We start from the raw sequence: 72089 nt of genomic DNA, 5'->3' as shown, positions 1-72089 counted from the left end.
CGAATTCACACGGAAATTGCGTCGCTATGAAATACTATGGGTTCTATGACTTCTCCTTCTAAATCAAGTAACGTTTCTATGGAACTGACAGGATTTTCTTTTGGGATACGACAATCACATTTCCGATCCTCTAATCCTTCTTTACTGCATCCCTCACTCCCACACATTGACGAGTTCACACGGAAATTGCGTCGCTATGAAATACTATGTGTTCTATGACTTCTCATTGTAAATCGAGTAACGTTTCTATGGAAACGACAGGATTTTCTTTTGGGATACGACAATCTCATTTCCGATCCACTAATCCTTCTTTACTGCATCTCTCACTCCCACTCATTGACGAATTCACACGGAAATTGCGTCGCTATGAGATACTATGTGTTCTATGACATTTCCTTCTAAATCGAGTAACGTTTCTATGGAAACGACAGGATTTTCTTTTGGGATACGACAATCACATTTCCGATCCACTAATCCTTATTTACTGCATCCCTCACTCCCACACATTGACGAATTAACACAGCAATTGCGTCGCTATGAAATACTATGTGTTCTATGACTTCTCCATCTAAATCGAGTAACGTTTCTATGGAAACGACAGGATTTTCTTTTGGGATACGACAATCTCATTTCCGATCCACTAATCCTTCTTTACTGCATCCCTCACTCCCACTCATAGACGAATTCAGACGGAAATTGCGTCGCTATGAAATACTATGTGTTCTGAGACATTTCGTTCTAAATTGAGTAACGTTTCTATGGAAACGACAGGATTTTCTTTGGGATACGACAATCACATTTCTGATCCACTAATCCTTCTTTACTGCATCCCTCACCCCCACACATTGACGAATTCACACGGAAATTGCGTCGGTATGAAATACTATGTGTTCTAAGACATTTCCTTCTAAATCGAATAACGTTTTTATGGAAACGACAGGATTTTTTTTGGGATACGACAGTCACATTTCCGATCCACTAATCCTTCTTTATTGCATCCCTCACTCCCACTCATTGTCGAATTCACACGGAAATTGCGTCGCTATGAAATACTATGGGTTCTATGACTTCTCCTTCTAAATCAAGTAACGTTTCTATGGAAACGACAGGATTTTCTTTTGGGATACGACAATCACATTTCTGATCCTCTAATCCTTCTTTACTGCATCCCTCACTCCCACACATTGACGAGTTCACACGGAAATTGCGTCGCTATGAAAAACTACGTGTTCTAAGACATTTACTTTTAAATCGAGTAACGTTTCTATGGAAACGACAGGATTTTCTTTTGGGATACGACAATCTCATTTCCGATCCACTAATCCTTCTTTACTGCATCTCTCACTCCCACTCATTGACGAATTCACACGGAAATTGCGTCGCTATGAGATACTATGTGTTCTAAGACATTTCCTTCTAAATCGAGTAACGTTTCTATGGAAACGACAGGATTTTCTTTTGGGATACGACAATCACATTTCCGATCCACTAATCCTTATTTACTGCATCCCTCACTCCCATACATTGACGAATTAACACAGCAATTGCGTCGCTATGAAATACTATGTATTCTATGACTTCTCCTTCTAAATCGAGTAACGTTTCTATGGTAACGACAGGATTTTCTTTTGGGATACGACAATCTCATTTCCGATCCACTAATCCTTCTTTACTGCATCCCTCACTCCCACTCATTGACGAATTCACACGGAAATTGCGTCGCTATGAAATACTATGGGTTCTATGACATTTCCATCTAAATCGAGTACTGTTTCTATGGTAACGACAGGATTTTCTTTTGGGATACGACATTCACATTTCCGATCCACTAATCCTTCTTTACTGCATCCCTCACTCCCACTCATTGACGAATTCACACGGAAATTGCGTCGCTATGAAATACTATCTGTTCTATGACTTCTCCTTCTAAATCGAGTAACGTTTCTATGGAAACGACAGGATTTTCTTCTGGGATACGACAATCTCATTTCCGATCAACTAATCCTTCTTTACTGCATCCCTCACTCCCACACATTGACGAATTCACACGGAAATTGCGTCGCTATGAAATACTATGTGTTCTAAGACATTTCCTTCTAAATCGAGTAACGTTTCTATGGAAACGACAGGATTTTCTTTTGGGATACGACAATCACATTTCCGATCCACTAATCCTCCATTACTGCATCCCTAACTCCCACACATTGACGAATTCACACGGAAATTGCGTCGCTATGAAATACTATGTGTTCTAAGACATTTCCTTCTAAATCGAGTAACGTTTCTATGGAAACGCCAGGATTTTCTTTTGGGTTACGACAATCTCATTTCCGATCCACTAATCCTTCTTTACTGCATCCCTCACTCCCACTCATTGACGAATTCACACGGAAATTGCGTCGCTATGAAATACTATGGGTTCTATGACTTCTCCTTCTAAATCGAGTAACGTTTCTATGGAAACGACAGGATTTTCTTTTGGGATACGACAATCTCATTTCCGATCCACTAATCCTTCTTTACTGCATCCCTCACTCCCACTCATTGACGAATTCACACGGAAATTGCGTCGCTATGAAATACTATGGGTTCTATGACTTCTCCTTCTAAATCGAGTAAGGTTTCTATGGAAACGACAGGATTTTCTTCTGGGATACGACAATCTCATTTCCGATCCACTAATCCTTCTTTACTGCATCCCTCACTCCCACACATTGACGAATTCACACGGAAATTGCGTCGCTATGAAATACTATGTGTTCTAAGACATTTCCTTCTAAATCGAGTAATGTTTCTATGGAAACGACAGGATTTTCTTTTGGGATACGACAATCACATTTCCGATCCACTAATCTTTCATTACTGCATCCCTAACTCCCACACATTGACGAATTCACACGGAAATTGCGTCGCTATGAAATACTATGTGTTCTAAGACATTTCCTTCTAAATCGAGTAACGTTTCTATGGAAACGACAGGATTTTCTTTTGGGATACGACAATCTCATTTCCGATCCACTCTTCCTTCTTTACTGCATCCCTCACTCCCACTCATTGACGAATTCACACGGAAATTGCGTCGCTATCAAATACTATGGGTTCTATGACTTCTCCTTCTAAATCGAGTAACGTTTCTATGGAAACGACAGGATTTTCTTTTGGGATACGACAATCTCATTTCCGATCCACTAATCCTTCTTTACTGCATCTCTCACTCCCACTCATTGACGAATTCACACGGAAATTGCGTCGCTATGAGATACTATGTGTTCTAAGACATTTCCTTCTAAATCGAGTAACGTTTCTATAGAAACGACAGGATTTTCTTTTGGGATACGACAATCACATTTCCGATCCACTAATCCCTATTTACTGCATTCCTCACTCCCACACATTGACGAATTAACACAGCAATTGCGTCGCTATGAAATACTATGTGTTCTATGACTTCTCCTTCTAAATCGAGTAACGTTTCTATGGTAACGACAGGATTTTCTTTTGGGATACGACAATCTCATTTCCGATCCACTAATCCTTCTTTACTGCATCCCTCACTCCCACTCATTGACGAATTCCGACGGAAATTGCGTCGCTATGAAATACTATGTGTTCTGAGACATTTCGTTCTAAATCGAGTAACGTTTCTATGGAAACGACAGGATTTTCTTTGGGATACGACAATCACATTTCTGATCCACTAATCCATCTTTACTGCATCCCTCACTCCCACACATTGACGAATTCACACGAAAATTGCGTCGCTATGAAATACTATGTGTTCTAAGACATTTCCTTCTAAATCGAGTAACGTTTTTATGGAAACGACAGGATTTTTTTTGGGATACGACAGTCACATTTCCGATCCACTAATCCTTCTTTACTGCATCCCTCACTCCCACTCATTGACGAATTCACACGGATATTGCGTCTCTATGAAATACTATGGGTTCTATGACTTCTCCTTCTAAATCAAGTAACGTTTCTATGGAACTGACAGGATTTTCTTTTGGGATACGACAATCACATTTCCGATCCTCTAATCCTTCTTTAGTGCATCCCTCACTCCCACACATTGACGAGTTCACACGGAAATTGCGTCGCTATGAAGTACTATGTGTTCTATGACTTCTCATTGTAAATCGAGTAACGTTTCTATGGAAACGACAGGATTTTCTTTTCGGATACGACAATCTCATTTCCGATCCACTAATCCTTCTTTTCTGCATCTCTCACTCCCACTCATTGACGAATTCACACGGAATTTGCGTCGCTATGAGATACTATGTGTTCTGAGACATTTCCTTCTAAATCGAGTAACGTTTCTATGGAAACGACAGGATTTTCTTTTGGGATACGACAATCACATTTCCGATCCACTAATCCTTATTTACTGCTTCCCTCAATCCCACACATTGACGAATTAACACAGCAATTGCGTCGCTATGAAATACTATGTGTTCTATGACTTCTCCTTCTAAATCGAGTAACGTTTCTATGGTAACGACAGGATTTTCTTTTGGGATACGACAATCTCATTTCCGATCCACTAACCCTTCTTTACTGCATCCCTCACTCCCACTCATAGACGAATTCAGACGGAAATTGCGTCGCTATGAAATACTATGTGTTCTGAGACATTTCGTTCTAAATTGAGTAACGTTTCTATGGAAACGACAGGATTTTCTTTGGGATACGACAATCTCATTTCCGATCCACTAATCCTTCTTTACTGCATCCCTCACCCCCACACATTGACGAATTCACACGGAAATTGCGTCGGTATGAAATACTATGTGTTCTAAGTCATTTCCTTCTTAATCGAATAACGTTTTTATGGAAACGACAGGATTTTTTTTGGGATACGACACTCACATTTCCGATCCACTAATCCTTCTTTACTGCATCCCTCACTCCCACTCATTGACGAATTCACACGGAAATTGCGTCGCTATGAAATACTATGGGTTCTATGACTTCTCCTTCTAAATCGAGTAACGTTTCTATGGAAACGACAGGATTTTCTTTTGGGATACGACAATCTCATTTCCGATCCACTAATCCTTCTTTACTGCATCCCTCACTCCCACTCATTGACGAATTCACACGGAAATTGCGCCGCTATGAAATACTATGGGTTCTATGACTTCTCCTTCTAAATCGAGTAAGGTTTCTATGGAAACGACAGGATTTTCTTCTGGGATACGACAATCTCATTGCCGATCCACTAATCCTTCTTTACTGCATCCCTCACTCCCACACATTGACGAATTCACACGGAAATTGCGTCGCTATGAAATACTATGTGTTCTAAGACATTTCCTTCTAAATCGAGTAATGTTTCTATGGAAACGACAGGATTTTCTTTTGGGATACGACAATCACATTTCCGATCCACTAATCCTTCATTACTGCATCCCTAACTCCCACACATTGACGAATTCACACGGAAATTGCGTCGCTATGAAATACTATGTGTTCTAAGACATTTCCTTCTAAATCGAGTAACGTTTCTATGGAAACGACGGGATTTTCTTTTGGGATACGACAATCTCATTTCCGTTCCACTCTTCCTTCTTTACTGCATCCCTCACTCCCACTCATTGACGAATTCACACGGAAATTGCGTCGCTATGAAATACTATGGGTTCTATGACTTCTCCTTCTAAATCGAGTAACGTTTCTATGGAAACGACAGGATTTTCTTTTGGGATACGACAATCTCATTTCCGATCCACTAATCCTTCTTTACTGCATCTCTCACTCCCACTCATTGACGAATTCACACGGAAATTGCGTCACTATGAGATTCTATGTGTTCTAAGACATTTCCTTCTAAATCGAGTAACGTTTCTATAGAAACGACAGGATTTTCTTTTGGGATACGACAATCACATTTCCGATCCACTAATCCCTATTTACTGCATTCCTCACTCCCACACATTGACGAATTAACACTGCAATTGCGTCGCTATGAAATACTATGTGTTCTATGACTTCTCCTTCTAAATCGAGTAACGTTTCTATGGTAACGACAAGAGTTTCTTTTGGGATACGACAATCTCATTTCCGATCCACTAATCCTTCTTTACTGCATCCCTCACTCCCACTCATTGACGAATTCCGACGGAAATTGCGTCGCTATGAAATTCTATGTGTTCTGAGACATTTCGTTCTAAATCGAGTAACGTTTCTATGGAAACGACAGGATTTTCTTTGGGATACGACAATCACATTTCTGATCCACTAATCCATCTTTACTGCATCCCTCACTCCCACACATTGACGAATTCACACGAAAATTGCGCCGCTATGAAATACTATGTGTTCTGAGACATTTCCTTCTAAATCGAGTAACGTTTTTATGGAAACGACAGGATTTTTTTTGGGATACGACAGTCAGATTTCCGATCCACTAATCCTTCTTTACTGCATCCCTCACTCCCACTCATTGACGAATTCACACGGAAATTGCGTCGCTATGAAATACTATGGGTTCTATGACTTCTCCTTCTAAATCAAGTAACGTTTCTATGGAACTGACAGGATTTTCTTTTGGGATACGACAATCACATTTCCGATCCTCTAATCCTTCTTTACTGCATCCCTCACTCCCACACATTGACGAGTTCACACGGAAATTGCGTCGCTATGAAATACTATGTGTTCTAAGACATTTACTTCTAAATCGAGTAACGTTTCTATGGAAACGACAGGATTTTCTTTTGGGATACGACAATCTCATTTCCGATCCACTAATCCTTCTTTACTGAATCTCTCACTCCCACTCATTGACGAATTCACACGGAAATTGCGTCGCTATGAGATACTATGTGTTCTAAGACATTTCCTTCTAAATCGAGTAACGTTTCTATGGAAACGACAGGAATTTCTTTTGGGATACGACAATCACATTTCCGATCCACTAATCCTTATTTACTGCATCCCTCACTCCCATACATTGACGAATTAACACAGCAATTGCGTCGCTATTAAATACTATGTATTCTATGACTTCTCCTTCTAAATCGAGTAACGTTTCTATGGTAACGACAGGATTTTCTTTTGGGATACGACAATCTCATTTCCGATCCACTAATCCTTCTTTACTGCATCCCTCACTCCCACTCATTGACGAATTCAGACGGAAATTGCGTCGCTATGAAATACTATGTGTTCTGAGACATTTCGTTCTAAATCGAGTAACGTTTCTATGGAAACGACAGGATTTTCTTTGGGATACGACAATCACATTTCTGATCCACTAATTCTTTACTGCATCCCTCACTCCCACACATTGACGAATTCACACGGAAATTGCGTCGCTATGAAATACTATGTGTTCTAAGACATTTCCTTCTAAATCGAGTAATGTTTCTATGGATACGACAGGATTTTTTTTGGGATACGACAATCACATTTCCGATCCACTAATCCTTCTTTACTGCATCCCTCACTCCCACTCATTGACGAATTCACACGGATATTGCGTCGCTATGAAATACTATGGGTTCTATGACTTCTCCTTCTAAATCAAGGAACGTTTCTATGGAAACGACAGGATTTTCTTTTGGGAACCGACAATCACATTTCCGATCCACTAATCCTTCTTTACTGCATCATTCACTCCCACACATTGACGAGTTCACACGGAAATTGCGTCGCTATGAAATACTATGTTTACTATGACTTCTCCTTGTAAATCGAGTAACGTTTCTATGGAAACGACAGGATTTTCTTTTGGGATACGACAATCTCATTTCCGATCCACTTATCCTTCTTTACTGCATCCCTCACTCCCACACATTGACGAATTCAGACGGAAATTGCGTCGCTATGAAATACTATGTGTTCTGAGACATTTCGTTCTAAATCGAGCAACGTTTCTATGGAAACGACAGGATTTTCTTTGGGATACGACAATCACATTTCCGATCCACTAATCCTTCTTTACTGCATCCCTCACTCCCACACATTGACGAATTCACACGGAAACTGCGTCGCTATGAAATACTATGTGTTCTAAGACATTTCCTTCTAAATCGAGTAACGTTTCTGTGGAAACGACAGGATTTTCTTTTGGGATACGACAATCTCATTTCCGATCCACTCTTCCTTCTTTACTGCATCCCTCACTCCCACTCATTGACGAATTCACACGGAAATTGCGTCGCTATGAAATACTATCGGTTCTATGACTTCTCCTTCTAAATCGAGTAACGTTTCTACGGAAACGACAGGAATTTCTTTTGGGATACGACAATCACATTTCCGATCCACTAATCCTTCTTTACTGCATCCCTCACTCCCACACATTGATGAATTAACACAGCAATTGCGTCGCAATGAAATACTATGGGTTCTAAGACATTTCCTTCTACATCGAGTAACGTTTCTATGGAAACGACAGGATTTTCTTTTGGGATACGACAATCTCATTTCCGATCCACTAATCCTTCTTTACTGCATCCCTCACTCCCACTCATTGACGAATTCACACGGAAATTGCGTCGCTATGAAATACTATGGGTTCTATGTCATTTCCATCTTAATCGAGTACTGTTTCTATGGAAACGACAGGATTTTCTTTTGGGATACGACATTCACATTTCCGATCCACTAATCCTTCTTTACTGCATCCCTCACTCCCACTCATTGACGAATTCACACGGAAATTCCGTCGCTATGAACTACTATGGGTTCTATGACTTCTCCTTCTAAATCGAGTAACGTTTCTATGGAAACGACAGGATTTTCTTCTGGGATACGACAATCTCATTTCCGATCAACTAATCCTTCTTTACTGCATCCCTCACTCCCACACATTGTCGAATTCACACGGAAATTGCGTCGCTATGAAGTACTATGTGTTCTAAGACATTTCCTTCTAAATCGAGTAACGTTTCTATGGAAACGACAGGATTTTCTTTTGGGATACGACATCACATTTCCGATCCACTAATCCTTCATTACTGCATCCCTAACTCCCACACATTGACGAATTCACACGGAAATTGCGTCGCTATGAAATACTATGTGTTCTAAGACATTTCCTTCTAAATCGAGTAACGTTTCTATGGAAACGACAGGATTTTCTTTTGGGATACGACAATCTCATTTCCGATCCACTAATCCTTCTTTACTGCATCCCTCACTCCCACTCATTGACGAATTCACACGGAAAATGCGTCGCTATGAAATACTATGGGTTCTATGACTTCTCCTTCTAAATCGAGTAACGTTTCTATGGAAACGACAGGATTTTCTTTTGGGATACGACAATCTCATTTCCGGTCCACTAATCCTTCGTTACTGCATCTCTCACTCCCACTCATTGACGAATTCACACGGAAATTGCGTCGCTATGAGATACTATGTGTTTTAAGACACTTCCTTCTAAATCGAGTAACGTTTCTATGGAAACGACAGGATTTTCTTTTGGGATACGACAATCACATTTCCGATCCACTAATCCTTATTTACTGCATCCCTCACTCCCACACAATGACGAATTCACACGGAAATTGCGTAGCTATGAAATACTATGTGTTCTAAGACATTTCCTTCTAAATCGAGTAACGTTTCTATGGAAACGACAGGATTTTCTTTTGGGATACGACAATCTCATTTCCGATCCACTAATCCTTCTTTACTGCATCCCTCACTCAAACTCATTGACGAATTCACACGGAAAATTGCGTCGCTATGAAATACTATGGGTTCTATGACATTTCCTACTAAATCGAGTAACGTTTCTATGGAAACGACAGGATTTTCTTTTGGGATACGACAATCACATTTCCGATCCACTAATCCTTCTTTACTGCATCCCTCACTCCCACTCACTGACGAAATCACGCGGAAATTGCGTCGCTATGGAATACTATGGGTTCTATGACTTCTCCTTCTAAATCGAGTAACGTTTCTATGGAAACGACAGGATCTTCTTTTGGGATACGATAGTCTCATTTCCGATCCACTAATCCTTCTTTACTGCATCCCTCACTCCCACACATTGACGAATTCACACGGAAATTGCGTCGCTATGAAATACTATGGGTTCTATGACCTCTCCTTCTAAATCGAGTAACGTTTCTATGGAAACGACAGGATTTTCTTTTGGGATACTACAATCTCATTTCCGATCCACTAATCCTTCTTTACTGCATCCCTCACTCCCACTCATTGACGAAATCACACGGAAATTGCGTCGCTATGAAATACTATGTGTTCTAAGACATTTCCTTCTCAATCGAGTAACGTTTCTATGGAAATGACAGGATTTTCTTTTGGGATACGACAATCTCATTTCCGATCCACTAATCCTTCTTTACTGCATCCCTCACTCCCACTCATTGACGAATTCACACGGAAATTGCGTCGCTATGAAATACTACGTGTTCTAAGACATTTCCTTCTAAATCGAGTAACGTTTCTATGGAAACGACAGGATTTTCTTTTGGGATACGACAATCACATTTCCGATCCACTAATCCTTCTTTACTACATCCCTCACACCCACTCATTGACGAATTCACACGGAAATTGCGTCGCTATGAAATACTATGTGTTCTAAGACATTTCCTTCTATATCGAGTAACGTTTCTATGGAAACGATAGGATTTCCTTTTGGATTACGACAATCACATTTCCGATCCACTAATCCTTCTTTACTGCATCCCTCAATCCCGCACATTGACGAATTAACACAGCAATTGCGTCGCAATGTAATACTATGGGTTCTAAGACATTTCCTTCTAAATCGAGTAACATTTCTATGGAAACGACAGGATTTTCTTTTGGGATACGACAATCTCATTTCCGATCCACTAATCCTCCTTAACTGCATCCCTCACTCCCACTCATTGACGAATTCACACGGAAATTGCGTCGCTATGAAATACTATGTGTTCTAAGACATTTCCTTCTAAATCGAGTAACGTTTCTATGGAAACGTCAGGATTTTCTTTTGGAATACGACAATCACATTTCCGATCCACTAATAATTCTTTACTGCATCCCTCACTCCCACACATTGACGAATTCACACGGAAATTGCGTCGCTATGAAATACTATGTGTTCTAAGACATTTCCTTCTAAATCGAGTAACGTTTCTATGGAAAAGACAGGATTTTCTTTTGGGATACGACAATCCCATTTCCGTTCCACTAATCCTTCTTTACTGCATCCCTCACTCCCACACATTGACGAATTAACACAGCAATTGCGTCGCAATGAAATACTATGGGTTCTATGACTTCTCCTTCCATATCGAGTATTGTTTCTATGGAAACGGCTGGCTTTTCTTTTGCGATACGAGTATCTCCTTCTCGATGCACTATTCCTTCTTTATTGCATCCCTGGCTCACTCACATTGACGAATTAACACAGCAATTGCGTCGCTATGAAATAATATGTGTTCTATGACTTCTCCTTCTAAATCGAGTAATGTTTCTATGGAAACGACAGGATTTTCTTTTGGGATACGACAGTCTCATTTCCGATCCACTAATCCTTCTTTACTGCATCCCTCACTCCCACACATTGACGAATTCACACGGAAATTGCGTCGCTATGAAATACTATGTGTTCTAAGACATTTCCTTCTAAATCGAGTAACGTTTCTATGGAAACGACAGGATTTTTTTTTTGGATACGACAATCACATTTCCGATCCACTAATCCTTCTTTACTGCATCCCTCACTCACACACATTGACGAATTCACACGGAAATTGCGTCGCTATGATATACTATGTGTTCTAAGACATTTCCTTCTAAATCGAGTAACGTTTCTATGGAAACGACAGGATTTTCTTTTGGGATACGACAATCACATTTCCGATCCACTAATCCTTCTTTACTGCATTCCTCATTCCCACTCATTGACGAATTCACACGGAAATTGCGTCGCTACGAAATACTATGTGTTCTAAGACATTTCCTTCTAAATCGAGTAACGTTTCTATGGAAACGACAGGATTTTTTTTTTTTTGGATACGACAATCACATTTCCGATCCACTAATCCTTCTTTACTGCATCCCTCACTCACACACATTGACGAATTCACACGGAAATTGCGTCGCTATGATATACTATGTGTTCTAAGACATTTCCTTCTAAATCGAGTAACGTTTCTATGGAAACGACAGGATTTTCTTTTGGGATACGACAATCACATTTCCGATCCACTAATCCTTCTTTACTGCATCCCTCACTCCCACTCACTGACGAATTCACACGGAAATTGCGTCGCTATGAAATACTATGGGTTCTATGACTTCTCCTTCTAAATCGAGTAACGTTTCTATGGAAACGACAGGATTTTCTTCTGGGATACGACAATCTCATTTCCGATCAGCTAATCCTTCTTTACTGCATCCCTCACTCCCACACATTGACGAATTCACACGGAAATTGCGTCGCTATGAATTACTATGTGTTCTAAGACATTTCCTTCTAAATCGAGTAACGTTTCTATGGAAACGACAGGATTTTCTTTTGGGATACGACAATCTCATTTCCGATCCACTAATCCTTCTTTACTGCATCCCTCACTCCCACTCATTGACGAATTCACACGGAAATTGCGTCGCTATGATATACTATGGGTTCTATGACTTCTCCTTCTAAATCGAGTAACGTTTCTATGGAAACGACAGGATTTTCTTTTGGGATACGACAATCACATTTCCGATCCACTAAACCTTCTTTACTGCATCCCTCACTCCCACACATTGACGAATTAACACAGCAATTGCGTCGCAATGAAGTACTATGGGTTCTAAGACTATTCCTTCTAAATCGAGTAACGTTTCTATGGAAACGACAGGATTTTCTTTTGGGATACGACAATCTCATTTCCGATCCACTAATCCTCCTTTACTGCATCCCTCACTCCCACTCATTGACGAATTCACACGGAAATTGCGTCGCTATGAAATACTATGGGTTCTATGACATTTCCTTCTAAATCGAGTACTGTTTCTATGGAAACGTCAGGATTTTCTTTTGGGATACGACATTCACATTTCCGATCCACTAATCCTTCTTTACTGCATCCCTCACTCCCACTCATTGACGAATTCACACGGAAATTGCGTCGCTATGAATTACTATGGGTTCTATGGCTTCTCCTTCTAAATCGAGTAAGGTTTCTATGGAAACGGCAGGATTTTCTTCTGGGATACGACAATCTCATTTCCGATCCACTAATCCTTCTTTACTGCATCCCTCACTCCCACACATTGACGAATTCACACGGAAATTGCGTCGCTATGAAATACTATGTGTTCTAAGACATTTCCTTCTAAATCGAGTAACGTTTCTATGGAAACGACAGGATTTTCTTTTGGGATACGACAATCACATTTCCGATCCACTAATCCTTCATTACTGCATCCCTAACTCCCACACATTGACGAATTCACACGGAAATTGCGTCGCTATGAAATACTATGTGTTCTAAGACATTTCCTTCTAAATCGAGTAACGTTTCTATGGAAACGACAGGATTTTATTTTCGGATACGACAATTACATTTCCGATCCACTAATCCTTCTTTACTGCATCCCTCACTCCCACTCATTGACGAATTCACACGGAAATTGCGTCGCTATGAAATACTATGGGTTCTATGACTTCTCCTTCTAAATCGAGTAACGTTTCTATGGAAACGACAGGATTTTCTTTTGGGATACTTCAATCACATTACCGATCCACTAATCCTTCTTTACTGCATCTCTCACACCCGTTCATTGACGAATTCACACGGAAATAGCGTCGCTATAAAATACTATGTGTTCTAAGACATTTCCTTCTAAATCGTGTAACGTTTCTATGGAAACGTCAGGATTTTCTTTTGGGATACGACAATCACATTTCCGATCCACTAATCCTTATTTACTGCATCCCTCACTCCCACACATTGACGAATTAACACAGCAATTGCGTCGTTATGAAATACTATGTGTTCTATGACTTCTCCTTCTAAATCGAGTAACATTTCTATGGTAACGACAGGATTTTCTTTTGGGATACGACAATCTCATTTCCGATCCACTAATCCTTCTTTACTGCATCCCTCACTCCCACTCATTGGCGAATTCAGACGGAAATTGCGTCGCTATGAAATACTATGTGTTCTGAGACATTTCGTTCTAAATCGAGTAACGTTTCTACGGAAACGACAGGATTTTCTTTGGGATACGACAATCACATTTCTGATCCACTAATCCATCTTTACTGCATCCCTCACTCCCACACATTGACGAATTCACACGGAAATTGCGTCGCTATGAAATACTATGTGTTCTAAGACATTTCCTTCTAAATCGAGTAACGTTTTTATGGAAACGACAGGATTTTCTTTTGGGATGCGACAGTCACATTTCCGATCCACTAATCCTTCTTTACTGCATCCCTCACTCCCACACATTGACGAATTCACACGGAAATTGCGTCGCTATGAAATACTATGGGTTCTATGACTTCTCCTTCTAAATCAAGTAACGTTTCTATGGAAACGACAGGATTTCCTTTTGGGATACGACAATCACATTTCCGATCCTCTAATCCTTCTTTACTGCATCCCTCACTCCCACACATTGACGAGTTCACACGGAAATTGCGTCGCTATGAAATACTATGTGTTCTATGACTTCTCCTTGTAAATCGAGTAACGTTTCTATGGAAACGACAGGATTTTCTATTGGGATACGACAATCTTATTTCCGATCCACTAATCCTTCTTTACTGCATCTCTCACTCCCACTCATTGACGAATTCACACGGAAATTGCGTCGCTATGAGATACTATGTGTTCTAAGGCATTTCCTTCTAAATCGAGTAACGTTTCTATGGAAACGACAGGATTTTCTTTTGGGATACGACAATCTCAATTCCGATCCACTAATCTTTCTTTACTGCATCCCTCACTCCCACTCATTGACGAATTCAGACGGATATTGCGTCGCTATTAAATACTATGTGTTCTGAGACATTTCGTTCTATATCGAGTAACGTTTCTATGGAAACGACAGGATTTTCTTTGGGATACGACAATCACATTTCTGATCCACTAATCCTTTACTGCATCCCTCACTCACACACATTGACGAATTCACACGGATATTGCGTCGCTATGAAATACTATGTGTTCTAAGACATTTCCTTCTAAATCGAGTAACGTTTCTATGGAAACGACAGGATTTTTTTTGGGATACGACAATCAAATTTCCGATCCACTAATCCTTCTTTACTGCATCCCTCACTCCCACTCATTGACGAATTCACACGGAAATTGCGTCGCTATGAAATACTATGGGTTCTATGATTTCTCCTTCTAAATCAAGGAACGTTTCTATGGAAACGACAGGATTTTCTTTTGGGAAACGACAATCACATTTCCGATCCACTAATCCTTCTTTACTGCATCCCTCACTCCCACACATTGACGAGTTCACACGGAAATTGCGTCGCTATGAAATACTATGTGTTCTATGACTTCTCCTTGTAAATCGAGTAACGTTTCTATGGAAACGACAGGATTTTCTTTTGGGATACGACAATCTCATTTCCGATCCACTAATCCTTCTTTACTGCATCCCTCACTCCCACTCATTGACGAATTCAGACGGAAATTGCGTCGCTATGAAATACTATGTGTTCTGAGACATTTCGTTCTAAATCGAGCAACGTTTCTATAGAAACGACAGGATTTTCTTTGGGATACGACAATCTCATTTCCGATCCACTAATCCTTCTTTACTGCATCCCTCACTCCCACTCATTGACGAATTCACACGGAAATTGCGTCGCTATGAAATACTATGGGTTCTATGACATTTCCTTCTAAATCGAGTACTGTTTCTATGGAAACGACAGGATTTTCTTTTGGGATACGACATTCACATTTCCGATCCACTAATCCTTCTTTACTGCATCCCTCACTCCCACTCATTGACGAATTCACACGGAAATTGCGTCGCTATGAAATACTATGGGTTCTATGACTTCTCCTTCTAAATCGAGTAAGGTTTCTATGGAAACGACAGGATTTTCTTCTGGGATACGACAATCTCATTTCCGATCCACTAATCCTTCTTTACTGCATCCCTCACTCCCACACATTGACGAATTCACACGGAAATTGCGTCGCTATGAAATACTATGTGTTCTAAGACATTTCCTTCTAAATCGAGTAACGTTTCTATGGAAACGACAGGATTTTCTTTCGGGATACGACATTCACATTTCCGATCCACTAATCCTTCATTACTGCATCCCTAACTCCCACACATTGACGAATTCATACGGAAATTGCGTCGCTATGAAATACTATGTGTTCTAAGACATTTCCTTCTAAATCGAGTAACGTTTCTATGGAAACGACAGGATTTTCTTTTGGGATACGACAATCTGTTTTCCGATCCACTCTTCCTTCTTTACTGCATCCCTCACTCCCACTCATTGACGAATTCCGACGGAAATTGCGTCGCTATCAAATACTATGTGTTCTGAGACATTTCGTTCTAAATCGAGTAACGTTTCTATGGAAACGACGGGATTTCCATTGGGATACGACAATCACATTTCTGATCCACTAATCCTTCTTTACTGCATCCCTCACTCCCACACATTGACGAATTCACACGAAAATTGCGTCGCTATGAAATACTATGTGTTCTAAGACATTTCCTTCTAAATCGAGTAACGTTTTTATGGAAACGACAGGATTTTTTTTGGGATACGACAGTCACATTTCCGATCCACTAATCCTTCTTTACTGCATCCCTCACTCCCACTCATTGACGAATTCACACGGAAATTGCGTCGCTATGAAATACTATGGGTTCTATGACTTCTCCTTCTAAATCAAGTAACGTTTCTATGGAACTGACAGGATTTTCTTTTGGGATACGACAATCACATTTCCGATCCTCTAATCCTTCTTTACTGCATCCCTCACTCCCACACATTGACGAGTTCACACGGAAATTGTGTCGCTATGAAATACTATGTGTTCTATGACTTCTCATTGTAAATCGAGTAACGTTTCTATGGAAACGACAGGATTTGCTTTTGGGATACGACAATCTCATTTCCGATCCACTAATCCTTCTTTACTGCATCTCTCACTCCCACTCATTGACGAATTCACACGGAAATTGCGTCGCTATGAGATACTAAGTGTTCTAAGACATTTCCTTCTAAATCGAGTAACGTTTCTATGGAAACGACAGGTTTTTTTTTTTTTTTGGATACGACAATCACATTTCCGATCCACTAATCCTTCTTTACTGCATCCCTCACTCACACACATTGACGAATTCACCCGGAAATTGCGTCGCTATGATATACTATGTGTTCTAAGACATTTCCTTCTAAATCGAGTAACGTTTCTATGGAAACGACAGGATTTTCTTTTGGGATACGACAATCACATTTCCGATCCACTAATCCTTCTTTACTGCATCCCTCACTCCCACACATTGACGAATTAACACAGCAATTGCGTCGCAATGAAGTACTATGGGTTCTAAGACATTTCCTTCTAAATCGAGTAACGTTTCTATGGAAACGACAGGATTTTCTTTTGGGATATGACAATCTCATTTCCGATCCACTAATCCTCCTTTACTGCATCCCTCACTCCCACTCATTGACGAATTCACACGGAAATTGCGTCGCTATGAAATACTATGGGTTCTATGACATTTCCTTCTAAATCAAGTACTGTTTCTATGGAAACGTCAGGATTTTCTTTTGGGATACGACATTCACATTTCCGATCCACTAAGCCTTCTTTACTGCATCCCTCACTCCCACTCATTGACGAATTCACACGGAAATTGCGTCGCTATGAAATACTATGGGTTCTATGGCTTCTCCTTCTAAATCGAGTAAGGTTTCTATGGAAACGACAGGATTTTCTTCTGGGATACGACAATCTCATTTCCGATCCACTAATCCTTCTTAACTGCATCCCTCACTCCCACAAATTGACGAATTCACACGGAAATTGCGTCGCTATGAAATAATATGTGTTCTAAGACATTTCCTTCTAAATCGAGTAACGTTTCTATGGAAACGACAGGATTTTCTTTTGGGATACGACAATCACATTTCCGATCCACTAATCCTTCATTACTGCATCCCTAACTCCCACACATTGACGAATTCACACGGAAATTGCGTCGCTATGAAATACTATGTGTTCTAAGACATTTCCTTCTAAATCGAGTAACGTTTCTATGGAAACGACAGGATTTTCTTTTCGGATACGACAATCACATTTCCGATGCACTAATCCTTCTTTACTGCATCCCTCACTCCCACTCATTGACGAATTCACACGGAAATTGCGTCGCTATGAAATACTATGGGTTCTATGACTTCTCCTTCTAAATCGAGTAACGTTTCTATGGAAACGACAGGATTTTCTTTTGGGATACGACAATCTCATTTCCGATCCACTAATCCTTCTTTACTGCATCCCTCACTCCCACTCATTGACGAATTCACACGGAAATTGCGTCGCTATGAAATACTATGGGTTCTATGACTTCTCCTTCTAAATCGAGTAACGTTTGTATGGAAACGACAGGATTTTCTTTTGGGATACGACAATCACATTTCCGATCCACTAATCCTTCTTTACTGCATCCCTCACTCCCACACATTGACGAATTAACACAGCAATTGCGTCGCAATGAAGTACTATGGGTTCTAAGACATTTCCTTCTAAATCGAGTAACGTTTCTATGGAAACGACAGGATTTTCTTTTGGGATACGACAATCTCATTTCCGATCCACTAATCCTCCTTTACTGCATCCCTCACTCCCACTCATTGACGAATTCACACGGAAATTGCGTCGCTATGAAATACTATGTGTTCTAAGACATTTCCTTCTAAATCGAGTAACGTTTCTATGGAAACGACAGGATTTTCTTTTGGGATACGACAATCACATTTCCGATCCACTAATCCTTCATTACTGCATCCCTAACTCCCACACATTGACGAATTCACACGGAAATTGCGTCGCTATGAAATACTATGTGTTCTAAGACATTTCCTTCTAAATCGAGTAACGTTTCTATGGAAACGACAGGATTTTCTTTTCGGATACGACAATCACATTTCCGATCCACTAATCCTTCTTTACTGCATCCCTCACTCCCACTCATATACGAATTCACACGGAAATTGCGTCGCTATGAAATACTATGTGTTCTATGACTTCTCCTTCTAAATCGAGTAACATTTCTATGGTAACGACAGGATTTTCTTTTGGGATACGACAATCTCATTTCCGATCCACTAATCCTTCTTTACTGCATCCCTCACTCCCACTCATTGGCGAATTCAGACGGAAATTGCGTCGCTATGAAATACTATGTGTTCTGAGACATTTCGTTCTAAATCGAGTAACGTTTCTACGGAAACGACAGGATTTTCTTTGGGATACGACAATCACATTTCTGATCCACTAATCCATCTTTACTGCATCCCTCACTCCCACACATTGACGAATTCACACGGAAATTGCGTCGCTATGAAATACTATGTGTTCTAAGACATTTCCTTCTAAATCGAGTAACGTTTTTATGGAAACGACAGGATTTTCTTTTGGGATGCGACAGTCACATTTCCGATCCACTAATCCTTCTTTACTGCATCCCTCACTCCCACACATTGACGAATTCACACGGAAATTGCGTCGCTATGAAATACTATGGGTTCTATGACTTCTCCTTCTAAATCAAGTAACGTTTCTATGGAAACGACAGGATTTTCTTTTGGTAAACGACAATCACATTTCCGATCCACTAATCCTTCATTACTGCATCCCTCACTCCCACACATTGACGAGTTCACACGGAAATTGCGTCGCTATGAAATACTATGTGTTCCATGACTTCTCCTTGTAAATCGAGTAACGTTTCTATGGAAACGACAGGATTTTCTTTTGGGATACGACAATCTCATTTCCGATCCACTAATCCTTCTTTACTGCATACCTCACTCCCACTCATTGACGAATTCAGACGGAAATTGCGTCGCTATGAAATACTATGTGTTCTGAGACATTTCGTTCTAAATCGAGCAACGTTTCTATGGAAACGACAGGATTTTCCTTGGGATACGACAATCTCATTTCCGATCCACTAATCCTTCTTTACTGCATCCCTCACTCCCACTCATTGACGAATTCACACGGAAATTGCGTCGCTATGAAATACTATGGGTTCTATGACATTTCCTTCTAAATCGAGTACTGTTTCTATGGAAACGACAGGATTTTCTTTTGGGATACGACATTCACATTTCCGATCCACTAATCCTTCTTTACTGCATCCCTCACTCCCACTCATTTACGAATTCACACGGAAATTGCGTCACTATGAAATACTATGAGTTCTATGACTTCTCCTTCTAAATCGAGTAAGGTTTCTATGGAAACGACAGGATTTTCTTCTGGGATACGACAATCTCATTTCCGATCCACTAATCCTTCTTTACTGCATCCCTCACTCCCACACATTGACGAATTCACACGGAAATTGCGTCGCTATGAAATACTATGTGTTCTAAGACATTTCCTTCTAAATCGAGTAACGTTTCTATGGAAACGACAGGATTTACTTTTGGGATACGACAATCTCATTTCCGATCCACTCTTCCTTCTTTACTGCATCCCTCACTCCCACTCATTGACGAATTCACACGGAAATTGCGTCGCTATGAAATACTATGGGTTCTATGACTTTTCCTTCTAAATCGAGTAACGTTTCTATGGAAACGACAGGATTTTCTTTTGGGATACGACAATCTCATTTCCGATCCACTAATCCTTCTTTACTGCATCTCTCACTCCCACTCATTGACGAATTCACACGGAAATTGCGTCGCTATGAGATACTATGTGTTCTAAGACATTTCCTTCTAAATCGAGTAACGTTTCTATAGAAACGACAGTATTTTCTTTTGGGATACGACAATCACATTTCCGATCCACTAATCCCTATTTACTGCATTCCTCACTCCCACACATTGACGAATTAACACAGCAATTGCGTCGCTATGAAATACTATGTGTTCTATGACTTCTCCTTCTAAATCGAGTAACGTTTCTATGGTAACGACAGGATTTTCTTTTTTGATACGACAATCTCATTTCCGATCCACTAATCCTTCTTTACTGCATCCCTCACTCCCACTCATTGACGAATTCCGACGGAAATTGCGTCGCTATGAAATACTATGTGTTCTGAGACATTTCGTTCTAAATCGAGTAACGTTTCTATGGAAACGACAGGATTTTCTTTGGGATACGACAATCACACTTCTGATCCACTAATCCATCTTTACTGCATCCCTCACTCCCACACATTGACGAATTCACACGAAAATTGCGTCGCTATGAAATACTATGTGTTCTGGGACATTTCGTTCTAAATCGAGCAACGTTTCTATGGAAACGACAGGATTTTCTTTGGGATACGACAATCACATTTCCGATCCACTAATCCTTCTTTACTGCATCCCTCACTCCCACACATTGACGAGTTCACACGGAAATTGCGTCGCTATGAAATACTATGTGTACTATGACTTCTCCTTGTAAATCGAGTAACGTTTCTATGGAAACGACAGGATTTTCTTTTGGGATACGACAAACACATTTCCGATCCTCTAATCCTTCTTTACTGCATCCCTCACTCCCACACATTGACGAGTTCACACGGAAATTGCGTCGCTATGAAATACTATGTGTTCTATGACTTCTCATTGTAAATCGAGTAATGTTTCTATGGAAACGACAGGATTTTCTTTTGGGATACGACAATCTCATTTCCGATACACTAATCCTTCTTTACTGCATCTCTCACTCCCACTCATTGACGAATTCACACGGAAATTGCGTCGCGATGAGATACTATGTGTTCTAAGACATTTCCTTCTAAATCGAGTAACGTTTCTATGGAAACGACAGGATTTTCTTTTGGGATACGACAATCACATTTCCGATCCACTAATCCTTATTTACTGCATCCCTCACTCCCATACATTGACGAATTAACACAGCAATTGCGTCGCTATGAAATACTATGTATTCTATGACTTCTCCTTCTAAATCGAGTAACGTTTCTATGGTAACGACAGGATTTTCTTTTGGGATACGACAATCTCATTTCCGATCCACTAATCCTTCTTTACTGCATTCCTCACTCCCACTCATTGACGAATTCAGACGGAAATTGCGTCGCTATGAAATACTATGTGTTCTGAGACATTTCGTTCTAAATCGAGTAACGTTTCTATGGAAACGACAGGATTTTCTTTGGGATACGACAATCACATTTCTGATCCACTAATTCTTTACTGCATCCCTCACTCCCACACATTGACGAATTCACACGGAAATTGCGTCGCTATGAAATACTATGTGTTCTAAGACATTTCCTTCTAAATCGAGTAACGTTTCTATGGATACGACAGGATTTTTTTTTGGGATACGACAATCACATTTCCGATCCACTAATCCTTCTTTACTGCATCCCTCACTCCCACTCATTGACAAATTCACACGGATATTGCGTCGCTATGAAATACTATGGGTTCTATGACTTCTCCTTCTAAATCAAGGAACGTTTCTATGGAAACGACAGGATTTTCTTTTGGGAAACGACAATCACATTTCCGATCCACTAATCCTTCTTTACTGCATCCCTCACTCCCACACATTGACGAGTTCACACGGAAATTGCGTCGCTATGAAATATTATGTGTACTATGACTTCTCCTTGTAAATCGAGTAACGTTTCTATGGAAACGACAGGATTTTCTTTTGGGATACGACAATCTCATTTCCGATCCACTAATCCTTCTTTACTGCATCCCTCACTCCCACTCATTGACGAATTCAGACGGAAATTGCGTCGCTATGAAATACTATGTGTTCTGGGACATTTCGTTCTAAATCGAGCAACGTTTCTATGGAAACGACAGGATTTTCTTTGGGATACGACAATCACATTTCCGATCCACTAATCCTTCTTTACTGCATCCCTCACTCCCACACATTGACGAATTCACACGGAAACTGCGTCGCTATGAAATACTATGTGTTCTAAGACATTTCCTTCTAAATCGAGTAACGTTTCTGTGGAAACGACAGGATTTTCTTTTGGGATACGCAATCTCATTTCCGATCCACTAATCCTTCTTTACTGCATCCCTCACTCCCACTCATTGACGAATTCACACGGAAATTGCGTCGCTATGAAATACTATGGGTTCTATGACTTCTCCTTCTAAATCGAGTAACGTTTCTACGGAAACGACAGGATTTTCTTTTGGGATACGACATTCACATTTCCGATCCACTAATCCTTCTTTACTGCATCCCTCACTCCCACTCATTGACGAATTCACACGGAAATTGCGTCGCTATGAAATACTATCTGTTCTATGACTTCTCCTTCTAAATCGAGTAACGTTTCTATGGAAACGACAGGATTTTCTTCTGGGATACGACAATCTCATTTCCGATCAACTAATCCTTCTTTACTGCATCCCTCACTCCCACACATTGACGAATTCACACGGAAATTGCGTCGCTATGAAATACTATGTGTTCTAAGACATTTCCTTCTAAATCAAGTAACGTTTCTATGGAAACGACAGGATTTTCCTTTGGGATACGACAATCACATTTCCGATCCACTAATCCTTCATTACTGCATCCCTAACTCCCACACATTGACGAATTCACACGGAAATTGCGTCGCTATGAAATACTATGTGTTCTAAGACATTTCCTTCTAAATCGAGTAACGTTTCTATGGAAACGACAGGATTTTCTTTTGGGATACGACAATCACATTTCCGATCCACTAATCCTTCTTTACTGCATCCCTCACTCCCACTCATTGACGAATTCACACGGAAATTGCGTCGCTATGAAATACTATGGGTTCTATGACTTCTCCTTCTAAATCGAGTAACGTTTCTATGGAAACGACAGGATTTTCTTTTGGGATACGACAATCTCATTTCCGATCCACTAATCCTTCTTTACTGCATCCCTCACTCCCACTCATTGACGAATTCACACGGAAATTGCGTCGCTATGAAATACTATGGGTTCTATGACTTCTCCTTCTAAATCGAGTAACGTTTCAATGGAAACGACAGGATTTTCTTTTGGGATACGACAATCTCATTTCCGATCCACTAATCCTTCGTTACTGCATCCCTCACTCCCACTCATCGACAAATTCACACGGAGATTGCGTCGCTATGAGATACTATGTGTTTTAAGACACTTCCTTCTAAATCGAGTAACGTTTCTATGGAAACGCAGGATTTTCTTTTGGGATACGACAATCACATTTCCGATCCACTAATCCTTATTTACTGCATCCCTCACTCCCACACAATGACGAATTCACACGGAAATTGCGTCGCTATGAAATACTATGTGTTCTAAGACATTTCCTTCTAAATCGAGTAACGTTTCTATGGAAACGACAGGATTTTCTTTTGGGATACGACAATCTCATTTCCGATCCACTAATCCTTCTTTACTGCATCCCTCACTCAAACTCATTGACGAATTCACACGGAAAATTGCGTCGCTATGAAATACTATGGGTTCTATGACATTTCCTACTAAATCGAGTAACGTTTCTATGGAATCGACAGGATTTTCTTTTGGGATACGACAATCACATTTCCGATCCACTAATCCTTCTTTACTGCATCCCTCACTCCCACTCACTGACGAATTCACACGGAAATTGCGTCGCTATGGAATACTATGGGTTCTATGACTTCTCCTTCTAAATCGAGTAACGTTTCTATGGAAACGACAGGATTTTCTTCTGGGATACGACAATCTCATTTCCGATCCACTAATCCTTCTTTACTGCATCCCTCACTCCCACACATTGACGAATTCACACGGAAATTGCGTCGCTATGAAATACTATGTGTTCTAAGACATTTCCTTCTAAATCGAGTAACGTTTCTATGGATACGACAGGATTTTTTTTTGGGATACGACAATCACATTTCCGATCCACTAATCCTTCTTTACTGCATCCCTCACTCCCACTCATTGACAAATTCACACGGATATTGCGTCGCTATGAAATACTATGGGTTCTATGACTTCTCCTTCTAAATCAAGGAACGTTTCTATGGAAACGACAGGATTTTCTTTTGGGAAACGACAATCACATTTCCGATCCACTAATCCTTCTTTACTGCATCCCTCACTCCCACACATTGACGAGTTCACACGGAAATTGCGTCGCTATGAAATATTATGTGTACTATGACTTCTCCTTGTAAATCGAGTAACGTTTCTATGGAAACGACAGGATTTTCTTTTGGGATACGACAATCTCATTTCCGATCCACTAATCCTTCTTTACTGCATCCCTCACTCCCACTCATTGACGAATTCAGACGGAAATTGCGTCGCTATGAAATACTATGTGTTCTGGGACATTTCGTTCTAAATCGAGCAACGTTTCTATGGAAACGACAGGATTTTCTTTGGGATACGACAATCACATTTCCGATCCACTAATCCTTCTTTACTGCATCCCTCACTCCCACACATTGACGAATTCACACGGAAACTGCGTCGCTATGAAATACTATGTGTTCTAAGACATTTCCTTCTAAATCGAGTAACGTTTCTGTGGAAACGACAGGATTTTCTTTTGGGATACGCAATCTCATTTCCGATCCACTAATCCTTCTTTACTGCATCCCTCACTCCCACTCATTGACGAATTCACACGGAAATTGCGTCGCTATGAAATACTATGGGTTCTATGACTTCTCCTTCTAAATCGAGTAACGTTTCTACGGAAACGACAGGATTTTCTTTTGGGATACGACATTCACATTTCCGATCCACTAATCCTTCTTTACTGCATCCCTCACTCCCACTCATTGACGAATTCACACGGAAATTGCGTCGCTATGAAATACTATCTGTTCTATGACTTCTCCTTCTAAATCGAGTAACGTTTCTATGGAAACGACAGGATTTTCTTCTGGGATACGACAATCTCATTTCCGATCAACTAATCCTTCTTTACTGCATCCCTCACTCCCACACATTGACGAATTCACACGGAAATTGCGTCGCTATGAAATACTATGTGTTCTAAGACATTTCCTTCTAAATCAAGTAACGTTTCTATGGAAACGACAGGATTTTCCTTTGGGATACGACAATCACATTTCCGATCCACTAATCCTTCATTACTGCATCCCTAACTCCCACACATTGACGAATTCACACGGAAATTGCGTCGCTATGAAATACTATGTGTTCTAAGACATTTCCTTCTAAATCGAGTAACGTTTCTATGGAAACGACAGGATTTTCTTTTGGGATACGACAATCACATTTCCGATCCACTAATCCTTCTTTACTGCATCCCTCACTCCCACTCATTGACGAATTCACACGGAAATTGCGTCGCTATGAAATACTATGGGTTCTATGACTTCTCCTTCTAAATCGAGTAACGTTTCTATGGAAACGACAGGATTTTCTTTTGGGATACGACAATCTCATTTCCGATCCACTAATCCTTCTTTACTGCATCCCTCACTCCCACTCATTGACGAATTCACACGGAAATTGCGTCGCTATGAAATACTATGGGTTCTATGACTTCTCCTTCTAAATCGAGTAACGTTTCAATGGAAACGACAGGATTTTCTTTTGGGATACGACAATCTCATTTCCGATCCACTAATCCTTCGTTACTGCATCCCTCACTCCCACTCATCGACAAATTCACACGGAGATTGCGTCGCTATGAGATACTATGTGTTTTAAGACACTTCCTTCTAAATCGAGTAACGTTTCTATGGAAACGCAGGATTTTCTTTTGGGATACGACAATCACATTTCCGATCCACTAATCCTTATTTACTGCATCCCTCACTCCCACACAATGACGAATTCACACGGAAATTGCGTCGCTATGAAATACTATGTGTTCTAAGACATTTCCTTCTAAATCGAGTAACGTTTCTATGGAAACGACAGGATTTTCTTTTGGGATACGACAATCTCATTTCCGATCCACTAATCCTTCTTTACTGCATCCCTCACTCAAACTCATTGACGAATTCACACGGAAAATTGCGTCGCTATGAAATACTATGGGTTCTATGACATTTCCTACTAAATCGAGTAACGTTTCTATGGAATCGACAGGATTTTCTTTTGGGATACGACAATCACATTTCCGATCCACTAATCCTTCTTTACTGCATCCCTCACTCCCACTCACTGACGAATTCACACGGAAATTGCGTCGCTATGGAATACTATGGGTTCTATGACTTCTCCTTCTAAATCGAGTAACGTTTCTATGGAAACGACAGGATTTTCTTCTGGGATACGACAATCTCATTTCCGATCCACTAATCCTTCTTTACTGCATCCCTCACTCCCACACATTGACGAATTCACACGGAAATTGCGTCGCTATGAAATACTATGTGTTCTAAGACATTTCCTTCTAAATCGAGTAACGTTTCTATGGAAACGACAGGATTTTCTTTTGGGATACGACAATCACATTTCCGATCCGCTAATCCTTCTTTACTGCATCCCTCACTCCCACACATTGACGAATTCACACGGAAATTGCGTCGCTATGAAATACTTTGTGTTCTAAGACATTTCCTTCTAAATCGAGTAACGTTTCTATGGAAACGACAGAATTTTCTTTTGGGATACGACAATCTCATTTCCGATCCACTAATCCTTCATTACTGCATCCCTCACTCCCACTCATTGACGAATTCACACGGAAATTGCGTCGCTATGAAATACTATGGGTTCTATGACTTCTCCTTCTAAATCGAGTAACGTTTCTATGGAAACGACAGGATTTTATTTTGGGATACGACAGTCTCATTTCCGATCCACTAATCCTTCGTTACTGCATCTCTCACTCCCACTCATTGACGAATTCACACGGAAATTGCGTCGCTATGAGATACTATGTGGTTTAAGACATTTCCTTCTAAATCGAGTAACGTTTCTATGGAAACGACAGGATTTTCTTTTGGGATACGACAATCACATTTCCGATCCACTAATCCTTCTTTACTGCATCCCTCACTCCCACTCATTGACGAATTCACACGGAAATTGCGTCGCTATGAAATACTATGGGTTCTATGACTTCTCCTTCTAAATCGAGCAACGTTTCTATGGAAACGACAGGATTTTCTTCTGGGATACGACAATCTCATTTCCGATCCACTAATCCTTCTTTACTGCGTCCCTCACTCCCACTCATTGACGAATTCACACGGAAATTGCGTCGCTATGAAATACTATGTGTTCTTAGACATTTCCTTCTAAATCGAGTAACGTTTCTATGGAAACGACAGGATTTTCTTTTGGGATACGACAATCACATTTCCGATCCACTAATCCTTCTTTACTGCATCCCTCACTCCCACACATTGACGAATTCACACGGAAATTGCGTCGCTATGAAATACGAGTACTAGGTGTTCTAAGACATTTCCTTCTAAATCGAGTAACGTTTCTATGGAAACGACAGGATTTTCTTTTGGGATACGACAATCTCATTTCCGATCCACTAATCCTTCTTTACTGCATCCCTCACTCCCACTCATTGACGAATTCACACGGAAATTGCGTCGCTATGAAATACTATGGGTTCTATGACATTTCCATCTAAATCGAGTACTGTTTCTATGGAAACGACAGGATTTTCTTTTGGGATACGACATTCACATTTCCGATCCACTAATCCTTCTTTACTGCATCCCTCACTCCCACTCATTGACGAATTCACACGGAAATTGCGTCGCTATGAAATACTATCTGTTCTATGACTTCTCCTTCTAAATCGAGTAACGTTTCTATGGAAACGACAGGATTTTCTTCTGGGATACGACAATCTCATTTCCGATCCACTAATCCTTCTTTACTGCATCCCTCACTCCCACTCATTGACGAATTCAGACGGAAATTGCGTCGCTATGAAATACTATGTCTTCTGAGACATTTCGCTCTAAATCGAGCAACGTTTCTATGGAGACGACAGGATTTTCTTTGGGATACGACAATCTCATTTCCGATCCACTAATCCTTCTTTACTGCATCCCTCACTCCCACACATTGACGAATTCACACGGAAATTATGTCGCTATGAAATACTTTGTGTTCTAAGACATTTCCTTCTAAATCGAGTAACGTTTCTATGGAAACGACAGAATTTTCTTTTGGGATACGACAAACTCATTTCCGATCCACTAATCCTTCATTACTGCATCCCTCACTCCCACTCATTGACGAATTCACACGGAAATTGCGTCGCTATGAAATACTATGGGTTCTATGACTTCTCCTTCTAAATCGAGTAACGTTTCTACGGAAACGACAGGAATTTCTTTTGGGATACGACAATCACATTTCCGATCCACTAATCCTTCTTTACTGCATCCCTCACTCCCACACATTGACGAATTAACACAGCAATTGCGTCGCAATGAAATACTATGGGTTCTAAGACATTTCCTTCTAAATCGAGTAACGTTTCTATGGAAACGACAGGATTTTCTTTTGGGACACGACAATCTCATTTCCGATCCACTAATCCTTCTTTACTGCATCCCTCACTCCCACTCATTGACGAATTCACACGGATATTGCGTCGCTATGAAATACTATGGGTTCTATGACATTTCCATCTAAATCGAGTACTGTTTCTATTGAAACGACAGGATTTTCTTTTGGGATACGACATTCACATTTCCGATCCACTAATCCTTCTTTACTGCATCCCTCACTCCCACTCATTGACGAATTCACACGGAAATTGCGTCGCTATGAAATACTATCTGTTCTATGACTTCTCCTTCTAAATCGAGTAACGTTTCTATGGAAACGACAGGTTTTTCTTCTGGGATACGACAATCTCATTTCCGATCAACTAATCCTTCTTTACTGCATCCCTCACTCCGACACATTGACGAATTCACACGGAAATTGCGTCGCTATGAAATACTATGTGTTCTAAGACATTTCCTTCTAAATCGAGTAACGTTTCTATGGAAACGACAGGATTTTCTTTTGGGATACGACAATCACATTTCCGATCCACTAATCCTTCATTACTGAATCCCTAACTCCCACACATTGACGAATTCACACGGAAACTGCGTCGCTATGAAATACTATGTGTTCTAAGACATTTCCTTCTAAATCGAGTAACGTTTCTGTGGAAACGACAGGATTTTCTTTTGGGATACGACAATCTCATTTCCGATCCACTAATCCTTCTTTACTGCATCCCTCACTCCCACTCATTGACGAATTCACACGGAAATTGCGTCGCTATGAAATACTATCTGTTCTATGACTTCTCCTTCTAAATCGAGTAACGTTTCTATGGAAACGACAGGATTTTCTTCTGGGATACGACAATCTCATTTCCGATCCACTAATCCTTCTTTACTGCATCCCTCACTCCCACTCATTGACGAATTCAGACGGAAATTGCGTCGCTATGAAATACTATGTGTTCTGAGACATTTCGCTCTAAATCGAGCAACGTTTCTATGGAGACGACAGGATTTTCTTTGGGATACGACAATCACATTTCCGATCCACTAATCCTTCTTTACTGCATCCCTCACTCCCACACATTGACGAATTCACACGGAAATTGCGTCGCTATGAAATACTTTGTGTTCTAAGACATTTCCTTCTAAATCGAGTAACGTTTCTATGGAAACGACAGAATTTTCTTTTGGGATACGACAATCTCATTTCCGATCCACTAATCCTTCATTACTGCATCCCTCACTCCCACTCATTGACGAATTCACACGGAAATTGCGTCGCTATGAAATACTATGGGTTCTATGACTTCTCCTTCTAAATCAAGTAACGTTTCTATGGAAACGACAGGATTTTCTTCTGGGATACGACAATCTCATTTCCGATCAACTAATCCTTCTTTACTGCATCCCTCACTCCCACACATTGACGAATTCACACGGAAATTGCGTCGCTATGACATACTATGTGTTCTAAGACATTTCCTTCTAAATCAAGTAACGTTTCTATGGAAACGACAGGATTTTCTTTTGGGATACGACAATCACATTTCCGATCCACTAATCCTTCATTACTGCATCCCTAACTCCCACACATTGACGAATTCACACGGAAATTGCGTCGCTATGAAATACTATGTGTTCTAAGACATTTCCTTCTAAATCGAGTAACGTTTCTATGGAAACGCCAGGATTTTCTTTTGGGATACGACAATCACATTTCCGATCCACTACTCCTTCTTTACTGCATCCCTCACTCCCACTCATTGACGAATTCACACGGAAATTGCGTCGCTATGAAATACTATGGGTTCTATGACTTCTCCTTCTAAATCGAGTAACGTTTCTATGGAAACGACAGGATTTTCTTTTGGGATACGACAATCTCATTTCCGATCCACTAATCCTTCTTTACTGCATCCCTCACTCCCACTCATTGACGAATTCACACGGAAATTGCGTCGCTATGAAATACTATGGGTTCTATGACTTCTCCTTCTAAATCGAGTAACGTTTCAATGGAAACGACAGGATTTTCTTTTGGGATACGACAATCTCATTTCCGATCCACTAATCCTTCGTTACTGCATCTCTCACTCCCACTCATCGACAAATTCACACGGAGATTGCGTCGCTATGAGATACTATGTGTTTTAAGACACTTCCTTCTGAATCGAGTAACGTTTCTATGGAAACGCAGGATTTTCTTTTGGGATACGACAATCACATTTCCGATCCACTAATCCTTATTTACTGCATCCCTCACTCCCACACAATGACGAATTCACACGGAAATTGCGTCGCTATGAAATACTATGTGTTCTAAGACATTTCCTTCTAAATCGAGTAACGTTTCTATGGAAACGACAGGATTTTCTTTTGGGATACGACAATCTCATTTCCGATCCACTAATCCTTCTTTACTGCATCCCTCACTCAAACTCATTGACGAATTCACACGGAAAATTGCGTCGCTATGAAATACTATGGGTTCTATGACATTTCCTACTAAATCGAGTAACGTTTCTATGGAAACGACAGGATTTTCTTTTGGGATACGACAATCACATTTCCGATCCACTAATCCTTCTTTTCTGCATCCCTCACTCCCACTCACTGACGAATTCACACGGAAATTGCGTCGCTATGGAATACTATGGGTTCTATGACTTCTCCTTCTAAATCGAGTAACGTTTCTATGGAAACGACAGGATTTTCTTCTGGGATACGACAATCTCATTTCCGATCCACTAATCCTTCTTTACTGCATCCCTCACTCCCACACATTGACGAATTCACACGGAAATTGCGTCGCTATGAAATACTATGTGTTCTAAGACATTTCCTTCTAAATCGAGTAACGTTTCTATGGAAACGACAGGATTTTCTTTTGGGATACGACAATCACATTTCCGATCCGCTAATCCTTCTTTACTGCATCCCTCACTCCCACACATTGACGAATTCACACGGAAATTGCGTCGCTATGAAATACTTTGTGTTCTAAGACATTTCCTTCTAAATCGAGTAACGTTTCTATGGAAACGACAGAATTTTCTTTTGGGATACGACAATCTCATTTCCGATCCACTAATCCTTCATTACTGCATCCCTCACTCCCACTCATTGACGAATTCACACGGAAATTGCGTCGCTATGAAATACTATGGGTTCTATGACTTCTCCTTCTAAATCAAGTAACGTTTCTATGGAAACGACAGGATTTTCTTCTGGGATACGACAATCTCATTTCCGATCAACTAATCCTTCTTTACTGCATCCCTCACTCCCACACATTGACGAATTCACACGGAAATTGCGTCGCTATGACATACTATGTGTTCTAAGACATTTCCTTCTAAATCGAGTAACGTTTCTATGGAAACGACAGGATTTTCTTTTGGGACACGACAATCTCATTTCCGATCCACTAATCCTTCTTTACTGCATCCCTCACACCCACTCATTGACGAATTCACACGGAAATTGCGTCGCTATGAGGTACTATGGGTTCTATGACATTTCCATCTAAATCGAGTACTGTTTCTATGGAAACGACAGGATTTTCTTTTGGGATACGACATTCACAATTCCGATCCACTAATCCTTCTTTACTGCATCCCTCACTCCCACTCATTGACGAATTCACACGGAAATTGCGTCGCTATGAAATACTATCTGTTCTATGACTTCTCCTTCTAAATCGAGTAACGTTTCTATGGAAACGACAGGTTTTTCTTCTGGGATACGACAATCTCATTTCCGATCAACTAATCCTTCTTTACTGCATCCCTCACTCCCACACATTGACGAATTCACACGGAAATTGCGTCGCTATGAAATACTATGTGTTCTAAGACATTTCCTTCTAAATCGAGTAACGTTTCTATGGAAACGACAGGATTTTCTTTTGGGATACGACAATCACATTTCCGATCCACTAATCCTTCATTACTGCATCCCTAACTCCCACACATTGACGAATTCACACGGAAATTGCGTCGCTATGAAATACTATGTGTTCTAAGACATTTCCTTCTAAATCGAGTAACGTTTCTGTGGAAACGACAGGATTTTCTTTTGGGATACGACAATCTCATTTCCGATCCACTAATCCTTCTTTACTGCATCCCTCACTCCCACTCATTGACGAATTCACACGGAAATTGCGTCGCTATGAGATACTATGTGTTTTAAGACATTTCCTCCTAAATCGAGTAACGTTTCTATGGAAACGACAGGATTTTCTTTTGGGATACGACAATCACATTTCCGTTCTACTAATCCTTATTTACTGCATCCCACACTCCCACACATTGACGAATTCACACGGAAATTGCGTCGCTATGAAATACTATGTTTTCTAAGACATTTCCTTCTAAATCGAGTAACGTTTCTATGGAAACGACAGGATTTTCTTTTGGGATACGACAATCTCATTTCCGATCCACTAATCCTTCTTTACTGCATCCCTCACTCCCACTCATTGACGAATTCACACGGAAAATTGCGTCGCTATGAAATACTATGGGTTCTATGACATTTCCTACTAAATCGAGTAACGTTTTTATGGAAACGACAGGATTTTCTTTTGGGATACGACAATCACATTTCCGATCCACTAATCCTTCTTTACTGCATCCCTCACTCCCACTCATTGACGAATTCACACGGAAATTGCGTCGCTATGAAATACTATGGGTTCTATGACTTCTCCTTCTAAATCGAGTAACGTTTCTATGGAAACGACAGGATTTTCTTCTGGGATACGACAATCTCATTTCCGATCCACTAATCCTTCTTTATTGCATCCCTCACTCAAACACATTGACTAATTCACACGGAAATTGCGTCGCTATGAAATACTATGTGTTCTAAGACATTTCCTTCTAAATCGAGTAACGTTTCTATGGAAACGACAGGATTTTCTTTTGGGATACGACAATCACATTTCCGATCCACTAATCCTTCTTTACTGCATCCCTCACTCCCACACATTGACGAATTCACACGGAAATTGCGTCGCTATGAAATACTATGTGTTCTAAGACATTTCCTTCTAAATCGAGTAACGTTTCTATGGAAACGACAGGATTTTCTTTTGGGATACGACAATCTCATTTCCGATCCACTAATCCTTCTTTACTGCATCCCTCACTCCCACTCATTGACGAATTCACACGGAAATTGCGTCGCTATGAAATACTATGGGTTCTATGACATTTCCATCTAAATCGAGTACTGTTTCTATGGAAACGACAGGATTTTCTTTTGGGATACGACATTCACATTTCCGATCCACTAATCCTTCTTTACTGCATCCCTCACTCCCACTCATTGACGAATTCACACGGAAATTGCGTCGCTATGAAATACTATCTGTTCTATGACTTCTCCTTCTAAATCGAGTAACGTTTCTATGGAAACGACAGGTTTTTCTTCTGGGATACGACAATCTCATTTCCGATCAACTAATCCTTCTTTACTGCATCCCTCACTCCCACACATTGACGAATTCACACGGAAATTGCGTCGCTATGAAATACTATGTGTTCTAAGACATTTCCTTCTAAATCGAGTCACGTTTCTATGGAAACGACAGGATTTTCTTTTGGGATACGACAATCACATTTCCGATACACTAATCCTTCATTACTGCATCCCTAACTCCCACACATTGACGAATTCACACGGAAATTGCGTCGCTATGAAATACTATGTGTTCTAAGACATTTCCCTCTAAATCGAGTAACGTTTCTGTGGAAACGACAGGATTTTCTTTTGGGATACGACAATCTCATTTCCGATCCACTAATCCTTCTTTACTGCATCCCTCACTCCCACTCATTGACGAATTCACACGGAAATTGCGTCGCTATGAAATACTATGGGTTCTATGACCTCTCCTTCTAAATCGAGTAACGTTTCTATGGAAACGACAGGATTTTCTTTTGGGATACGACAATCTCATTTCCGATCCACTAATCCTTCGTTACTGCATCTCTCACTCCCACTCATTGACGAATTCGCACGGAAATTGCGTCGCTATGAGATACTATGTGTTTTAAGACATTTCCTTCTAAATCGAGTAACGTTTCTATGGAAACGACAGGATTTTCTTTTGGGATACGACAATCACATTTCCTATCTACTAATCCTTATTTACTGCATCCCACACTCCCACACATTGACGAATTCACACGGAAATTGCGTCGCTATGAAATACTATGTTTTCTAAGACATTTCCTTCTAAATCGAGTAACGTTTCTATGGATACGACAGGATTTTCTTTTGGGATACGACAATCTCATTTCCGATCCACTAATCCTTCTTTACTGCATCCCTCACTCCCACTCATTGACGAATTCACACGGAAAATTGCGTCGCTATGAAATACTATGGGTTCTATGACATTTCCTACTAAATCGAGTAACGTTTTTATGGAAACGACAGGATTTTCTTTTGGGATACGACAATCACATTTCCGATCCACTAATCCTTCTTTACTGCATCCCTCACTCCCACTCATTGACGAATTCACACGGAAATTGCGTCGCTATGAAATACTATGGGTTCTATGACTTCTCCTTCTAAATCGAGTAACGTTTCTATGGAAACGACAGGATTTTCTTCTGGGATACGACAATCTCATTTCCGATCCACTAATCCTTCTTTATTGCATCCCTCACTCCCACACATTGACGAATTCACACGGAAATTGCGTCGCTATGAAATACTATGTGTTCTAAGACATTTCCTTCTAAATCGAGTAACGTTTCTATGGAAACGACAGGATTTTCTTTTGGGATACGACAATCACATTTCCGATCCACTAATCCTTCTTTACTGCATCCCTCACTCCCACACATTGACGAATTCACACGGAAATTGCGTCGCTATGAAATACTATGTGTTCTAAGACATTTCCTTCTAAATCGAGTAACGTTTCTATGGAAACGACAGGATTTTCTTTTGGGATACGACAATCTCATTTCCGATCCACTAATCCTTCTTTACCGCATCCCTCACTCCCACTCATTGACGAATTCACACGGAAATTGCGTCGCTATGAAATACTATGGGTTCTATGACATTTCCATCTAAATCGAGTACTGTTTCTATGGAAACGACAGGATTTTCTTTTGGGATACGACATTCACATTTCCGATCCACTAATCCTTCTTTACTGCATCCCTCACTCCCACTCATTGACGAATTCACACGGAAATTGCGTCGCTATGAAATACTATCTGTTCTATGACTTCTCCTTCTAAATCGAGTAACGTTTCTATGGAAACGACAGGTTTTTCTTCTGGGATACGACAATCTCATTTCCGATCAACTAATCCTTCTTTACTGCATCCCTCACTCCCACACATTGACGAATTCACACGGAAATTGCGTCGCTATGAAATACTATGTGTTCTAAGACATTTCCTTCTAAATCGAGTAACGTTTCTATGGAAACGACAGGATTTTCTTTTGGGATACGACAATCACATTTCCGATACACTAATCCTTCATTACTGCATCCCTAACTCCCACACATTGACGAATTCACACGGAAATTGCGTCGCTATGAAATACTATGTGTTCTAAGACATTTCCTTCTAAATCGAGTAACGTTTCTGTGGAAACGACAGGATTTTCTTTTGGGATACGACAATCTCATTTCCGATCCACTAATCCTTCTTTACTGCATCCCTCACTCCCACTCATTGACGAATTCACTCGGAAATTGCGTCGCTATGAAATACTATGGGTTCTATGACTTCTCCTTCTAAATCGAGTAACGTTTCTATGGAAACGACAGGATTTTCTTTTGGGATACGACAATCTCATTTCCGATCCACTAATCCTTCTTTACTGCATCCCTCACTCCCACTCATTGACGAATTCACACGGAAAATTGCGTCGCTATGAAATACTATGTGTTCTATGACATTTCCTACTGAATCGAGTAACGTTTTTATGGAAACGACAGGATTTTCTTTTGGGATACGACAATCACATTTCCGATCCACTAATCCTTCTTTACTGCATCCCTCAATCCCACTCATTGACGAATTCACACGGAAATTGCGTCGCTATGAAATACTATGGGTTCTATGACTTCTCCTTCTAAATCGAGTAACGTTTCTATGGAAACGACAGGATTTTCTTCTGGGATACGACAATCTCATTTCCGATCCACTAATCCTTCTTTATTGCATCCCTCACTCCCACACATTGACGAATTCACACGGAAATTGCGTCGCTATGAAAGACTATGTGTTCTAAGACATTTCCTTCTAAATCGAGTAACGTTTCTATGGAAACGACGGGATTTTCTTTTGGGATACGACAATCACATTTCCGATCCACTAATCCTTCTTTACTGCATCCGTCACTCCCACTCATTGACGAATTCACACGGAAATTGCGTCGCTATGAAATACTACGAGTTCTATGACTTCCCCTTCTAAATCGAGTAACGTTTCTATGGAAACGACAGGATTTTCTTTTGGGATACGACAATCACATTTCCGATCCACTAATCCTTCTTTACTGCATCCCTCACTCCCACACATTGACGAATTAACACAGCAATTGCGTCGCAATGAAATACTATGGGTTCTAAGACATTTCCTTCTAAATCGAGTGATGTTTCTATGGAAACGACAGGATTTTCTTTTGGGATACGACAATCTCATTTCCGATCCACTAATCCTTCTTTACTGCATCCCTCACTCCCACTCATTGACGAATACACACGGAAATTGCGTCGCTATGAAATACTATGGGTTCTATAACATTTCCTTCTAAATCGAGTACTGTTTCTATGGACACGACAGGATTTTCTTTTGGGATACGACTATCACATTTCCGATCCACTAATCCTTCTTTACTGCATCCCTCACTCCCACTCATTGACGAATTCACACGGAAATTGCGTCGCTATGAAATACTATGGGTTCTATGACTTCTCCTTCTAAATCGAGTAACGTTTCTATGGAAACGACAGGATTTTCTTTTGGGATACGACAATCTTTATTTCCGATCCACTAATCGTTCTTTACTGCATCTCTCACTCCCACTCATTGACGAATTCACACGGAAATTACGTCGCTATGAGATACTATGTGTTCTAAGACATTTCCTTCTAAATCGAGTAACGTTTCTATGGAAACGACAGGATTTTCTTCTGGGATACGACAATTTCATTTCCGATCCACTAATCCTTCTCTACTGCATCCCTCACTCCCACACATTGACGAATTCACACGGAAATTGCGTCGCTATGAAATACTATGTGTTCTAAGACATTTCCTTCAAAATCGAGTAACGTTTCTATGGAAACGACAGGATTTTCCTTTGGGATACGACAATCACGTTTCCGATCCACTAATCCTTCATTACTGCATCCCTAACTCCCACACATTGACGAATTCACACGGTAATTGCGTCGCTATGAAATACTATGTGTTCTAAGACATTTCCTTCTAAATCGAGTAACGTTTCCATGGAAACGACAGGATTTTCTTTTGGGATACGACAATCTCATTTCCGATCCACTAATCCTTCTTTACAGCATCCCTCACTCCCACTCATTGACGAATTCACCGGAAATTGCGTCGCTATGAAATACTATGGGTTCTATGACTTCTCCTTCTAAATCGAGTAACGTTTCTATGGAAACGACAGGATTTTCTTTTGGGATACGACAATCACATTTCCGATCCACTAATCCTTCTTTACTGCATCCCTCACTCCCACACATTGACGAATTCACACGGAAATTGCGTCGCTATGAAATACTATGTGTTTTAAGACATTTCCTTCTAAATCGAGTATCGTTTCTATGGAAACGACTGGCTTTTCTTTTGCGATACGAGTATCTCCTTCTCGATGCACTATTCCTTCTTTATTGCATCCCTAGCTCCTTCACATTGTCGAATTAACACAGAAATTGAGTCGCTATGAAATACTATGTTTCCTAAGACTTCTCCTTCTAAATCGAGTAACGTTTCTATGGTAAAGACAGGATTTTCTTTTGGGATACGGCAATCTCATTTCCGATCCACTAATCCTTCTTTACTGCGTCCCTCACTCCCACTCATTGACGAATTCACACGGAAATTGCGTCGCTATGAAATACTATGTGTTCTGAGACATTTCGCTCTAAATAGAGTAATGTTTCTATGGAAACGACAGGATTTTCTTTGTGATACGACAATCACATTTCCGATCCACTAATCCTTCTTTACAGCATCCCTCACTCCCACACATTGACGAGTTCACACGGAAATTTCGTCGCTATGAAATACTATGTGTTCTATGACTTCTCCTTGTAAATCGAGTAACGTTTCTATGGTAACGACAGGATTTTCTTTTGGGATACGACAATCTCATTTCCGATCCACTAATCCTTCTTTACCGCATCCCTCACTCCCTCTCATTGACGAATTCAGACGGAAATTGCGTCGCTATGAAATACTATGTGTTCTGAGACATTTCGTTCTAAATCGAGCAACGTTTCTATGGAAACGACAGGATTTTCTTCCGGACACGACAACCACATTTCCGATCCACTAATCCTTCTTTACTGCATCCCTCACTCCCACACATTGACGAATTCACACGGAAATTGCGTCGCTATGAAATACTTTGTGTTCTAAGACATTTCCTTCTAAATCGAGTAACGTTTCTATGGAAACGACAGGATTTTTTTTGGGATACGACAATCACATTTCCGATCCACTAATCCTTCTTTACCTCATCCCTCACTCCCACTCATTGACGAATTCACACGGAAATTGCGTCGCTATGAAATACTATGGGTTCTATGACTTCTCCTTCTAAATCGAGTATCGTTTCTATGGAAATGACTGGCTTTTCTTTTGCGATACGAGTATCTCCTTCTCGATGCACTATTCCTTCTTTATTGCATCCCTCACTCCCACTCATTGACGAATTCACACGGAAATTGCGTCGCTATGAAATACTATGTGTTCTAAGACATTTCCTTCTAAATCGAGTAACGTTTCTATGGAAACGACAGGATTTTCTTTTGGGATACGACAATCACATTTCCGATCCACTAATCCTTCTTTACTGCAGCCCTCACTCCCACACATTGTCGAATTCACACGGAAATTGCGTCGCTATGAAATACTATGTTTTCTAAGACATTTCCTTCTAAATCGAGTAACGTTACTATGGAAACGACAGGATTTTCTTTTGGGATACGACAATCACATTTCCGATCCACTAATCCTTCTTTACTGCAGCCCTCAGTCCCACACATTGTCGAATTCACAGGGAAATGGCGTCGCTATGAAATACTATGTGTTCTATGACTTCTCCTTCTAAATCGAGTAACGTTTCTATGGAAACGACAGGATTTTCTTCTGGGATACGACAATCTCATTCCGATCCACTAATCCTTCTTTACTTCATCCCTCACTCCAACACATTGACGAATTCACACGGAAATTGCGTCGCTATGAAATACTATGTGTTCTAAGACATTTCCTTCTAAATCGAGTTACGTTTCTATGGAAACGACAGGATTTTCTTTTGGGATACGACAATCTCATTTCCGATCCAATAATCCTTCTTTACTGCATCCCTCACTCCCACTCATTGACGAATTCACACGGAAATTGCGTCGCTATGAAATACTATGTGTTCTGAGACATTTCGTTCTAAATCGAGTAACGTTTCTATGGAAACGACAGGATTTTCTTTGGGATACGACAATCACATTTCTGATCCACTAATCCTTCTTTACTGCATCCCTCACCCCCACACATTGACGAATTCACACATAAATTGCGTCGCTATGAAATACTATGTGTTCTAAGACGTTTCCTTCTAAATCGAGTAACGTTTCTATGGAAACGACAGGATTTTTTTTGGGATACGACAATCACATTTCCGATCCACTAATCCTTCTAAACTGCATCCCTCACTCCCACTCATTGACGAATTCACACGGAAATTGCGTCGCTATGACATACTATGGGTTCTATGACTTCTCCTTCCAAATCAAGAAACGTTTCTATGGAAACGACAGGATTTTCTTTTGGGATACGACAATCACATTTCCGATCCGCTAATCCTTCTTTACTGCATCCCTCACTCCCACACATTGACGAGTTCACACGGAAATTGCGTCGCTATGAAATACTATATATTCTATGACTCCTCCTTGTAAATCGAGTAACGTTTCTATGGTAACGACAGGGTTTTCTTTTGGGATACGACAATCTCATTTCCGATCCACTAATCCTTCTTTACTGCATCCCTCACTCCCACTCATTGACGAATTCAGACGGAAATTGTATCGCTATGAAATACTATGTGTTCTGAGACATTTTGTTTAAATCGAGCAACGTTTCTATGGAAACGACAGGATTTTCTTTGGGATACGGCAATCACATTTCCGATCCACTAATCCCTCTTTACTGCATCCCTCACTCCCACACATTGACTAATTCACACGGAAATTGCGTCGCTATGAAATACTTTGAGTTCTAAGACATTTCCTTCTAAATCGAGTAACGTTTCTATGGAAACGACAGGATTTTTTTTGGGATACGACAATCACATTTCCGATCCACTAATCCTTCTTTACCTCATCCCTCACTCCCACTCATTGACGAATTCACACGGAAATTGCGTCGCTATGAAATACTATCTGTTCTATGACTTCTCCTTCTAAATCGAGTAACGTTTCTATGGAAACGACAGGATTTTCTTTTGGGATACGACTATCACATTTCCGATCCACTAATCCTTCTTTACTGCATCCCTTACTCCCACACATTGACGAGTTCACACGGAAATTGCGTCGCTATGAAATACTATGTGTTCTAAGACATTTCCCTCTAAATCGAGTAACGTTTCTATGGAAACGACAGGATTTTCTTTTGGGATACGACAATCACATTTCCGATCCACTAATCCTTCTTTACTGCATCCCTCACTCCCACACATTGACGAATTCACACGGAAATTGCGTCTCTATGAAATACTATGTGTTTTAAGACATTTCCCTCTAAATCGAGTAACGTTTCTATGGAAACGACAGGATTTTCTTTTGGGATACGACAATCTCATTTCCGATCCACTAATCCTTCTTTACTGCATCCCTCACTCCCACACATTGACGAATTAACACAGCAATTGCGTCGCAATGAAATACTATGGGTTCTATGACTTCCCCTTCTAAATCGAGTATCGTTTCTATGGAAACGACTGGCTTTTCTTTTGCGATACGAGTATCTCCTTCTCGATGCACTATTCCTTCTTTATTGCATCCCTAGCTCCCTCACATTGTCGAATTAACACAGAAATTGAGTCGCTATGAAATACTATGGGTCCTATGACTTCTCCTTCTATATCGAGTAACGTTTCTATGGAAACGACAGGAATTTCTTTTGGGTTACGACAATCACTTTTCCGAACCACTAATCCTTCTTTACTGCATCCCTCACTCCCACACATTGACGAATTCACACGGAATTTGCTTCGCTATGAAATACTATGGGTTCTATGACTTCTCCTTCTAAATCGAGTAACGTTTCTATGGAAAACCAAGGATATTCTTTTGGGATACGACTTTCTCCTTTCCGATGCACTATTCCTTCTTTGCTGCATCCCTCGCTCCCTCACATTGACGAATTAACAGAGAAATTGCGTCGCTATGAAATACTATGTTTTCTATGACTTCTCCTTCTATATCGAGTAATATTTCTATGGAATCGACAGGATTCTCTTGTGGGATGGGACTATCTCCTTTCCGATGCACTATTCGTTCGTTACTGCATTCCTCGCTCCCTCACATTGACGAATTAACACAGTAATTGCTTCGCTATTAAATACTATGGGTTCTATGACTTCTCCTTCTAAATCGAGTAACGTTTCTATGGTAACGACAGGATTTTCTTTTGGGATACGACAATCTCATTTCCGATCCACTAATCCTTCTTTACTGCATCCCTCACTCCCACTCATTGACGAATTCACACGGTAATTGCGTCGCTATGAAATACTATGTGTTCTGAGACATTTCGTTCTAAATCTAGTAATGTTTCTATGGAAACGAAAGGATTTTCTTTGGAATACGACAATCACATTTCCGATCCACTAATCCTTCTATACTGCATCCCTCACTCCCACACATTGACGAATTCACACGGAAATTGCGTCGCTATGAAATACTATGTGTTCTATGACATTTCCTTCTAAATTGAGTAACGTTTCTTTGGAAACGACAGGATTTTTTTTGGGATACGACAATCTCATTTCCCTACCACTAATCCTTTTATACTGCATCCCTCACTCCCACTCATTGACGAATTAACACGGAAATTGCGTCGCTATGAAATACTATGGGTTCTATGACTTCTCCTTCTAACTCGAGTAACGTTTCTATGGAAACGACAGGAATTTCTTTTGGGATACGACAATCACATTTCCGATCCACTAATCCTTCTTTACTGCATCCTTCACTCCCACACATTGACGAGTTCACACGGAAATTGCGTCGCTATGAAATACTATGTGTTCTATGACTTCTCCTTGTAAATCGAGTAACGTTTCTATGGTAACGACAGGATTTTCTTTTGGGATACGACAATCTCTTTTCCGATCCACTAATCCTTCTTTACTGCATCCCTCACTCCCACTCATTGACGAATTCAGACGGAAATTGCGTCGCTATGAAATACTATGTGTTCTGAGACATTTCGTTCTAAATCGAGCAACGTTTCTATGGAAACGACAGGATTTTCTTTTGGGATACGACAATCTCATTTCCGATCCACTAATCCTTCTTTACTGCATCCCTCACTCCCACACATTGACGAATTAACACAGCAATTGCGTCGCAATGACATACTATGGGTTCCATGACTTCTCCTTCTAAATCGAGTATCGTTTCTATGGAAACGACTGGCTTTTCTTTTGCGATACGAGTATCTCCTTCTCGATGCACTATTACTTCTTTATTGCATCCCTAGCTCCCTCAGATTGTCGAATTAACACAGAAATTGAGTCGCCATGAAATACTATGGGTCCTATGACTTCTACTTCTAAATCGAGTAACGTTTCTATGGAAACGACAGGAATTTCTTTTGGGATACGACAATCACATTTCCGATCCACTAATCCTTCTTTACTGCATTCCTCACTCCCACACATTGACGAATTCACACGAAATTTGCGTCGCTATGAAATACTATGTGTTCTATGACTTCTCCTTCTAAATCGAGTAACGTTTCTATGGAAACTACAGGATTTTCTTTTGGGATACGACGATCTCATTTCCGATAAACTAATCCTTCTTTACTGCATCCCTCACTCCCACTCATTGACGAATTCACACGGAAATTGCGTCGCTATGAAATACTATGTGTTCTAAGACATTTCCTTCTAAATCGAGTAACGTTTCAATGGAAACGGCAGGAATTTCTTTTGGGATACGACAATCACATTTCCGATCCACTAATCCTTCTTTACTGCATCCCTCACTCCCACTCATTGACGATTTCACACGGAAATTGCGTCGCTATGAAATTCTATGGGTTCTATGACTTCTCCTTCTAAATCGAGTAACATTTCTATGGAAACGACTGGATTTTCTTTTGGGATACGTCAATCTCATTTCCGATCCACTAACCCTTCTTTACTGCATCCCTCACTCCCACACATTGACGAATTCAAACGGAAATTGCGTCGCTATGAAATTTTATGTGTTCGAAGACATTTCCTTCTAAATCGAGTAACGTTTCTATGCAAACGACGGGATTTTCTTTTGGGATACGACAATCTCATTTCCGATCCACTAATCCTTAACTGCATCCCCCACTCCCACTCATTGACGAATTCTCACGGAAATCGCGTCGCTATGAAATGCTATTTGTTCTATGACATTTCCTTCTAAATCGAGTAACTTTTCTATGGAAACGACAGGATTTTCTTTTGGGACACGACAATCTCATTTCCGATCCACTAATCCTTCTTTACTTCATCCCTCATTCCCACTCATTGACGAATTCACACGGAAATTGCGTCGCTATGAAATTCTATGGGTTCTATGACTTCTCCTTCTAAATCGAGTAACGTTTCTATGGAAACGACAGGATTTTCTTTTGGGATACGACAATCTCATTTCCGATCCACTAACCCTTCTTTACTGCATCCCTCACTCCTACACATTGACGAATTCACACGGAAATTGCGTCGCTATGAAATTATATGTGTTCTAAGACATTTCCTTCTAAATCGAGTGACGTTTCTATGGCAACGACAGGATTTTCTTTTGGGATACGACAATCTCATTTCCGATCCACCAGTCCTTCTTAACTGCATCCCTCACTCCCACTCATTGACGAATTCACACGGAAATTGCGTCGCTATGAAATATTATGTGTTCTAATACATTTCCATCTAAATCGAGTAACGTTTCTATGGAAACGACAGGATTTTCTTTTGGGATACGTTAATCACATTTCCGATCCACTAATCCTTCTTTACTGCATCCCTCACTCCCACACATTGACGAATTCACACGGAAAATCCGTCGCTATGAAATACTATGTGTTCTAAGGCATTTCCTTCTAAATCGAGTAACGTTTCTATGGTAACGACAGGATTTTCTTTTAGGATTCGACAATCACATTTCCGATCCACTAATCCTTCTTTACTGCATCCCTCACTCGTCCACATTGACGAATTAACACAGCAATTGCGTCGCAATGAAATACTATGGGTTCTATGACTTCTCCTTCTAAATCGAGTATCGTTTCTATGGGAACGACTGGCTTTTCTTTTGTGATACGAGTATCTCCTTCTCGATGCACTATTCCTTCTTAATTGCATCCCTAGCTCCCTCACATTGACGAATTAACACAGAAATTGAGTCGCTATGAAATACTCTGTGTTCTATGACTTCTCCTTCTAAATCGAGTAACGTTTCTATGGAAACGACAGGATTTTCTTTTGGGATACGACAATCTCATTTCCGATCCACTACTCCTTCTTTACTGCATCCCTCACTCCCACTCATTGACGAATTCACACGGAAATTGCGTCGCTATGAAATATTATGTGTTCTAATACATTTCCATCTAAATCGAGTAACGTTTCTATGGAAGCGACAGGATTTTCTTTTGGGATACGTTAATCACATTTCCGATCCACTAATCCTTCTTTACTGCATCCCTCACTCCCACACATTGACGAATTCACTCGGAAAATCCGTCGCTATGAAATACTATGTGGTCTAAGACATTTCCTTCTAAATCGAGTAACGTTTCTATGGTAACGACAGGATTTTCTTTTAGGATTCGACAATCACATTTCCGATCCACTAATCCTTCTTTACTGCATCCCTCACTCGTCCACATTGACGAATTAACACAGCAATTGCGTCGCAATGGAATACTATGGGTTCTATGACTTCTCCTTCTAAATCGAGTATCGTTTCTATGGGAACGACTGGCTTTTCTTTTGTGATACGAGTATCTCCTTCTCGATGCACTATTCCTTCTTAATTGCATCCCTAGCTCCCTCACATTGACGAATTACCACAGAAATTGAGTCGCTATGAAATACTCTGTGTTCTATGACTTCTCCTTCTAAATCGAGTAACGTTTCTATGGAAACGACAGGATTTTCTTTTGGGATACGACAATCCCATTTCCGATCCACTAATCCTTCGTTACTGCATCCCTCACTACCACTCATTGACGAATTCACACGGAAATTGCGTCGCTATGAAATTCTATGGGTTCTATGACTTCTCCTTCTAAATCGAGTAACGTTTCTATGGAAACGACAGGATTTTCTTTTGGGATACGACAATCTCATTTCCGATCCACTAACCCTTCTTTACTGCATCCCTCACTCCCACACATTGACGAATTCACACGGAAATTGCGTCGCTATGAAATTATGCGTGTTCTAAGACATTTCCTTCTAAATCGTGTTACGTTTCTATGGTAACGACAGGATTTTCTTTTGGGATACGACAATCTCATTTCCGATCCTCCAGTCCTTCTTAACTGCATCCCTCACTCCCACTCATTGACGAATTCACACGGAAATTGCGTCGCTATGAAATACTATGGGCTCTATGACATTACCTTCTAAATCGAGTAACGTTTCTATGGAAACGACAGGATTTTCTTTTGGGATACGACAATCTCATTTCCGATCCACTACTCCTTCTTTACTGCATCCCTCTATCCCACTCATTGACGAATTCACACGGAAATTGCGTCGCTATGAAATATTATGTGTTCTAAGACATTTCCATCTAAATCGAGTAACGTTTCTATGGAAACGACAGGATTTTCTTTTGGGATACGTTAATCACATTTCCGATCCACTAATCCTTCTTCACTGCATCCCTCACTCCCACACATTTGCGAATTCACACGCAAAATCCGTCGCTATGAAATACTATGTGTTCTAAGACATTTCCTTCTAAATCGAGTAACGTTTCTATGGTAACGACAGGATTTTCTTTTAGGATCCGACAATCACATTTCCGATCCACTAATCCTTCTTTACTGCATCAGTCACTCGTCCACATTGACGAATTAACACAGCAATTGCGTCGCAATGAAATACTATGGGTTCTATGACTTCTCCTTCTAAATCGAGTATCGTTTCTATGGAAACGACTGGCTTTTCTTTTGCGATACGAGTATCTCCTTCTCGATGCACTATTCTTTCTTATTTGCATCCCTAGCTCTCTCACATTGACGAATTAACACAGAAATTGAGTCGCCATGAAATACTCTGTGTTCTATGACTTCTCCTTCTAAATCGAGTAACGTTTCTATGGAAACGACAGGATTTTCTTTTGGGATACGACAATCCCATTTCCGATCCACTAATCCTTCTTTACTGCATCCCTCACTACCACTCATTGACGAATTCACACGGAAATTGCGTCGCTATGAAATACTATATTTTCTAAGACATTTCCTTCTAAAACGAGTAACGTTTCTGTGGAAGCGACAGGATTTTTTTTTTGGGATACGACAATCTCATTTCCGATCCACTAATCCTTCTTTACTGCATCCCTCACTCCCACTCATTGACGAATTCACACGGAAATTGCGGCGCTATGAAATTCTATGGGTTCTATGACTTCTCCTTCTAAATCGAGTAACGTTTCTATGGAAACGACAGGATTTTCTTTTGGGATACGACAATCTGATTTCCAATCCACTAACCCTTCTTTACTCCATCCCTCAGTCCCACACATTGCCGAATTCACACGGAAATTGCGTCGCTATGAAATTTTATGTGTTCTAAGACATTTCCTTCTAAATCGAGTAACGTTTCTATGGAAACGACCGGATTTTCTTTTGGGATACGACAATCTCATTTCCGATCCACTAATCCTTCTTTTCTACATCCCTCACTCCCACTCATTGACGAATTCACACGGAAATTGCGTCCCTATGAAATACTATGGGTTCTATGACATTTCCTTCTAAATCGAGTGACGTTTCTATGGAAACGACAGGATTTTCTTTTGGGGTACGACAATCTCATTTCAGATTCACTAATCCTCCTTTACTGCATCCCTCACTCCCACTCATTGACGAATTCACACGGAAATTGCGTCGCTATGAAATACTATGTGTTCTAAGACATTTCCTTCTAAATCGAGTTACGTTTCTATGGTAACGACAGGATTTTCTTTTGGGATACGACAATCACATTTCCGATCCACTAATCCTTCTTTACTGCAACCCTCACTCCCACACATTGACGAATTCACACGAAAATTGCGTCGCTATGAAATACTATGTGTTCTAAGACATTTCCTTCTAAATCGAGTAACGTTTCTATGGAAACGACAAGATTTTCTTTTGGGATACGACAACTTCATTTCCGATCCACTTCTCCTTCTTTACTGCATCCCTCACTCCCACACATTGACGAATTAACACAGCAATTGCGTCGCAGTAAAACACTATGGGTTCCATGACTTCTCCTTCTAAATCGAGTAACGTTTCTATGGAAGCGACTGGCTTTTCTTTTGCGATACGAGTATCTCCTTCTCGATGCACTATTCCTTCTTTATTGCAGCCCTAGCTCCCTCACATTGACGAATTAACACAGAAATTGAGTCGATATGATATACTATGTGTTCTATGACTTCTCCTTCTAAATCGAGTAACGTTTCTATGGAAATGATAGGATTTTCTGTTGGGATACGACAATCTCATTTCCGATCCACTAATCCTTCTTTACTGCATCCCTCACTCCCACTCATTGACGAAATCACACGGAAATTGCGTCGCTATGATATTCTTTGGGTTCTATGACTTCTCCTTCTAAATCGAGTAACGTTTCTATGGAAACGACAGGATTCTCTTTTGGGATACGACAATTTTATTTCCGATCCACTAACCCTTCATTACTGCATCCCTCACTCCCACACATTGACGAATTCACAGGAAATTGCGTCGCTATGAAATACTTTGTGTTCTAAGACATATCCTTCTAAATCGAGTAACGTTTCTATGGAAACTACAGGATTTTCTTTTGGGATACGACAATCTCATTTTTGATCCACTAATCCTTCTTTACTGCATCCCTCACTCCCACTCATTGACGAATTCACACGGAAATTGCGTCGGTATGAAATACTATGGGTTCTATGACATTTCCTTCTAAATCGAGTAACGTTTCTATTTAAACGACAGGATTTTCTTTTGGGATACGACAATCACATTTCCGATCCACTAATCCTTCTTTACTGCATCCCTCACTCCCACACATTGACGAATTCACACGGAAATTGCGCCGCTATGAAATATTATGTGTGCTATGTCTTCTCCTTCTAAATCGGGTAACTTTTTTATGGAAACGACAGGATTTTCTTTTGGGATACGACAATCTCATTTCCGATCCGCTAATCCTTCTTTACTGCATCCCTCACTACCACTCATTGACAAATTCACACGGAAATTGCAAGGCTATGAAATACTATGGGTTCTATGACATTGCCTTTTAAATCGAGTAACGTTTCTATGGAAACGACAGGATTCTCATTTGGGATACGACAATCTCATTTCCGATCCACTAACCCTTCATTACTGCATCCCTCACTCCCATTCATTGACGAATTCACACGGAAATTGCGTCGGTATGAAAGACTATGGGTTCTATGACATTTCCTTCTAAATCGAGTAACGTTTCTATTTAAGCGACAGGATTTTCTTTTGGGATACGACAATCACATTTCCGATCCACTAATCCTTCTTTACTGCATCCCTCACTCCCACACATTGACGAATTCACACGGAAATTGCGCCGCTATGAAATACTATGTGTTCTATGACTTCTCCTTCTAAATCGGGTGACGTTTCTTTGGAAACGACAGGATTTTCTTTTGGGGTACGACAATCTCATTTCCGATCCACTAATCCTTCTTTACTGCATCCCTCACTACCACTCATTGACAAATTCACACGGAAATTGCGTCGCTATGAAATACTATGGGTTCTATGACATTTCCTTCAAAATCGAGGAACTTTTCTATGGAATCGACAGGATTTTCTTTTGGGATACGACAATCTCATTTCCGTTCCACTAATCCTTCTTTACTGCATCCCCCACTCCCACTCATTGACGAATTCACACGGAAATTGCGTCGGTGTGAGATACTATGGGTTCTAAGACATTTCCTTCTAAATCGAGTAACGTTTCTATGGAAACGACAGGTTTTTCTTTTGGGATACGACAATCACATTTCCGATCCACTAATCCTTCTCTACTGCATCCCTCACTCCCACACATTGACGAATTAACACAGCAATTGCGTCGCAGTGAAACACTATGGGTTCTATGACTTCTCCTTCTAAATCGAGTAACGTTTCTATGGAAGCGACTGGCTTTTCTTTTGCGATACGAGTATCTCCTTCTCGATGCACTATTCCTTCTTTATTGCAGCCCTAGCTCCCTCACATTGACGAATTAACACAGAAATTGAGTCGATATGATATACTATGTGTTCTATGACTTCTCCTTCTAAATCGAGTAACGTTTCTATGGAAATGATAGGATTTTCTGTTGGGATACGACAATCTCATTTCCGATCCACTAATCCTTCTTTACTGCATCCCTCACTCCCACTCATTGACGAAATCACACGGAAATTGCGTCGCTATGATATTCTATGGGTTCTATGACTTCTCCTTCTAAATCGAGTAACGTTTCTATGGAAACGACAGGATTCTCTTTTGGGAAACGACAATTTTATTTCCGATCCACTAACCCTTCATTACTGCATCCCTCACTCCCACACATTGACGAATTCACAGGAAATTGCGCCGCTATGAAATACTTTGTGTTCTAAGACATATCCTTCTAAATCGAGTAACATTTCTATGGAAACGACAGGATTTTCTTTTGGGATACGACAATCTCATTTTCGATCCACTAATCCTTCTTTACTGCATCCCTCACTACCACTCATTGACAAATTCACACGGAAATTGCAAGGCTATGAAATACTATGGGTTCTATGACATTGCCTTTTAAATCGAGTAACGTTTCTATGGAAACGACAGGATTCTCATTTGGGATACGACAATCTCATTTCCGATCCACTAACCCTTCATTACTGCATCCCTCACTCCCACACATTGACGAATTCACACGGAAATTGCGTCGCTATGAAATACTATTTGTTTAATGACATTTCCTTCTTAATCGAGTAACGTTTCCATGGAAACGACAGGCTTTTCTTTTCGGATACGACAATCTCATTTCCGATCCACTAATCCTTCTTTACTGCATCCCTCACTCCCACTCATTGACGAATTCACACGGAAATTGCGTCGGTATGAAAGACTATGGGTTCTATGACATTTCCTTCTAAATCGAGTAACGTTTCTATTTAAGCGACAGGATTTTCTTTTGGGATACGACAATCACATTTCCGATCCACTAATCCTTCTTTACTGCATCTCTCACTCCCACACATTGACGAATTCACACGGAAATTGCGCCGCTATGAAATACTATGTGTTCTATGACTTCTCCTTCTAAATCGGGTGACGTTTCTTTGGAAACGACAGGATTTTCTTTTGGGATACGACAATCTCATTTCCGATCCACTAATCCTTCTTTACTGCATCCCTCACTACCACTCATTGACAAATTCACACGGAAATTGCGTCGCTATGAAATACTATGGGTTCTATGACATTTCCTTCAAAATCGAGGAACTTTTCTATGGAATCGACAGGATTTTCTTTTGGGATACGACAATCTCATTTCCGATCCACTAATCCTTCTTTACTGCATCCCTCACTCCCACTCATTGACGAATTCACACGGAAATTGCGTCGGTGTGAGATACTATGGGATCTAAGACATTTCCTTCTAAATCGAGTAACGTTTCTATGGAAACGACAGGTTTTTCTTTTGGGATACGACAATCACATTTCCGATCCACTAATCCTTCTCTACTGCATCCCTCACTCCCACACATTGACGAATTAACACAGCAATTGCGTCGCAAAGAAATACTATGGGTTCTATGACTTCTCCTTTTAAATCGAGTATCGTTTCTATGGAAACGACTGGCTTTTCTTTTGCGGTACGAGTATCTCCTTCTCGATTCACTATTCCTTCTTTATTGCATCCCTAGCTCCCTCTCATTGACGAATTAACACAGAAATTGAGTCGCTATGAAATACTATGTGTTCTATGACTTCTCCTTCTAAATCGAGTAACGTTTCTATGGAAACGACAGGATTTTCTTTTGGGATACGACAATCTCATTTCCGATCCACTAATCCTTCTTTACTGCATCCCTCACTCCCACTCATTGACGAATTCACACGGAAATTGCGTCGCTATGAAATACTATGTGTTCTAAGACATTTCCTTCTAAATCGAATAACGTTTCTATGGAAACGACAGGATTTTCATTTGGCATACGACAATCACATTTCCGATCCACTAATCCTTCTTTACTGCATCCCTCACTCCCACTCATTGACGAAATCACACGGAAATTGCGTCGCTATGAAATTCTATGGGTTCTATGTTTTCTCCTACTAAATCGAGTAACGTTTCTATGGAAAAGACAGGATTTTCTTTTGGGATACGACAATCTCATTTCCGATCCAGTAACCCTTCTTTACTGCATCCCTCACTCCCACACATTAACGAATTCACACGGATATTGCGTCGCTATGAAATACTATGTGTTCTAAGACATTTCCTTCTAAATCGAGTAACGTTTCTATGGAAACGACTGGATTTTCTTTTGTGATACGACAATCACATTTCCGATCCACTAATCCTTCTTTACGGCATCCCTCACTCCCACACATTGACGAATTCACACGGAAATTGCGTCGGTATGAAATACTATGGGTTCTATGACAATTCCTTCTAAATCGAGTAACGTTTCTATGGAAACGACAGGATTTTCTTTTGGGATACGACAATCTCATTTCCGATCCACTAATCCTTCTATACTGCATCCCTCACACCCACTCATTGACGAATTCACACGGAAATTGCGTCGCTATGAAATACTATGTGTTCTAAGACATTTCCTTCTAAATCGAGTAACGTTTCTATGGAAACGACAGGATTTTCTTTTGGGATACGACAAATCACATTTCCGATCCACTAATCCCTCTTTACTGCATCCCTCACTCCCACACATTGACGAATTCACACGGAAATTGCGTCGCTATGAATTACTATGTGTTCTGAGACATTTCTTTCTAAATCGAATAACGTTTCTATGGGAACGACAGGATTTTCTTTTGGGATACGACAATCACATTTCCGATCCACTAATCCTTCTTTACAGCGTCCCTCACTCCCACTCATTGTCGAATTCACATGGAAATTGCGTCCCTATGAAATACCATGGGTTCTATGTCTTCTCTTTCTAAATCGAGTAACGTTTCTACGGAAACGACAGGATTTTCTTTTGGGATACGACAATCACATTTCCGATCCATTAATCCTTCTTTACTGCATCCCTCACTCCCACTCATTGACGAATTCACACGGAAATTGCGTCGCTATGATATTCTATGGGTTCTATGACTTCTCCTTCTAAATCGAGTAACGTTTTTATGGAAACGACAGGATTCTCTTTTGGGATACGACAATCTCATTTCCGATCCACTAACCCTTCATTACTGCATCCCTCACTCCCACACATTGACGAATTCACACGGTAATTGCGTCGCTATGAAATACTATGTGTTCTAAGACATTTCCTTCTATATCGAGTAACGTTTCTATGGAAACGACAGGATTTTCTTTTGGGATACGACAATCTCATTTCCGATCCACTAATCCTTCTTTACTGCATCCCTCACTCCCACTCATTGACGAATTCACACGGAAATTGCGTCGGTATGAAATACTATGGGTTCTATGACATTTCCTTGTAAATCGAGTAACGTTTCTATTTAAACGACAGGATTTTCCTTTGGGATACGACAATCACATTTCCGATCCACTAATCCTTCTTTACTGCATCCCTCACTCCCACACATTGACGAATTCACACGGAAATTGCGCCGCTATGAAATACTTTGTGTTCTATGACTTCTCCTTCTAAATCGGGTAACGTTTCTTTGGAAACGACAGGATTTTCTTTTGGGATACGACAATCTCATTTCCGATCCACTAATCCTTCGTTACTGCATCCCTCACTACCACTCATTGACAAATTCACACGGAAATTGCGTCGGTATGAAATACTATGGGTTCTATGACATTTCCTTCTAAATCGAGTAACGTTTCTATGGAAACGACAGGATTTTCTTTTGGGATACGACAATCTCATTTCCGATCCACTAATCCTTCGTTACTGCATCCCTCACTCCCACACATTGACGAATTAACACAGCAATTGCGTCGCAAAGTAATACTATGGGTTCTATGACTTCTCCTGCTAAATCGAGTATCGTTTCTATTGAAACGACTGGCTTTTCTTTTGCGATACGAGTATCTCCTTCTCGATGCACTATTCCTTCTTTATTGCATCCCTAGCTCCCTCACATTGACGAATTAACACAGAAATTGAGTCGCTATGACATACTATGTGTTCTAAGACATTTCCTTCTAAATCGAGTAACGTTTCTATGGAAACGACAGGATTTTCATTTGAGATACGACAATCACATTTACGATCCACTATTCCTTCTTTACTGCATCCCTCACTACCACTCATTGAGAAATTCACACGGAAATTGCGTCGGTATGAAATACTATGGGTTCAATGACATTTCCTTCTAAATCGAGTAACGTTTCTATGGAAACGACAGGATTTTCTTTGGGGATACGACAATCACATTTCCGATCCACTAATCCTTCATTACGGCATCCCTCACTCCTACACATTGACGAATTCACACGGAAATTCCGTCGGTATGAAATACTATGTGTTTTAAGACATTTCCTTCTAAATCGAGTAACGTTTCTGTGGAAACGACAGGATTTTCTTTGGGATATGACAATCACATTTCCGATCCACTAATCCTTCTTTACTGCATCCCTCACTCCCACACATTGACGAATTCACACGGAAATTGCGTCGCTATGAAATACTATGTGTTCTAAGACATTTCCTTCTAAATCGAGTAACGTTTCTATGGGAACGACAGGCATTTCTTTTGGGATACGACAATCACATTTCCGATATACTAATCCTACTTTACTGCATCCCTCACTCCCACTCATTGACGAATTCACATGGAAATTGCGTCGCTATGAAATACCATGGGTGCTATGACTTCTCCTTCTAAATCGAGTAACGTTTCTATGGGAACGACAGGATTTTCTTTTCGGATACCACAATCACATTTCCGAAATACTAATCCTTCTTTACTGCATCCCTCACTCCCACACATTGACGAATTCACACGGAAATTGCGTCGCTATTAAATACTATGGGTTCTATGACTTCTCCTTGTAAATCGAGTAACGTTTGTATGGAAACGACAGGATTTTCTTTTGGGATACGACAATCTCATTTCCGATCCACTAATCCTTCTTTACTGCATCCCTCACTCCCACACATTGACGATGTCACACGGAAATTGCATCGCTATGAAATAATATGTATTCTAGGACATTTCCTTCTAAATCGAGTTACGTTTCTATGGAAACGACAGGATTTTCTTTTGGGATACGACAATCTCATTTCCGATCCACTAATCCTTCTTTACTGCATCCCTCACTCCCACTCATTGACGAATTCACACGGAAATTGCGTCGCTATGAAATACTATGTGTTCTAAGACATTTAGTTTTCTAAATCGAGTAACGTTTCTATGGAAACGACAGGATTTTCTTTTGGGAAACGACTATCACATTTCCGATCCACTAATCCTTCTTTACTGCATCCCTCACTCCCACACATTGACGAATTCACACGGAAATTGCGTCGCTATGAAATACTATGGGTTCTATGACTTCTCCTTCTAAATCGAGTAACGTTTCTATGGAAACGACAGGATTTTCTTTTGGGATACGACAATCTCATTTCCGATCCACTAATCCTTCTTTACTGCATCCCTCACTCCCACACATTGACGATGTCACACGGAAATTGCGTCGCTATGAAATAATATGTATTCTAGGACATTTCCTTCTAAATCGAGTAACGTTTCTATGGAAACGACAGGATTTTCTTTTGGGATACGACAATCTCATTTCCGATCCACTAATCCTTCTTTACTGCATCCCTCACACCCACTCATTGACGAATTCACACGGAAAATGTGTCGCTATGAAATTCTATGGATTCTATGACATTTCCTTCTAAATCGAGTAACTTTTCTATGGAAACGACAGGATTTTCTTTTGGGATACGACAATCACATTTCCGATCCACTAATCCTTCTTTACTGCATCCCTCACTCCCACACATTGACGAATTCACACGGAAATTGCGTCGCTATGAAATACTATGGGTTCTATGACTTCTCCTTCTAAATCGAGTAACGTTTCTATGGAAACCCAAGGATTTTTTTTTGGAATACGACTTTCGCCTTTCCGATGCACTATTCCTTCTTTGCTGCATCCCTCGCTCCCTCACATTGACGAATTAACAGAGAAATTGCGTCGCTATGAAATACTATGGGTTCTATGACCTCTCCTTCTAAATCGAGTAACGTTTCTATGGAAACGATAGGATTTTCTTTTGGGATACGACAATCTCATTTACGATCCACTAATCCTTCTTTACTGCATCCCTCACTCCCACACATTGACGAATTCACACGGAAATTGCGTCGCTATGAAATACTATGTGTTCTAAGACATTTCATTCTAAATCGAGTAACGTTTCTATGGAAACGACAGGATTTTCGTTTGGGATACGACAATCTCATTTCCGATCCACTAATCCTTCTTTACTGCATCCCTCACACCCACTTATTGACGAATTCACACGGAAATTGCGTCGCTATGAAATACTATGTGTTCTATGACATTTCCCTCTAAGTCATGTAACGTTGCTATGGAAACGGCAGGATTTTCGTTTGGGAGACGAGTATCTGCTTTCCGATGCACTATTCCTTCTTTACTGCATGCCTTGCTCCCTCTTACTGACGAATTATTACAGAAATTGCGTCGCTATTAATTACTATGAGATGTATGGCTTCACATTCTAAATCGAGTAACGTTTCTATGGAAACGACAGGATTTTCTTTTGGGAGACGAGTATCTCCTTTCCGATGCACTATTACTTCCTCACTGCATCCCTCGCTCCCACACATTGACCAATTAACACAGAAATTGCGTCGCAATGAAATACTATGTGTACTATGTCTTCTCCTTCTAAATCGAGTAACGTTTCTATGGAAACCACAGAATTTTCTTTTGGGATATGACTCTCTCCTTTCCGATGCACTACTCCTTCTTTACTACATCCCTGGCTCCAGCACATTGACGAACTAACACTGAAATTGCGTCGTTATGAAATACTATGTGTTCTTTGATATCTCCTTCTAACTCGAGTATCGTTTCTATGGAAACGACAGGATTTTTTTTTTGGGATACGAGTATCTCCTTTCCGATGCACTATTCCTTCATTACGGCATCCCTCGCTCTCTCACATTGACGAAATAACGCAGAATTTCCGTCGCTATGAAATGCTATGGGTTCTATGATATCTCCTTCTAAATCGAGTAACGTTTCTATGGACACGACAGGATTTTCTTTTGGGATACGACAATCACATTTCCGGTCCACTAATCCTTCTTTACTGCATCCCTCACTCCCTCACATTGACGAATTCACACGGAAATTCCGTCGCTATGAAATACTATGTATTCTAAGACATTTCCTTTTAAGTCGAGTAGCGTTTCTATGGAAACGACAGGATTTTCTTTTGGGATACGATAATCATATTTCCGATCCACTAATCCTTCTATACTGCATCCCTCACTCCCACACATTGACGAATTAACACAGCAATTGCGTCGCAATGAAATACTAAGGGTTCTATGACTTCTCCTTCTACATCGAGTATCGTTTCTATGGAAGCGACTGGCTTTTTATTTGCGATACGAGTATCTCCTTCTCGATGCACTATTCCTTCTTTATTGCATCCCTAGCTCCCTCATATTGACGAATTAACACAGAAATTGAGTCGCTATGAAATACTATGTGTTCTATGACTTCTCGTTCTAAATCGAGTAACGTTTCTATGGAAACGACAGGATTTTCTTTTGGGATACGACAATCTCATTTCCGATCCACTAATCCTTCTTTACTGCATCCCTCACTCCCACTCATTGACGAACTCACACGGAAATTGCGTCGCTATGAAATACTATGTGTTCTAAGACATTTCCTTCTAAATCGAGTAACGTGACTACGGAAACGACAGGATTTTCATTTATGTTACGACAATCACATTTCCGATCCACTAATCCATCTTTACTGCACCCCTCACTCCCACTCATTGACGAAGTCAGACGGAAATTGCGTCGCTATGAAATTCTATGAGTTCTGTGACTTCTCCTTCTAAATCGAGTAACGTTTCTATGGAAACGACAGGATTTTCTTCTGGGACACGACAATCTCATTTCCGATCCACTAATCCTTCTTTACTGCATCCCTCACTCCCACTCATTGACGAATACACACGGAAAATGCGTCGGTATGAAACACTATGGGTTGTATGACATTTCCTTCTAAATCGAGTAACGTTTCTATGGAATCGACAGGATTTTCTTTTGGGATACGACAATCACATTTCCGATCCACTAATCCTTCTTTACTGCATCCCTCACTCCCACACATTGACGAATTCACACGGAAATTGCGTCGTTATGAAATACTATGTGTTCTATGACTTCTCCTTCTAAATCGGGTAACGTTTCTATGGAAACGGCAGTATTTTCTTTTGGGATATGACATTCTCATTTCCGATCCACTAATCCTTCTTTACTGCATCCCTCACTACCACTCATTGACGAATTCACACGGACATTGCGTCGCTATGAAATACTATGGGTTCTATGACATTTCCTTCTAAATCGAGTAACGTTTCTATGGAAACGACAGGAATTTCTTTTGGGATACGACAATCTCATTTCCGATCCACTAATCCTTCTTTACTGCATCCCTCACTCCCACTCATTGACGAATTCACACGGAAATTGGGTCGGCATGAAATACTATGGGTTCTATGACATTTCCTTCTAAATCGAGTAACATTTCTATGGAAACGACAGGATTTTCTTTTGGGATACGACAATCTCATTTCCGATCCACTAATCCTTCTTTACTGCATCCCTCACTCCCACACATTGACGAATTAACACATCAATTGCGTCGCAATGAAATACTATGTGTTCTAAGACATTTCCTTCTAAATCGAGTAACGTTTCTATGGAAACGACAGGATTTTCTTTTGTGATACGACAATCACATTTCCGATCCACTAATCCTTCTTTACTGCATCCCACACTCCCACACATTGACGAATTCACACGGAAATTGCGTCGCTATGAAATACTATGGGTTCTATGACATTTCCTTCTAAATCGAGTAACGTTTCTATGGAAACGACAGGATTTTCTTTTGGGATACGACAATCTCATTTCCGATCCACTAATCCTTCTTTACTGCATCCCTCACTCCCACTCATTGACGAATTCACACGGAAATTGCGTCGGTATGAAATACTATTTGTTCAATGACATTTCCTTCTTAATCGAGTAACGTTTCTATGGAAACGACAGGATTTTCTTTTGGGATACGACAATCACATTTCCGATCCACTAATCCTTCTTTACTGCATCCCTCACTCCCACACATTGACGAATTAACACAGCAATTGCGTCGCAATGAAATACTATGGGTTCTATGACTTCTCCTTCTAAATCGAGTATCGTTTCTATGGAAACGTCTGGCTATTCTTTTGCAATACGAGTATCTCCTTCTCGATGCACTATTCCTTCTTTATTGCATCCCTAGCTCCCTCACATTGACTAATTAACACCGAAATTGAGTCGCTATGAAATACTATGGGTTCTATGACTTCTCCTTCTAAATCGAGTAACGTTTCTATGGAAACGACAGGATTTTCTTTTGGGATACGACAATCTCATTTCCGATCCACTAATCCTTCTTTACTGCATCCCTCACTCCCACTCATTGACGAATTCACACGAAAATTGCGTCGCTATGAAATACTATGTGTTCTAAGACATTTCCTTCTAAATCGAGTAACGTTTCTATGGAAACGACAGGATTTTCTTTTGGGATACGACAATCACATTTCCGATCCACTAATCCTTCTTTACTGCATCCCTCACTCCCACTCATTGTCGAATTCACACGGAAATTGCGTCGCTGTGAAATACTATGGGTTCTATGACTTCTCCATCTAAATCGAGTAACGTTTCTATGGAAACGACAGGATTTTCTTTTGGGATACGACAATCTCATTTCCGATCCACTAATCCTTCTTTACTGCATCCCTCACTCCCACACACTGAGACGAATTCACACGGAAATTGTGTCGCTATGAAATACTATGGGTTCTATGACTTCTCCTTCTAAATCGAGTAACGTTTCTATGGAAATCTAAGGATTTTCTTTTGGAATACGACTTTCTCCTTTCCGATGCACTATTCCTTCTTTACTATATCCCTCGCTCCCTCACATTGGTGAATTAACACAGAAACTGCGTCGGTATGAAATACTTTGGGTTCTATGACTTCTCCTTCTAAATCGAGTATCGTTTCTATGGGAACGACCGGATTTTCATTTGGGATACGACTTTCTCCTTTCCGATGCACTATTCCTTCTTTGCTGCATCCCTCGCTCCCTCTCATTGACGAATTAACAGAGAAATTGCGTTGCTATGAAATACTATGGGTTCTATGACTTCTCCTTCTAAATCGAGTAACGTTTCTATGTAAACGGCTGGATTTTCTTTTGGGATACGACAATCTCATTTCCGATCCACTAATCCTTCTTTACTGCATCCCTCAGTCCCACACATTGACGAATTCACACGGAAATTGCGTCGCTATGAAATACTATGTGTTCTAAGACATTTCCCTCTAAATCATGTAACGTTTCTATGGAAACGACAGGATTTTCTTTTGGGAGACGAGTATCTCCTTTCCGATGCACTATTCCTTCTTTACTACATGCCTCGCTCCCTCTCATTGACGAATTATTACAGAAATTGCGTCGCTATTAATTACTATGAGATGTATGGCTTCACATTCTAAATCGAGTAACGTTTCTATGGAAACGAGAGGATTTTCTTTTGGGTGACGAGTATCTCCTTTCCGATGCACTATTCCTTCCTTACTGTATCCCTCGCTCCCACAGATTGACCATTTAACACAGAAATTGCTCGCTATGAAATACTATGTGTACTATGTCTTCTCCTTCTAAATCGAGTAACGTTTCTATGGAAACCACAGAATTTTCTTTTGGGATACGACTCTCTCCTTTCCGATGCACTATTCCTTCTTTACTGCATCCCTGGCTCCAGCACATTGACGAATTAACACTGACATTGCGTCGTTATGAAATACTATGTGTTCTTTGATATCTCCTTCTAACTCGAGTATCGTTTCTATGGAAATGGCAGGATTTTTTTTTTTTTTGGGATACGAGTATTTCCTTTCCGATGCACTATTCCTTCATTACGGCATCCCTCGCTCTCTCACATTGACGAAATAACGCAGAATTTCCGGCGCTATGAAATGCTATGGGTTCTATGATATCTCCTTCTAAATCGAGTAACGTTTCTTTGGAAACGAATGGCTTTTCTTTTGCGATACGAGTATCTCCTTCTCGATGCACTATTCCTTCTTTATTACATCCCTAGCTCCCTCACATTGACGAATTAACACAGAAATTGAGTCGCTATGAAATACTATGTGTTTTATGACTTCTCCTTCTAAATCGAGTAACGTTTCTATGGAAACGACAGGATTTTCTTTTCGGAAACAACAATCTCATTTCCGATCCACTAATCCTTCTTTACTGCATCCCTCACTCCCACTCATTGACGAATTCACACGGAAATTGCGTCGCTATGAAATACTATGTGTTCTAAGACATTTCCTTCTAATTCGAGTAACCTTTCTATGGAAACGACAGGATTTTCTTTGGGATACGACAATCACATTTCCGATCCACTAATCCTTCTTTACTGCATCCCTCACTCCCACACATTGACGAACTCACACGGAAAATTGCGTCGCTATGAAATACTATGTGTTCTAAGACATTTCCTACTAAATCGAGTAACGTTTCTATGGAAACGACAGGATTTTCTTTTGGGATACGACAATCTCATTTCCGATCCACTAATCCTTCTTTACTGCATCCCTCACTCCCAATCATTGACGAATTCACACGGAAATTGCGTCGCTATGAAATACTATGTGTTCTAAGACATTTCCTTCTAAATCGAGTAACGTTTCTATAGAAACGACAGGATTTTCATTTGGGATACGACAATCACATTTCCGATCCACTTATCCATCTTTACTGCATCCCTCACTCCCACTCATTGACGAAATCACACGGAAATTGCGTCGCTATGAAATGCCATTGGTTCTATGACTTCTCCTTCTAAATCGAGTAACGTTTCTATGGAAACGACAGGATTTTCTTTTGGGATACGACAATCTCATTTCCGATCCACTAACCCTTCTTTACTGCATCCCTCACTCCCACACATTGACGAATTCACACGGATATTGCGTCGCTTTGAAATACTATGTGTTCTAAGACATTTCCTTCTTAATCGAGAAACGTTTCTATGGAAACGACAGGATTTTCTTTTGGGATACGACAATCACATTTCCGATCCACTAATCCTTCTTTACTGCATCCCTCACTCCCATACATTGACGAATTCACACGGAAATTGCGTCGCTATGTAATACTATGTGTTCTATGACTTCTCCTTCTAAATCGAGTAACGTTTCTATGGAAACGACAGGATTTTCTTTTGGGATACAACAATCTCATTTCCGATCCACTAATCCTTCTTTACTGCATCCCTCACTCCCACTCATTGACGAATTCACACGGAAATTGGGTCGGCATGAAATACTATGGGTTCTATGACATTTCCTTCTAAATCGAGTAACGTTTCTATGGAAACGACAGGATTTTCTTTGGGATACGACAATCACATTTCCGATCCACTAATCCTTCTTTACTGCATCCCTCACTCCCACACATTGACGAATTAACACATCAATTGCGTCGCAATGAAATACTATGGGTTCTATGACTTCCCCTTCAAATCGAGTACCGTTTCTATGGAAACGACTGGCTTTTCTTTTGCGATACGAGTATCTCCTTCTCGATGCACTATTCCTTCTGTATTGCATCCCTAGCTCCCTCACATTGACGAAGTAACACAGTAATTGAGTCGCTATGAAATACTATGTGTTCTATGACTTTTCCTTCTAAATCGAGTAACGATTCTATGGAAACGACAGGATTTTCTTTTGGGATACGACAATCTCATTTCCGATCCACTAATCCTTCTTTACTGCATCCCTCACTCCCACTGATTGACGAATTCACACGGAAATTGCGTCGCTATGAAATACTATGTGTTCTAAGACATTTCCTTCTAAATCGAGTAACGTTTCTATAGAAACGACAGGATTTTCATTTGGGATACGACAATCACATTTCCGATCCACTTATCCATCTTTACTGCATCCCTCACTCCCACTCATTGACGAAATAACACGGAAATTGCGTCGCTATGAAATGCCATTGGTTCTATGACTTCTCCTTCTAAATCGAGTAACGTTTCTATGGAAACGACAGGATTTTCTTTTGGGATACGACAATCTCATTTCCGATCCACTAACAATTCTTTACTGCATCCCTCACTCCCACACATTGACGAATTCACACGGATATTGCGTCGCGATGAAATACTATGTGTTCTAAGACATTTCCTTCTAAATCGAGTAACGTTTCTATGGAAACGACAGGATTTTCTTTTGTGATACGACAATCACATTTCCGATCCACTAATCCTTCTTTACTGCATCCCACACTCCCACACATTGACGAATTCACACGGAAATTGCGTCGCTATGAAATACGAGTACTATGTGTTCTAAGACATTTCCTTCTAAATCGAGTAACGTTTCTATGGAAACGACAGGATTTTCTTTTGGGATACGACAATCTCATTTCCGATCCACTAATCCTTCTTTACTGCATCCCTCACTCCCACTCATTGACGAATTCACACGGAAATTGCGTCGGTATGAAATACTATTTGTTCAATGACATTTCCTTCTTAATCGAGTAACGTTTCTATGGAAACGACAGGATTTTCTTTTGGGATACGACAATCACATTTCCGATCCACTAATCCTTCTTTACTGCATCCCTCACTCCCATACATTGACGAATTCACACGGAAATTGCGTCGCTATGTAATACTATGTGTTCTATGACTTCTCCTTCCAAATCGAGTAACCTTTGTATGGAAACGACAGGATTTTCTTTTGGGATACAACAATCTCATTTCCGATCCACTAATCCTTCTTTACTGCATCCCTCACTCCCACTCATTGACGAATTCACATGAAAATTGCGTCGCTATGAAATACCATGGGTTCTATGACTTCTCCTTCTAAATCGAGTAACGTTTCTATGGAAACGACAGGATTTTCTTTTGGGATACGACAATCACATTTCCGATCCACTAATCCTTCTTTACTGCATCCCTCACTCCCACACATTGACGAATTAACACAGCAATTGCGTCGCAATGAAATACTATGGGTTCTATGACTTCTCCTTCTAAATCGAGTATCGTTTCTATGGAAACGTCTGGCTATTCTTTTGCAATACGAGTATCTCCTTCTCGATGCACTATTCCTTCTTTATTGCATCCCTAGCTCCCTCACATTGACTAATTAACACCGAAATTGAGTCGCTATGAAATACTATGGGTTCTATGACTTCTCCTTCTAAATCGAGTAACGTTTCTATGGAAACGACAGGATTTTCTTTTGGGATACGACAATCTCATTTCCGATCCACTAATCCTTCTTTACTGCATCCCTCACTCCCACTCATTGACGAATTCACACAAAAATTGCGTCGCTATGAAATACTATGTGTTCTAAAACATTTCCTTCTAAATCGAGTAACGTTTCTATGGAAACGACAGGATTTTCTTTTGGGATACGACAATCTCATTTCCGATCCACTAATCCTTCTTTACTGCATCCCTCACACCCACACATTGACGAATTCACACGGAAATTGTGTCGCTATGAAATACTATGTGTTCTAAGACATTTCCTTCTAAATCGAGTAACGTTTCTATGGAAATCTAAGGATTTTCTTTTGGAATACGACTTTCTCCTTTCCGATGCACTATTCCTTCTTTACTGTATCCCTCGCTCCCTCACATTGATGAATTAACACAGAAACTGCGTCGGTATGAAATACTTTGGGTTCTATGACTTCTCCTTCTAAATCGAGTATCGTTTCTATGGGAACCAACGGATTTTCATTTGGGATACGACTTTCTCCTTTCCGATGCACTATTCCTTCTTTGCTGCATCCCTCGCTCCCTCTCATTGACGAATTAACAGAGAAATTGCGTCGCTATGAAATGCTATGGGTTCTATGACTTCTCCTTCTAAATCGAGTAACGTTTCTATGTAAACGACTGGATTTTCTTTTGGGATACGACAATCTCATTTCCGATCCACTAATCCTTCTTTACTGCATCCCTCAGTCCCATACATTGACGAATTCACACGGAAATTGCGTCACTATGTAATACTATGTGTTCTATAACTTCTCCTTCCAAATCGAGTAACGTTTCTATGGAAACGACAGGATTTTCTTTTGGGATACAACAATCTCATTTCCGATCCATTAATCCTTCTTTACTGCATCCCTCACTCCCACTCATTGACGAATTCACATGAAAATTGCGTCGCTATGAAATACCATGGGTTCTATGACTTCTCCTTCTAAATCGAGTAACGTTTCTATGGAAACGACAGGATTTTCTTTTGGGATACGACAATCACATTTCCGATCCACTAATCCTTCTTTACTGCATCCCTCACTCCCACACATTGACGAATTAACACAGCAATTGCGTCGCAATGAAATACTATGGGTTCTATGACTTCTCCTTCTAAATCGAGTATCGTTTCTATGGAAACGTCTGGCAATTCTTTTGCAATACGAGTATCTCCTTCTCGATGCACTATTCCTTCATTATTGCATCCCTAGCTCCCTCACATTGACTAATTAACACCGAAATTGAGTCGCTATGAAATACTATGGGTTCTATGACTTCTCCTTCTAAATCGAGTAACGTTTCTATGGAAACGACAGGATTTTCTTTTGGGATACGACAATCTCATTTCCGATCCACTAATCCTTCTTTACTGCATCCCTCACTCCCACTCATTGACGAATTCACACAAAAATTGCGTCGCTATGAAATACTATGTGTTCTAAAACATTTCCTTCTAAATCGAGTAACGTTTCTATGGAAACGACAGGATTTTCTTTTGGGATACGACAATTACATTTCCGATCCACTAATCCTTCTTTACTGCATCCCTCACTCCCACTCATTGAGGAATTCACACGGAAATTGCGTCGCTGTGAAATACTATGGGTTCTATGACTTCTGATCTAAATCGAGTAACGTTTCTATGGAAACGACAGGATTTTCTTTTGGGATACGACAATCTCATTTCCGATCCACTAATCCTTCTTTACTGCATCCCTCACTCCCACACATTGACGAATTCACACGGAAATTGTGTCGCTATGAAATACTATGTGTTCTATGACTTCTCCTTCTAAATCGAGTAACGTTTCTATGGAAATCTAAGGATTTTCTTTTGGAATACGACTTTCTCCTTTCCGATGCACTATTCCTTCTTTACTGTATCCCTCGCTCCCTCACATTGATGAATTAACACAGAAACTGCGTCGGTATGAAATACTTTGGGTTCTATGACTTCTCCTTCTAAATCGAGTATCGTTTCTATGGGAACCACCGGATTTTCATTTGGGATACGACTTTCTCCTTTCCGATGCACTATTCCTTCTTTGCTGCATCCCTCGCTCCCTCTCATTGACGAATTAACAGAGAAATTGCGTCGCTATGAAATACTATGGGTTCTATGACTTCTCCTTCTAAATCGAGTAACGTTTCTATGTAAACGACTGGATTTTCTTTTGGGATACGACAATCTCATTTCCGATCCACTAATCCTTCTTTACTGCATCCCTCAGTCCCACACATTGACGAATTCACACGGAAATTGCGTCGCTATGAAATACTATGTGTTCTAAGACATTTCCTTCTAAATCGAGTAACGTTTCTATGGAAACGACAGGATTTTCTTTGGGATACGACAATCACATTTCCGATCCACTAATCCTTCTTTACTGCATCCCTCACTCCCACACATTGACGAACTCACACGGAATATTGCGTCGCTATGAAATACTATGTGTTCTAAGACATTTCCTACTAAATCGAGTAACGTTTCTATGGAAACGACAGGATTTTCTTTTGGGATACGACAATCTCATTTCCGATCCACTAATCCTTCTTTACTGCATCCCTCACTCCCACTCATTGACGAATTCACACGGAATTGCGTCGCTATGAAATACTATGTGTTCTAAGACATTTCCTTCTAAATCGAGTAACGTTTCTATAGAAACGACAGGATTTTCATTTGGGATACGACAATCACATTTCCGATCCACTTATCCATCTTTACTGCATCCCTCACTCACACTCATTGACGAAATCACACGGAAATTGCGTCGCTATGAAATGCCATTGGTTCTATGACTTCTCCTTCTAAATCGAGTAACGTTTCTATGGAAACGACAGGATTTTCTTTTGGGATACGACAATCTCATTTCCGATCCACTAACCCTTCTTTACTGCATCCCTCACTCCCACACATTGACGAATTCACACGGATATTGCGTCGCTATGAAATACTATGTGTTCTAAGACATTTCCTTCTTAATCGAGAAACGTTTCTATGGAAAGACAGGATTTTCTTTTGGGATACGACAATCACATTTCCGATCCACTAATCCTTCTTTACTGCATCCCTCACTCCCATACATTGACGAATTCACACGGAAATTGCGTCGCTATGTAATACTATGTGTTCTATGACTTCTCCTTCTAAATCGAGTAACGTTTCTATGGAAACGACAGGATTTTCTTTTGGGATACAACAATCTCATTTCCGATCCACTAATCCTTCTTTACTGCATCCCTCACTCCCACTCATTGACGAATTCACACGGAAATTGGGTCGGCATGAAATACTATGGGTTCTATGACATTTCCTTCTAAATCGAGTAACGTTTCTATGGAAACGACAGGATTTTCTTTGGGATACGACAATCACATTTCCGATCCACTAATCCTTCTTTACTGCATCCCTCACTCCCACACATTGACGAATTAACACATCAATTGCGTCGCAATGAAATACTATGGGTTCTATGACTTCCCCTTCTAAATCGAGTACCGTTTCTATGGAAACGACTGGCTTTTCTTTTGCGATACGAGTATCTCCTTCTCGATGCACTATTCCTTCTGTATTGCATCCCTAGCTCCCTCACATTGACGAAGTAACACAGTAATTGAGTCGCTATGAAATACTATGTGTTCTATGACTTCTCCTTCTAAATCGAGTAACGTTTCTATGGAAACGACAGGATTTTCTTTTGGGATACGACAATCTCATTTCCGATCCACTAATCCTTCTTTACTGCATCCCTCACTCCCACTGATTGACGAATTCACACGGAAATTGCGTCGCTATGAAATACTATGTGTTCTAAGACATTTCCTTCTAAATCGAGTAACGTTTCTATAGAAACGACAGGATTTTCATTTGGGATACGACAATCACATTTCCGATCCACTTATCCATCTTTACTGCATCCCTCACTCCCACTCATTGACGAAATAACACGGAAATTGCGTCGCTATGAAATGCCATTGGTTCTATGACTTCTCCTTCTAAATCGAGTAACGTTTCTATGGAAACGACAGGATTTTCTTTTGGGATACGACAATCTCATTTCCGATCCACTAACAATTCTTTACTGCATCCCTCACTCCCATACATTGACGAATTCACACGGATATTGCGTCGCTATGAAATACAATGTGTTCTAAGACATTTCCTTCTAAATCGAGTAACGTTTCTATGGAAACGACAGGATTTTCTTTTGTGATACGACAATCACATTTCCGATCCACTAATCCTTCTTTACTGCATCCCACACTCCCACACATTGACGAATTCACACGGAAATTGCGTCGCTATGAAATACTATGGGTTCTATGACATTTCCTTCTAAATCGAGTAATGTTTCTATGGAAACGACAGGATTTTCTTTTGGGATACGACAATCTCATTTCCGATCCACTAATCCTTCTTTACTGCATCCCTCACTCCCACTCATTGACGAATTCACACGGAAATTGCGTCGGTATGAAATACTATTTGTTCAATGACATTTCCTTCTTAATCGAGTAACGTTTCTATGGAAACGACAGGATTTTCTTTTGGGATACGACAATCACATTTCCGATCCACTAATCCTTCTTTACTGCATCCCTCACTCCCATACATTGACGAATTCACACGGAAATTGCGTCGCTATGTAATACTATGTGTTCTATGACTTCTCCTTCCAAATCGAGTAACGTTTCTATGGAAACGACAGGATTTTCTTTTGGGATACAACAATCTCATTTCCGATCCACTAATCCTTCTTTACTGCATCCCTCACTCCCACTCATTGACGAATTCACATGAAAATTGCGTCGCTATGAAATACCATGGGTTCTATGACTTCTCCTTCTAAATCGAGTAACGTTTCTATGGAAACGACAGGATTTTCTTTTGGGATACGACAATCACATTTCCGATCCACTAATCCTTCTTTACTGCATCCCTCACTCCCACACATTGACGAATTAACACAGCAATTGCGTCGCAATGAAATACTATGGGTTCTATGACTTCTCCTTCTAAATCGAGTATCGTTTCTATGAAAACGTCTGGCTATTCTTTTGCAATACGAGTATCTCCTTCTCGATGCACTATTCCTTCTTTATTGCATCCCTAGCTCCCTCACATTGACTAATTAACACCGAAATTGAGTCGCTATGAAATACTATGGGTTCTATGACTTCTCCTTCTAAATCGAGTAACGTTTCTATGGAAACGACAGGATTTTCTTTTGGGATACGACAATCTCATTTCCGATCCACTAATCCTTCTTTACTGCATCCCTCACTCCCACTCATTGACGAATTCACACAAAAATTGCGTCGCTATGAAATACTATGTGTTCTAAAACATTTCCTTCTAAATCGAGTAACGTTTCTATGGAAACAACAGGATTTTCTTTCGGGATACGACAATCTCATTTCCGGTCCACTAATCCTTTTTTACTGCATCCCTCACTCCCACACATTGACGAATTCACACGGAAATTGTGTCGCTATGAAATACTATGTGTTCTATGACTTCTCCTTCTAAATCGAGTAACGTTTCTATGGAAATCTAAGGATTTTCTTTTGGAATACGACTTTCTCCTTTCCGATGCACTATTCCTTCTTTACTGTATCCCTCGCTCCCTCACATTGATGAATTAACACAGAAACTGCGTCGGTATGAAATACTTTGGGTTCTATGACTTCTCCTTCTAAATCGAGTATCGTTTCTATGGGAACCAACGGATTTTCATTTGGGATACGACTTTCTCCTTTCCGATGCACTATTCCTTCTTTGCTGCATCCCTCGCTCCCTCTCATTGACGAATTAACAGAGAAATTGCGTCGCTATGAAATACT

This window comes from Schistocerca serialis, chromosome 6 (assembly GCF_023864345.2).
Source record: "Schistocerca serialis cubense isolate TAMUIC-IGC-003099 chromosome 6, iqSchSeri2.2, whole genome shotgun sequence".
Taxonomy (NCBI): Eukaryota; Metazoa; Arthropoda; class Insecta; order Orthoptera; family Acrididae; genus Schistocerca; species Schistocerca serialis.
Note: the sequence above shows the minus strand (reverse complement) of the source record.